Consider the following 71311-nt stretch of genomic DNA (forward strand, 5'->3'; position numbering starts at 1 on the left):
TCTTCATGAGGCATGTTTAAAGAAAGTGATTGATTTTGTTTTATCATGTTGATAATTGATGTATGTCGTGTAGCATCAAAACCAAAGGTATGATAATTTTGTTTAGCATACTTTCGATTAATCTTTGTTTGTTGATTTGTAATTATTTTATTTATTGTGATAATTATGAAATAAAGTATCAATTTTATTGATGTAACCACTTTTGTGGTTAGTTATGGTAGTTATTTGTAAATAACTACTTATAAGTAAATGATGAATTTATTGACTTTTGTCAAGTACCTCATGATAAGACAAAATTAAAGTGACATATATTTTATATACCCAAATTTTTTCAATAATAATAAAAAAAAAAGGGGTGATGATTTACATTGAAATACTCAAATGAGTTATGTAATTACCCAAGTCAATCTAGTTATATCATAACTAAGATTAAGGGGTAGAATTTATATGTCATGTAGATATACATGTTTATGTATATGGAGCATTTTAAATTTAAATTTAATATGGTCGGACCATTATTTATAATTATTAAGATTAAATTATTATGTATAATTCAACAATGTTGAAATTATAAGTAAGTGGTTGTTTCATCATTACTTATGAAAATAGTTATGAAATAAATGTTATTCTATTTAAGAGAATAAATTAATTTGCATAGATTTTGCAAATTATGTTTTATGGTGATTAAAATTCCATAATGTTTATAAATCAAATTATTATTACTAGTTTGTAATAATATTTTTGGTATGTTTATTTGATCCATATAAGTAAATGGATTGTATATAATTTATTCATAAATTATATGTGACAAGTTGATTTATTTTAAAAAACTATAAAGTGATTACTATTTATAAGTATTTACTTATAAAATTGTGTCCTTTAAGACATGTGAATTATCAAGGGGTATGATAATGTATTTTATGCCTTAAGCATAAAATATATATTATGGCAAATAAATTCCATAATGTTTAATAATTTATTTATTATTACTAGTTTGTAATAATGTAAGAAATTTTCTCAAATTATACATAATTATATGTATGAAATTCAATTTTGAATTGGATCACAAAGATTTGTCATTTCTATTTGTGATTGAATGTTTACAAATAGGGGAAGTAATTTTAAACTTCCCAGTGAAAACTAATAAAGATAATATTTTATCCATAAACATTTGTCTTAGTTTTAGACAAAAGAGATTAAATTAATCTCTTGTTCGAGATGTTTGATAAAAAGTCAATTTTAAGAAAAAATGCGCACTAAGAAATTTGATGATTGGTCAAAGGTACTAGAATAATGATTACTTCTAGTGTTCCATATTTATTTAATGTGGAAGGAGATCCATTTGACTTTTAGTGATGCTATGGCATCACAAGATAGTGCCTTTTTGAAAGAGGCAATAGATGATGAGATGCAATCCATCATGGGGAATAATACTTGGGTATTAGTAGATCTCCCACCGACTTGTAAACCAATTGGTTGCAAGTGGATCTTTCGCAAGAAGATGAAAATTGATGGATTCATTGATAAGTTCAAGGCCCGTTTAGTGGCACAGGGCTTTAGACAAAAGCTTGGTATTGATCATTTTGATACATATGCACCAGTTGCAAGAATAACCACCATTAGGTTGTTGGTAGCGTTGGCTACAATTTATCATCTAGAGGTCCATCAAATGGATGTGAAAACCGCATTCTTATACGGTGAGGTAGATGAGGAAGTTTACATGAAACAACCCGAAGGGTTTGTTTTGAAAGGACAAGAAAATAAGGTGTGTAAACTTGTTAAGTCACTATATGGACTTAAACAAGCACCAAAACAATGGCATCAAAAGTTCGATGAAACTATATTGTCCTTTGGATTCAAGTTGAATCAAGCGGATAAATGCGTTTATAGCAAATTTGATAACCATGGCAATGGAGTTATCATTTGTTTATACGTGGATGACATGCTCATCTTTGGTACTAGTTTAGTACATATCCAAGAGACAAAGGATTTTTTGTCTAAATCCTTCCAAATGAAGGATATGGGGGAGGCCGATGTGATCTTAGGCATAAAGATCAAAAGAGATGGTGGTCGTATTAAGCTTGGTCAATCTCATTATATTGATAAAGTGCTTAATAGGTTTAAATTGCAAGATTTGACACCAATCTCAAGTCCCATGGAGCAAGGTATGAAATTTACCAAGCATACCGGGAAACCAATTTCTCAATTAGAGTATGCAAAGATTATTGGATCATTGATGTATGCTATGACTTGTACAAGGCCGGACATAGCATTTGCGGTTGGTAAATTGAGTAGATTTACTAGTAACCCGGGTCCTCAACATTGGTTGGCGATAAGAAGAGTATTACGATACTTGAAAGGAACCATAAATTATGGTATAACTTATAGCGGTGAACCTCCTATTTTGGAAGGTTATTCCGATGCTAGTTGGATCACTAATGAAGAGGATAATTCTTCAACTAGTGGTTGGGTATTTGTTTATGGGGGAGGTGCCATTTCATGGGCTTCCAAGAAACAAATGGTAATAGCAGATTCCACTATGTCTGCGGAATTCATTGCACTCGCCTCGGCGGCAAATGAAGCGGAGTGGTTAAGGAATCTCATGTTTGAGATACCTTTGTTGCCAAAGCCAATTTCACCGGTGGCAATTTATTCGGATTGCACAACGGCTTTGGGAAGAGCTTATAGTCAAGTGTATAATGGTAAGTCGAGTCACATTGCTCTAAGACACAGTCTAGTGCAAGATCTTATCATTCATGGGGTCATAACTCTTGACTATGTGAACACCAAGTTCAATTTGGCGGATTTTTTCACTAAAGCCATGAGTAAGGTTTCAATTGAACAAGCGTCAATTGAGATCGGTTTATGTCAATAAAGTTTAAAGGAAAGTCCCAATTCACACACAAGTAGCATTGTGTCTTGAATTCAATGTGGTAAAGTCCTTTAAAGTCTTTGAAAGCAACAAGGATGAATGACCCATAGTTGCTTTAGATCGTGATGACAAGGTAGTCGCTCAAGTTCTCAAGGTCAAGGGTTGAAGAGCTCTTGGTGGTATCCTATCACGGGGATATGTTTTACGTAGTGAGAACCTACCTATATAAGTTTGAAGTTTTGGCCGCTTCAAGTAGTCAAGATTGGCATATCCGACTATGATAAACTTATGAATAGATATGGACACGGCCCTATATAATGTGTCAAGGTAAATGACAATGTGTTATTGGTTTTGTGCGTATTTAACCTTCAAGTGGTTCGATGGGCTAGTTGATTCAATCCGTAGGGACATCATTCTAGTTCGATCGCTTGTGAAGTGTTTTATACTAGGCGTTAATTCAATCCGTAGGGACATTAGCGTTGATGCATGAAACGAAATTATATACTTAATGTGTAAAGGAAGAAGGAGGTTTCTTATACTCTAAATGGGGGAGGATTGTTGAACATTTAGAGTATATAGACCAAGATTTGTATATACTACATACCTAGTATAGTAGTGGGACTAAATAAATATATTATAAGTCCAAATTAAATGCCTCAAAGAATTTGATGAAACATTACATTGTTTCATAAGCTTTGCTTGGTGAAACATTACATTGTTTCATAAGCTTTGCTTGGTGAAAAAGCTTTGTTTGGTGAAACACTTCTGTTTCAAAAGGAGGTATTGTTTGATGCATAGCTCTATAAATAGAGGTTGCATGACAAGGGACATTCCATCCCAATTTCATATGATTTATGATTTCTCTCTTAAGAATACTCTTATTCTTGTTCTTCCTTTCATGAGATAATATTGAGAGAGTAATTAACTCTTAATATCATCAAAGTTCATAATTCACTACAACACTTGTATTTACTATTGCAATTTCCTTGTGCTAGGATTTTGTTGTGTAGATTGTATCTCATTGTGAATTTCATTTATCATCCCAAGCACCTTTGTGGGAGAAATATCACAATAGGAAAGTGCATGAACGCCTTCTACTGATATCAAGTTTCCGAGCGACTTCTTTGATTGTCGCAACCTTATCTTCATGGTGTCCATTTGGTGATTTACAAAGCAAGGAGTTCCATTGCCATCCACACAAGGAAAATACAAATCGGTTTGTTTTATTTGTATTTGCATTATATTTCCAATAAAATTTCCCCCATAAAGGACACACTCTTTTATGGCTGCTCTCCCAAACAAAATTTTGCACATCACATTTTTAATATTAATTTTTGAGAAATTTCATATAGTGATTTTAAGTTTTTGGCTTTTTCATAAGTTTTTGTGCAGTTTGTGTGGGGAGCTTGAGCTTCCAATTTTTCCATGTGATAAACAAAATGTAAAGTTTTTGATTAAATCAAGTACTTATTTCGATTGGATTTCGAAATATGTGGTTAATTTGGGTGATCACAACATTTTTTTTTTGAAAAATTTGTCATTGAAAATAGCGTAAAGTTAACAAAAAAAATTCCTTTCAGTCTACCACGTGGAAAAGTTGGAAGGTCAAGGTTACCACGTGGATTAATAAAAATGTTTGTCTATCACATGAAAAAGCCAAAAATTCAGGATTACCACATGAAATTTTCCTTAATTTTTTTAATTCAGGATTACCGAAAAATCAATCTCTAATGGTAGGATTATAGTGGACTATATTAGAATGACTCATCAGATTATATTCACTTCTTATATATATATATATATATGAAGTTGCGAATAATATTTGCTTCTAAGAGTCCATTAAAAACAACCACTTTACCATAACTAAGAAGGATAAAGTTTCGTATATTTAATCTCTCAAACCCCCTAAAGGGGAAGGCACGTTTGCAGCAAGTACATAATTTGTTGAAGCCTTTTCAAGTGTTAGTTTGTAGCCAATCTTGGCATTACAAGTCTTAAAATTTGAACAGGAAAAAGTAGTTTTATTGATGTAGTTGATCAATAATGTGTAGGAAATCCTGTTTCCGATCTTTCTAGAGGATAAATTTGCAGCTATGCAAAGATACAAATTACATCAAATCTTACATGAAAACCAATTAATGGTTATCCACTTATCCTTGAGAGTTCTAAAGTTGCAATTACAATTTATGTTCAAAATCCTATGTTGATGATCAAATAAATTATAGTTTTTTTACATTAAAGTTGTGATGACCAGTGTAAAAATTTTATTGAGTTAATTTATCAACAAAATACGTAAAAATTTTATGTATAATTCAATCTCGTTTACTTTATGGACTAAATTATTAGGTGAAAAAATAATGTTTGAATGCTGGTAATAGTGTTGTTTAAACATAAATAAATATCTCAAAAGAATCAACAAATAAACATTAAATTCTTATTCAGAATCCAACTATATTCGAATTCATATTTATCCACGCGATTGTGACCGTGAAACTATGGGCTCGAGCCTACGGGTGCCCTGTGGGTGTATCCACGCGAATAGGCCCATGAGGTGATCATGTGATGAATTGTCACGGCCTAACGTGGTATCAGAGCTGATGGTGGCTCTTAGATATAATCTAAGTTGCACTAAAACGGACACAGACACGGGTACGGGAAAACGCCAACTAAAAAATGGCGGACACGGAGACACGAAAATGGTAACATAATAAATATATCAAATTAAAGATAATTTTACAATCTTTCATTTGATATTTGTAAATAAACACTTCAAAAATATAAAACTCACATAAAATTCAAATAAGTACTAAATAAACGACATGAGTATTTAAAAATAGTCATACATAAACCAAAGCAAAGAAAACCGAATAAGTAGGTAAATTTAAGTTTGATCATCATACATCATCCATATGACATCCATCATCATCCTCCGCTACAAAAGTAGTTTCCAACTCGAGCTCAAGAAAGATCTGCCATGCCAAGACAAATAGAATCTTCTAGATTTCCAAAGTCATCTCCTCCAACATCCTACAACCTTGTTCTTCCCTTGTTATAAGCCTCGCATCTCCTTGAAAGCAAACGAAGATTGTTATGAATGTACACCAAATCTTGAGCACATTTTGGTGCAAGTTTGTTTCTAGTACATGAATGAATGAATTTATATGTGCTCCAATTCCTCTCACAACAAGAGGAAGATGATGGTTGTCCTAACAACTTGAATGCTAATGCTTGAAGCATCGGAACTTGTGAGCCATAAGTTGCCCACCAATGCTTTGGAGCCATCAAGTACATATCATTCAAGCATTCCGGTTCGGTAAATACACCACCATCTCTTGCTGAGAAAATAGCATACTCCATATTAACCTTTCTTCTATTTTCCAAGTCTTGAAACAATCTTCTGAAGCAATTCAATCTTTGTGTGGAAATTTCATTGTCAACATGTGGAGCAACTCTATCGGGGACCTCTTTAAGCCACACGTCACTATAATACCTTTTAAATACATGAAAAAGAAGAAATTTAGTTAATGCATAATCTAATGCTTTAAACATTTAAACATACAATATGATCTCCTTTACCTTGGATTCAAAGAATGTGCCAAACAATGAAGTGGAGTGTTGCTTTTCTTCCAACGGTTAAGAAGTATTGTTTCGACCACACTAAAGAAAGAAGAATACTCATGCCTTTGTTTATGCTCATGGTTATATATGATCTCCTTCACCTTTGAAATCATTGAATCCCATTTTTCATATACTAAATGAAGTAATGCTTTGTCGGTATCACATGCTCTTATCATGTCATAAATGGGACGAGTAAAATCAAGGATGTAATCAACGTTGTCCCACCAATCGTCATTTAGAATCTTTTCCCTCACAAGTGTAGCTTGTCCACGATGATCATCACGATATGTGGACCAAGCCTCACTAACAACCATGGATTGAAGAGTTGGTTTAAGAAGTTTCATCCTCTTTAGCATGACAAATACTGAAGCAAAGCGAGTATCACCGACATAAAGAAGCTTTAATGGAGAGAACTTATTAAATATAGCTAACCTCATTGAATGGTTCATTATGTAGTTTTTGACAAATAAAGCATCTCCATGAACTTCGGTTATCCAATGACATTCATCATAAACCTCCTCATTGTTTGAAACATTTTTAGCATTACAAATGTTTTTAAGAGCAAGGTTAAGAGTGCGAAAAATGCATGGTGTCCAAAATATATGTGGATATCTACCCTCTATAAGTTCTCCAGCGGCCTTGCAATTGCTTGCATTATCAGTGAGAATTTGTACAACAAATTTCTCATCTCCAACTTCTTCAATGGCATCATTCAACAAACTAGCAATAAAGTCTTTATCCTTTACCTCTCCTGAGCAATCAACTGCCTTTAAGAACAGAGGACCAACTTCATAAGCTACCATGAGGTTAATTAAAGGTCTCCTTTGTGGATCACTCCACCCATCACTCACTATACTTACCCCTTTTTCCCTCCAAGTAGCCTTTGTTGGTTCTAAAAGCCTTTCAACATTTTCTTTCTCTATATCTAACAAAGTGGTTCTCATTTTATTGTAACCAGGAGGCTTGTAACCAGGAATATTATTTGTGACAGCATAGTTGTATGAACTAACATAGTAAGGATTTCGACAAAGGTTGAAAGGCAATCCTCTAGTAAAAAACATCCTTGATATCTCAGCATCTAAGTTGTTTCGAGCTTGTATATCAAAAGCTTTGGTGATTGGGTTGTCAGATTTTCTTTTCTTGGCATATGAAGTTGGTGAAAGAAAAGTTTCAGAAGACAAAGATTGATTAGGAAGTGGTGGTCTTTTTGGTTGTCTAGATTCTTTATATTGCTCAACTTGTCTTTCTAAGTTTCTCATTTGCATTCTATCCTCATTTGTTACATTAGGACATTGGCTAATTCCACCTTTTGCAACACCCATCAAATGTGCTCTAACTCTAGTATATGAACCACTCTTTATTTGTTTGCAAAAGTTGCATTGCCAAGTATAATTACCCCCACCTCCACTCATTTTGTCCCCTTTAACAACATATTTTCACAAAGGATATGAACCGAAATCACCCTCTTCATTTGTAGCATCACCACTAACATTGCATGAATCAGAGCTACTAGCCCCACTACTAGACATGATTGAACTCTTCAAATTCAAACAACCACAATTAAAGATTTAAAAATCAAGATTAACAAATAACACATTAACAATTTAACATTAACAAATAACATTAACAAACACATTAAAAAAATGCTAAAAATGAAGATGCATATGAACAAACAGTTGCTATGCATTTTTAGCTGCATAATCAGCAAGTACTAAATTCCAGATGCATATGATCAAAATCATAATATTGAATACAGTCCTAAATTCCAGATTTCATGAGTGATAGAACAAAGCAAACCACATGATTTTTTCAACAAAGTCAAGTAACTTTTTGAATTGAAATCAAATATAGTGAATAATTTCTTGAAAGCACAGATTTACAATCCAAGACTATCATTTATTGAATGCGTTTTCTTTGTTCATTGTAAGACATGAATATTGAATACAGTGCAGCAGCCAGCAAACCACAAAAACTATACTTGAAAATCAAAAAGAACCCACAATCAAGATTTAAAAATAAATGTTAAACCAACAACTCAACAAGATTAAGAATTTAAGATTAGCACTAAGATTAAAGATTAGAACAATATTAATATTAGGATTTAGGATAAAGAGTGAAAATACCTTAAACAAAATCAAAAATTTCGATTTTTAGGGATTCTTTGATTGGATTCGAACAACCCACAGCCCACAAGGAAGCAGCAACCAGCAGTTGCAGCACCGAGTTCGAGTTCGAGCAGTTGCAGCGGTGGCGGTGGCGTGGTGGAGGTAAAGGAAGAGGTGAGTTCGAGTTTTTAGGGTTAGAGGAGTGAGAGGCTGAGAGCAAGAGAGGGAATTGAGAGGGAAATGGAAATATGGAATTCGAGTGTTCGCCTGTGTCACTACTGAGTACTGACTCTGTTTTCAAATTTTTTTTTTTAAAAAAAAGAACACACGTGTCCTTGCCGTGTCCGTCGCGTGTCCTTGCCGTGTCCGTCGCGTGTCCTTGCCGTATCCACGTATCCGGAAAAATATTAAAATATTAGACACTTCATTTGGCGTGTCGGACACGGATTTTCGCGTGTCCGTGTCCGACACGCGACACGCCAGTTCAGTGCCGTGTCCGTGTTTCCTATGATATAATGTGGCTTACATGTGAGGTGGAGTGTTGGAAATACTTTACATGTGAGAAAAATTTCACATCACTAAAAAAAAGAGTGGGTTTGTGAGCGTTGACTTGCATACATACATGATGAGTTTCACTCTTTTCCAAAATCATATGGTATTAGCAGATTCACCCATCAAGTATTATATATAAGTCTACAACCCACTCTTTTTAGCGATGTGAGATCTTTCTCACATGTGAAATATTTACAACATAAGTTAGAATCTACGAGGTTTACCTAAACAAAAAATTCGAGTTGTTATGTTCCCTTAACTTCATCCATGAATTTTTTATTGAGTTGTTGGATTGAAGGTCATCCATAACTTCCAAGGCATAAATAATGGTAGGATACATGGAATTGTCTACATACCAGTAAATAGTATCATGTCTTTTCCCTACTTGGGTAAGCTAAGTCTCCTTATCACATATATTAAAGATAACACGACCCATCGTGTCCCAAGTTAGCGACAAAGGGAATCAGTTTATGACTCATTAAGAAGTTAGTCATTTGCAAAAAGCACCAATAATATTGAATTTACATACACTAAAAAAGATAATAAAACTGTTGGTTACTAGTATTGTAAAAGGAGGGAATCACATGCTTCTTAATTAGTATAAAACTGTGCAACGATACCGGGTTCAATTGGGCATCTGAATTTCAAATGGATCAAGTTTTAAACCGGCAGAGCTTTAAGCAGACCTTTTATTTATATAAATATAAATAAAATAGACTAAAAATAGATTGTATATAGACCTTAAAAGGGCCATTATTATTATTATTATTATTATTATTATTATTATTATTATATTGCTTTAATTATGTTAGTATAGATTTATAATAGTCACTAGTCTAAAAATAACTGACAAAAACTAACACCATTTTAAATTATGACATTTTACTTAATCTGACATGTTTATTTCATTAGAAATTTGAAATAACAAAATTATAAATGGGTTGGGTTTTATTGGAGCAAGTCAAGAAGTCCCAACCTATCAAATCCAATTTATCTTTTACTGCAACCTCATTTTAATTTCACTAATTCTTTTTTAAAACCGTCTAACGATGAAACAATTTATATTGGACTAGTCCAAATTATAATTGTTTAAAAATGATAAAAAACAAAAAAATTTTAAAATAGTTAAAAGAAAAATGTAAATCAATAAACAAATTTCCTTTAAAAAAAATGAGTTCTTTATGACTCGTCTCATAATAAAACGGTTGCATTCGCATACAAAACGAGTTTTTTTATTTGAGCCTGAATCAGTCGTCATTGCATAGGTCTTGAATAATGCAAACTATGATTATAAGCCTTATTCACCATTGAAAAGAACCAAAACAAAAAATAATGGAGTTTGTTTGCTAGGAAATATTTTTCTTGTACTGATTTTTCTTTAGTTTAATATAAAACTCTTAAAATTATGTTTGAGAACATGTATTTTATTTCAAATTAATATTTTAATTATGAAATCTCGAAGGAAGAATTTGAGAATAATAAGATTTGAAAAATTATTCTCAAATTCTCACTTTTAGCTTTTTTTTCAAACCAATGGTGGAATTTACTTAAATTCTATTTTAAATTCATTTAATTTGTCTAATACTAAATTTTAATTTTTTTTAAAATAAAATTATCATTTTCAAACATAGAATAAAAATATATTCATTTTAATTTTCTGATCAAACAAATACCCAAATGTAACAAAAATATTTCCCCATGAAAAAGTTTTCCTAAAGAAAAGAGGAAATAATTTAGCATATTTGTTGAAACAAGGAAAGAAATTGACAGGAGGGACATGATAGATTAAAACAAGTGGTGAGCAAAGAGTAGAAAAATACGAGCCATTCATATAAGAATAGGGCCAATTTATAAAGTGATCTTGCACGCCATAAATACGGAATGTAAATGTGGTGATTGAAACTCATGAATATGACATTGAGAGTCTTCAGGTCTTGCCTTAGCGGCGACAAGTACTATACTTTTCCAGCGAGATTCATCTTTGATTTTTCATCGACCTCTTCCTCCGATCTACCCTGTAACCAAATAAAAAAAGAATATGTCAATGATTTGAGATTATGTATCTTTAAACAAATTCTTTAATGAGACGATGTCATGGTGAGACTATCTCTATTAGACTAACTCATGTATATTTAATCTATTAAAATGATCATTACAATTTTAAAGTGATCAGTTAAAATAATAAATTTAATAAATAAGATCTTCTTATGGTGAGATAGTTTCTTACGAGTCGAAGTAGTATCTTTAAGTGATTGTTCACAAAAGTCTAGTTAGAAGTTTGCTCTTTTTTACTTTGCATTAAGAAAGAGATAGAAATGACCAACTTATCATATTATCTTAGTTTTTTTGGTTAACTGTCTTGTAGTAGGCAACTTTACAGTTTAAAAGTTAAGTTAAATCATATAACTATTTAATCACATTTCTAATCAATGTCTACAATCACCCACTTTTAAAGTAAGTGTATCTTCTTTAGATTGTGTTTTGGTATATTGCAAAGCATCTGATTAGAGCATCTAATTGTAGCTAAGAAAATGTAGGCTCTACACCTATCAAAATTGTCAATTGAAATTATATATATTAGCCGCTCTTCTGAAAGAAAGACAATCTTTTAATAAAATTTAAAATATAAGTTTATATTCTCATAATTGTAATAAATTGTACAATATTATTATTAGATTTATGCCGTTCATCGTTATCTTTGGCTATGGATTTTCTTCTCGATCTTTTCTCTATTTTAATCGCATTTTATAATGTGTTCTTATTATAACTTTATAAGACGTGTTTCATATATTAATTTGATAGTCTGAATAATATAAATTATGAATATGTAAATATTTTATGTTAAAATTGTGTTAATAAGAAACGAACTCACACAAAAATACTTGTATTTTAGTTCATAATATAATTGGATATGAATCTGTACCTTTAAAGTCGTGATGTGGAAACCCTACCAAATAAGCAAACTTACTGGTATGTTGCTATTTACTTGGCGTACATGGCTAGAGGATCATTATCTTATCGTAAAAAAGTAGACTAAATCATAAATTCAGGTTTCAAAGCACATGAGGAAACAAAACCCTTAAAAACAACTAGTCATTTTATGCTTAATGAATTATTTTTATTTCAAAAAAATATTTATTTTTACTGATTTTTCACTAAAAAAAATGAAGTTTATACTTTAGAGAATGGGAAGAATACACCATAGTTTTTAAAACATTGCTTATTTTTTAAGTATTTAACAAAAAATTTGATACCTAAAAACAAGTAACTAATTAAACTAAAACAAAATTCATTCAAACTGGTTAAAACTAACATGTAAAGTCTTTTTGTTAAAGCGTCCGAAATCACCTATACATAAAGTCGAACGCATATTCTCAATATGTTTTCAATATGACAGTTATGTGTTAGTCTCGTGGTTGAGGGCTTTTACTTTCAGACTTATGGCAATGATTCAATTTTCACTATCTATATGAAAAATAAACTTTTTCTCTTCATTCCGGTGAAATTCTCTAACCTACACGTGAACAAAAAAACAAACTTTTGAATGCAAAAATATCTGCAATACTATGTGGTGCTACTATAACTAACATGTTTATGAACAACAATAATTCGGCCCACCATCATTTCAATATTTAAGAATTTCAAAGTTTTCTTCTAAATTTCCGACATTAGTGAAAGTGTAGGTTTACTATATCAACAAATATATCCGACAAATTTAACAATCATCAATCAACAAGTTTGAATCAGTTACATGTAGATTTAAAGCTGCTCAAACAGGAAATTTAAAGTTGTTATAACAAAACTGATAACAATCATCAAACAGCAACATAAAATCAGTTATATGTTGATTAAAAACTGTTTTAACAGGAAAATAAATTTCTTATAACAGAACTAATGAATGGGTTGTTGCTCAATTGAATTTTGCGCTATTTTCTAATCACAAATTGTTGTATGAGGCGTCTTACAGTGAAACGTGCCTCATACATGAGTTGAATCGTCTGACAGTACAAATTATAAGAATATGGGCTCTTTGTTTTGAGACCGTATTATTTAGAGACGACTCTCACAAGAGTAGCTGTTTTCCAAGCCATAATTGTTGAATTGAACCATAACGTTTTTCTGTTAGTCTGTACTTCTAGCTCTAGAAAGGGCTACGTTACTCGGTCTCCTTTATGTGGGTTGGGGACAAATACTAGCCAAAAACTATGTTTATCAGGTCTAGTGTTGTGTCATTGGATGATCCTAAACTGGCAAGCGACATTTGGGGTAGTGACGAGCTACTAGGACTATAGGAGAGTCGGAGTTAGAGATTGTTTGGATAACAAATGAAGAAACAAAATAACGGTAGGGTAGTGAAGGGGAGGCCAACAAGGATAGAAAAGGGAAGAAAGAGGAGTTCTGAGTTTTTTGCCCAAATCTTTTAATCAAAAGGATTCATTTTTTACTAGAAATACAAAATTGCCTCTCTTTGATTCTCGCCCCTCAATTCCACTCATTTGCTATCCAAATGAAGCGAGTCTCAATTCTCCATTTCTTATCCCTTCCTTTCCCGTAGAGATAAACCGAAGAAAAATGCACCTTGTCTGCTTAATAGGTATCTATTTACTTCACGATCTGTTGAAAAGAAACGAAGCAAATCCAATAAGCAAAAAATGCCAAAGCAAATCCACTAGACTTTTCTGTATATTAAAAGCTGTTCAAACAGGAAATATAAAGCTCCTTATGTTCAAACAGGAAATATAAGATCAAGAGTATTGGAAGGTGCAGAATAAAGCTAACTAAAGGATTGCTGCCCAATGAACTTTTGCAATATTTTCCAATACATAACTGTGAAGCCATAAAACTCTTTATCACAAAAGAAAATCCATAAAGGCTATGGTAAATTTTCAGCCTGATTGCAACACTTTCTGTATTTTGTACTTATAGCTCTAGAAAGGGCTTGGTTACTCAGACTCATTTAAGGCTCTAAATGTGTTAAAGACAAAATTTAGCCGATAATTACTCAGGTCTAGTGCTATGTCTTCGGAAGTGCAACACCCTGGCCCTATCGAACCGACGGTGACTACCCATGGAGGCTTGTAGACTGGCCTCACAGATCAGCACAAGTCCTTTCAGCGCACTTTAGCCTCTATTCAAACGAAAAAAGTTTCACCCCTTCATTTCCCTTTCCTTACTTTCCCTCGGATAAAATCTTATTCAAAAAATTACCAAACCGAAGAAGTATATACTTTGTCTACTACACAACAATGTCAAAGAAAATCCACTAATTTGTATAAAGACAATTTGGTCATAAGTTGATATCAAATTTCCAAAACTGTGATTACCTGTAATACTGTAAACTAAACTGACATTTGCAATTGTACTTACAGTCTTAGACAGAGGTGGCATTGTTGTCAACGGCAACCCAGTACTGTTTGACAGCAAACAGAACCTTCTCGGAAGAGAGGGGACCATCTTCATGGTCTACCATTTTGGTATTCCACCTCATCCCGGCTGTTATTCTCTTCACCTTCATTAGAACATCTACTTCATCTCGAAATATCACTGCTCCCTCGGGTCTCAAGATTCTGTCCATTTCCAGAAGGATATCTTCTGCATTACACCTGTACGCAATTTGTCAAAGATGTTGCATATGATTAGGAATTAAATGGACTACGGGAATGTGAATTGAATATAACATTTAACAGAAATATTGGTCACAAAAATTAGCTCTTGCCTAGGAAAGCTGTATGAAAAACATTCTTCTACCATTATAATACATCCTGGAGAATGCGGCATACAGCCATACAGCCCGTCTTGTATGAGACCGTCTCACGGTGAGACGACCTCAATACAAGAAGCCAATAAGTTAAAAATTTCTATTATTGGGCTATTTAACCCAAGTATGAAACATGTCTCACGGTTAGACCGTCTCATACAAGAATTTGTGCCAGCCATATCTGTTGTCTCAATTTGTGTATAGTGGACTAATGTCCAAGGCTTAAACAAAATTTTTCATAACTTTTTTCAAGTAGATGTATAATCTTATGCTAGATCACACTAAAAAGTGAATCATTTTTCAATCATAAACAATCGAAATTGGTTTCCATATTTTGAATTGAAAACTGTAATTAAGGAGAGATGATTTGCTTCTTAAATCTTACTTGTTCTTGTACAAACTGAAAAGACCATGAACATGTATCAGATCATAAGTCCTAGGGTATGTGGAGAAGGCTTCACACCTGCAGAACACAAAAAAACCGATCAAAAGAAGCTGAAACCCTTTATTGCTCCATATCCAACATCTGCCTCAACTTTCAAGAATAAGGAAAGAAAGGAAATCGACAAATTAATAAGAAACATAACACAAATTAGCGAAAAATAAAACAGCACGAAAAGTCAAGTTTACCAGTCATGATAGATGCCTATGAGACCCCTTTCATAAATAACACCTAGAGTATCCTTAGCAATAGTGGGCACAACATTCATAACCCACAGTTTGGGGGAGTCAAGTGTCGCGGCAAAGCTTCCTAGACCAGCATTCATATCCATGATGTTGCGATACCTTCCAGTATGAAGCAGTTTATTTACCCTTTTATAATGAGTTACGTGCTTTAGCCAGAGTTTGATATCATCCTGATAGCATTCTACAGTAACTCCTGAAATCGAGCCACTCGCAATTCTACTAGGGGTAGCATTGAGTCTGTCGGGATACGTCTTCCACTCTCCTCCAGAAATTACATCGGTAGCACTAGTTTCTTGGTAGGGAGTGATGCATGCCTCCATCTTCTTGTACCTTTCGTACAAAAAACCGAAAGAATAAGTAAATTTTATTTTGGAGGGTTGAGCAAAACATCTTTGTATGAGATGTTAAAGGGAAAATATAAGTACATATACACTACCATGAATGACAATCTAAATCCTTGTCATCTTCAACTTGAAATGATAATGTTCCTCAAAATTAAGTTTTCATCAATAAAATTTAGTTTTAATCCGTACAATCAGTAACTATGTATGAGAAAACACTACCGTTAAAAATCATATTTAATCATTTGAGGCTCAAAGAAGGTAGATTATGTTACTTGGACTTTCATTTTACTTCACGTACCCATGTTCGATCCTTGATGCTCAAACATTGGTATGGCACTTAGACACTTCATTTAAGGCGTAAAATTGCTTATTTAGATGTATTTGACACTTGGACATAGATGAGCAGAAAAGCATAGATTTATACCAGACATCAGTGACATATTGTCTATCACACATGGTAACACGCGAAATCCGCTCCCTGCAGTGCTCTCTTTTTCTCCAAATGGCAATTTCACCCTTTTGAGATTTCTTCTCCCAGCACAGAAGTTCTGCAATTTCCTCGATTTTCCTTTGTTCTTCTTCGAGATCCTCCTTTGATCGCTGCCAAGCTTCATAGTTATTCTCCCAATTGATGGGTGGACCAGAGAGTACCCAGTAGCCTCCAGGTCTAAGAACTCTATCCACTTCCATCATGTACATTCCATCTACATAAAAAGCTTTTTTGATAACTTGTCCTAATGATACGCACTAAAAGAAACAAACTGCATACACGTACTATAAGCTACAAACATTCTTGAATTCCGAATTTTTTTCTTGATTGATCAATATCGGAAAATTTTGACAAAGCCACTTACCATTTGCACCCCATGGAATCAAACACCTAGAACAATGAGCCATATCAAATGATCTAGGGGAGAAAGGAAGCTTTATAGTTCCTAAAACACCGATAATAGCAGGAACTCCTCTCTCGAGAGCAAACTGAACCTGTGCTTCATGTGAATCTCTCGGTGCAAAGGACATAGCTAGCACATTCTTCTTTAACAAGTATGCTCCCCAACTCGCAACCTAAAAAAGTCTCAATCGCTCTCAATAAACCAACCAATAATCAAAACCAATACATTACATTGCACTAAAATTCTAGGAAAACCCAACTAATGATCAAAATCAAAAAACTGATAAAGGAAAACCAGCTTACCCCACAACCAGTATCAAGTGCAGTTCTAATCATCCCATTATCCAAAGGAATAACAGAACCCAAATCGTTGATATAAGCATCAGCACCTTGAGGAAACTGTGTTCCTCCACCAGGGAACCTAAACACACTACCCTCATATTGTATCCAATTCTGCACCGCCTTCTCAACTGTTAAACTCTTGTAAGGTGCATTAGCATAAGGTACATAATCGCGACTCTTAGGCCATGGAAACGGACTTACATAACCCTTTGGAGCCGGTATTAGACAATTCAACTTCTCATTCTCAGGAGGACAATGTCTTTCCCTATAATTCATATTCTCCCTAGGAAATGTCATGGCTCGCGCCTGGTCTTGGCAAGGTGTGTAATCAATGAAACGATCAGGACATGGTTCGAATTTCTTGAATTCATAAATGGGTTTTTCACCATGTTTGGTTTCATAGTTTAGATCAGTTAAAACACTGCAATCTGTTTGTTTGTTTACTTGCACTGCAATGTGATCTCCTTTGCCAAAACCACTACGTTGCCATGAACCCAATAGATAAAAGAAGCAACATAATCCAAATAAGATGAATACGGATAATGGGTTCTTGCTTTTGTCTCCAATGTTTCCTTTATTTGCCATAATTAATCTACGATCAAATCATTTGGGTGTTCACGTGTTAATAATTGCAGTTTTCACATTTAAATAATAAAGCACAACTGATCAATGTAGATGAATAATAAATTGCTCAAATTATAATCAAATTTAGGTGTTTTATAACAGAAAATTATAACCCTTTTGCAGATCCAGAGGAAAACATTTCGTTGCCGATTATATTATCGAAAGTTATATGAAAATTATGATTATCAAGACACAAAATAATATGCGACTGCAGTATTTTGAAATGATTATACAAAATGGGTTGCGAAGATTGAATAAGAACTCACAAGGTATTTGGGCAGATGTTTTTCTTGGCCGTTTCAGTTCAACGAAAATTCATAGTTGCCTAGCAGGTATGAAGTATGATAATCTCCGATTCAAATGAATATTTGTTCCATTACAAATTTACAATGAGTAATGTAAATGAGAAAATAATTTTACATTTTACCCCTTGTCTTTTACCCTCCGTTGTACAAGTGTCAAGTGTGCATTATGTAAGAAATTACAAAACTACTCTCTAATTTATCTCTAATTTACATTCGGTTGTTAAGGCATGTTTCAGATATGATATTTTAAGTTAGGTTATTTTTGAGCATGCATGTACGTAAATATGTTGTCAACTTGATATTATAATTTTTATATATGAGTTATTTTGATTTGAGTCAATTCATACATTGTTTTGATTGATTGAAGGAAAATTTTCCTATAATAATCCAAACTTTTACTGATTTTTCTATAATAATCTCAACTTTTAATTAACTCTGAATAATCTTAACTTTGAGTTCACTTACCCAGCAATAAACTAACGTAACTTGCAACCGGTTGATTAATTACATTTCTTTTAACTTTATTTTATAACTAAAATCTCACTTATTTACCTTACCTTCAACATTAACCAAATAACGAGTTCTTTAACTGCCCCAAATTCCATTTTCTTTATGAACTCTCCCAATCTTAATGAGATAGCTAATCAAATTCATTCCATTTGAAGAAGATAATGTTGCAAACAATCATCATCAATGGTAAGTTTTTCTTTTTCTTTCATCTACATTTAAATTAATTTTGGTTTGAAATTAGGGTTTATTTAACTCATGAATTATGGTGTTTTGTGCTTGATTTTGTTAACTTTCACTCTCTGATTTTTTTTATTACTTTAATTAGGCTTCAATCTTTGCTTCCTTTATTGTTAAGTGGTGGTATGGTGGGGTTTTTCAACGAACAGGGATTGGGTTGGAATACATTGGTGGGAAATGCAAATCTATGGCTTTGGAACCTGATAAATATTGTTGTGCGACAGCGGAAGCAAGGTCAATGAACAACAATGAAACAACAAGAATTTCAATGCAACCAATAAGAAAATGACACAAGAAATTTAACGTGGTTCACTATCAATGTGATAGCTACGTCCACCGGCACCGAGAACAAATAATTTCACTATGATCGCAAAGAATACAAGATGAATTACGATCACGCTCACAAACTACTATGGCTCTCTTGTGATCTCTTATAATTTGTGAATCGTAATTCCCTGGTGCCAACAAAAGGGTGTATTTATAATAAATCAACTTGAAAGACAGTTTTAGGGACTAAGTAACCACAAATAACCGACCACAAATAAAGGTAACCGTCCCAAAAGACGTTTCCCGTGAAAAGAAACTTCAATTGCGCGACCTGTGTAAAACTATGCCGTAGAGTAGAGGCAGAAGCAACTCCGCGCCCCGCGGAGAATTACGCACCCCGCGGACTTGGTCAGAACATTCTCCGCGCCCCGCGGAGGTCCCTCTGACCCGTACTCATCTCCTTCAATGGTGCTTTGCTAGTTTGAGTCACCATTAACAACAAATGTTCTTGGTTTGAGTTTAAGACCATTATTGAAGATGACTTGAATTTCAAAACCCATTTTCTCTCTATTATGTGCTTCCACATGCATTGACATATGAAAAAGGTTTGAAAAAACTAGTAAATGACGATACTGTGATGGAAATGTCTAAAATTGGACTTGAACTTAGAGTTGTTGATTATTATGTAATCAATGCGACTGATGATGATAATTTGTTGATGGAAAATTTAAAATTTGTTAATTGAGATAGTAAATAAGGAATTAGATGAGAATTGGGTTAGTAAAGGGGTAGATGAAAATGGGATGTTTGATACAAAAAATGAAGATGAAGATATGGAATCCATTGTTTCTGAAGAATCAGAGAATGAAATTGCAGATGAATCTGAGAATTTGTTGCTTAGCGAAGATGAAGTGTCAAATCAAGAAAATGAGTATGTGAAGGATTTGCAAGGTCAATCTTCAGTGAGAATAGGTGAGCTTCAATCAACTGATGCTATTTCAAATTATGAGAATAGTGAAGATGAACTAAACGTACCTGCTATAATTAATGACAAGACTGACTTTAAGAAATTAAAATGGTGTGTTGGTAGAGTTTCCCTAATTCTCTTCAATTTAGAGAGGCTGTAACAAGGAATGCTATAGCTCAAGGTAGAAATGTGAAGATTGATGTTAGGGATAAAAAGAGACTTGATATGATAGGAGTTAGATGTGTTAAGGGATGTCCGTTTAAGATATATGCTAGTTGGGATAACAAGCTTGCATCATATATTGTAAAGTCAGTTGATGGTAAACATACTTGTCCGAGAAACATGGAGTCAAATAAACAGTTCAAGGCTTCATAGTGTGTCGAGTAATTACTAGAGTTGTTCAAGTCTAGGCCACACATTCCGTCCTCTGATGTACTTCAATCTTCATCAAAGCAATATTTTCTTCTATTTCTTGGTTTTTGAGCTTGAGTTTCTGTATTTTATCCATCGACATAGCATTTTCTTGTTCTAGCCATTCAATTCTTCCAGTTTCATTGTTCAACTTCATCAATTCCCTCTCCCACTTGAAAAACTTAAAATCTGAATCCTACAACCAACCATTATAACCTTAATTAAGAAAAATTGAAATCACCTAAATGTATTGATTTCATCATACAAATGAATATCAGTAAATTAAATTGAATTAAATTACTAACAGGCCACAATGCACAACCATAAAACTTCTCCCCGACCCGAGAATCTTTCTTAGCAGTTTGAAGTTTCGCAGATAAGAAATTAGGAAGAAAAATAGAAAAAACAACGGGAGGGGAGTTGAATTTTACAGTGATGGATGTGAATGCAAGGCAAATTAAGGTTGAAGAAGAAAGAAAGCATGGAGGAAAATGAGAGGAAGCAGGTATAAGAATGAATATAAGTAATGGTCAATATTTACCCAAACAACCGATTAATATGAGTTAGATATTGTTCCTAGGTAAGTAATATTAAAGTTGAAATTATTTAGGGTTGATTAAAAGTTGGGATTATTACAGGGAAATTAGTGAAAGTTTGGATTATTGTGGAAAATTTTTCCTTAATCAAATAAAATTTGAACAATTGATCAACTATATCTCGATAAAATTGCTTTTGCACCTATTTCTATTTAAATTTGTTTCTCTTAATTTGCACAAATTTCTTTTTTTTTTAAGATGGCCCTACAATCAAATTCGTTATCAGCTTGTCCAACAATAACTTACAAGTTACAATCAATTCCTACCAAATAAATAAGGCCCGAACTTATTTATTGTCCGATATAAATAGACGAAAGCCTAAATATGATGAATTAATGCCAACCCCGCCACTTGGACATGCCAAATAATTGATTTGGACCAAGCATGACCCGGCGTAAGACATTTCCAACAATTAACCGAACCAAACAATAACTAAATTGATTGACACTTGCTTGAAACAGAACCTTTTATTCTATTGCACACCATAAGTTTATGTCAATGTAATTCAAATATTGTTAGACAATTTTATTCTAAAAAAATCCTCAAATGTCAATAATCTAAAAATAACTTGTGGCCTATTATCTTTTAAAAAAAATTCAAACAAAAAAAAAAAAAAGTTCTTGCCAAATTCTAACAATCAATTTCAAGAATGAAATTTTTGTCTTTAGCCAAATTATAGAGAAAAAAGTTGCAACGCAAAATTGTTTACCCTAGATTCCTAATTTTCACAAACAAATTATTTTACTTTAATTTCCTCCCTCTTTGAAATCTTCTATACATATCTTATTCAAAAACATTATTATTTTCCCTAAAATTAAAACATATTTAATGAAGATATAAAAGTTGAATTAGCCCAATTGTAAAAGGTTTTCTCTTTCATCTTTAAGAAGGATTCAATCCTCCCTACTTCAAGAAAAGACGAAGAACATTTAATTTCATTAAGAGATTCTCCGATTTTTCAAAAATATAAAAAATAAAAAAATTAAATTAGATAATTAATTAAAAAAATGGAATCATCATCATCTTCTACGATTGGGATACAGGGGACATGGAGTCTTGGTACATGGAATAACACGGAGATGGTGTGTCAAGAACAACCAGGTTTTTTGGAAAGCAAAAGCATATATTCAGATCCATATTATCCTCATACTTCTGAAAATTCAACTTGCCTTTTGCTTCTTTGTATTATTTTATTCGTCGTTGCCTTAACATCCTACTTGCTTAAACCGCTTGGCCTCCCTTTGTTATCTAAGATGTTCGTAAGTTTATTCTTCTTTTATTAACGTAAATAATTTTAACCTTTTTTAAATGGTAAAATAGATCGCGAAAAAGAAAATGATTAAATGAGACTAAAATTATATTTGCTTTAAATAAGACAAAATTTAATTCTAATATATATTTTATAACATTATTTGCAAATCTAATAAATTTTTCAAGTTTTACAAATAAATCCCAAAAAAAAATGTTAAATTTTAAAGTAATTTTAAATTTTGTATTGAAGCAGTCTCTTGTGAAATTTTGCATGTGAACAACAACAATACATATTTTGTTTGCAGAGGTGGATCTCTAAGAATGCCCAAAGGGGGCCGGACCCCTAAGAGTTTTTACAATATAATGTTATATAGCTATTATAATAAAATGTGGATAAATGGTTAATAGTTTAGTTTTTAAACTCTAGGGTTCAACTTGTACAAATTTAAATATTTAAAATTAAAAATAATACTCTGATTCTATAACCTTAAGATATGTGTATGTATATTTGTACTATTTTCGTTTCAAACACAATCTCAAAAATTGATGACTAAATCATACATCAATCAACGTCATAAATTTAATAATTAATAAATTTATATAAATATTTTGATGTATATTTTGTTTCACTGATTATTAAATGAAATGGTCTCACGGTAAGACCATCTCTATTGAGATGGCTCAATCTATATTTTATATCTTAAAGTGATCACTTATAACGTTAAAGTGATCACTTACAATTTCAAAATATTTACTTTTTATAGTCTTAGAGTGATCACTTATAACCTTAAAATGATCACTTGTGATTTTAAAATAATCAATTAAAGAAATGGGCTAATTATATGAGCTCATCTCATGATGAAACGGTTTCATATACGAGCTGATTTTGTTTTACATTTCATATAGATTTATATTATAGCCCATGTCATGTCCTAACATCTTATTTTTCACATGTATATGCAGGGAGGTCTATTTGTGATTGGACTATTATACTCAAAAAATATCCTTCAATTCCAATCCTTACTCCATCCAACAATCACTCATATACTAAGAACCTTCTCCTATTTAGCATTCATATTCTATTCATTTAGTCTAGGAGTGGAAACCAACATCGGTGCCTTATTCAAAAAAGTGAGCCTAAAAACATCAATCATAAGTATTACAAGTCTAATAGCTTCTTTAGGACTTAGTTACATAGGATTCAAACTCATGAACCTAACACAACAAAAAGATGGACTAACTAGAATGATGATCCTTAACGCACAAAACTTTTTCATGGTTACATGCAACCACGTAAACGAAATAGGCATAAGTAACACTGAATTAGGTCGTTTAGCTTGCGCGATTTCTCTGCTCCTCGATTTTTTTGGCTTCATCTATACTTTTATCGTATTCAATGTCATGATGCCTATACGTGATGGAGATATTTGGCATCCGATCTCAGTTTCAGGAACTTATATTATAATGTTCGCAGTTTGTAGACCGTTAGTAATCCATCTTACAAGTTTTACACTCGAAGAAAGTAATGTTAAAGGGACTAATTTCTTAACAATTATGATGATTGTTCTTGGGTTATCTTTTCTTACTATACAAGCTCGGCAACCTCTAGCAATTTTCTTATTTGGGTTCTTTTTACCACAAGAGCCATTAGCCTCGATTTTGGCAGATAAATTAGATGCTATAACTTCTTATGTTTTCTTCCCAATATTTTGTGCAATGCATGGGTTAGAAGCTGAATTTAATTCTATTAATAGCAAGTCTATTTCATTGGAGATGTTTATATTGTTAGGGAATGTTGGCAAGTTTTTTGGAACTCTTGTTCCTTCTATGTTATATGGTGTTCCTCTTTGGACTGCTCTTTCCCTTTCTATCATCTTGACTTGTGGTGGCTTGCTTAATATTGTTATGATGGGCCAGTTTCGTAGTGAGGGGGTAAGATCTTATCTACTCTTTTTTGTATTTGGGTCAGCTTTACAAATGACTGATTGATCTTTTAGTTGGTTGCTTGCCTTTTGGTTTTTTAGTAAGTCAAATAGCCAAAATTGGTATTTTTGATAATTTTGGCTTTTAAGTTAAAAGCAAAAGGCTAATACTATAGTTCACTTTGGCAAATAATTGTTGATTGGTTTGAACAACATGAAGTATTTGACTAATAAGTTAGTTTTTAAAACCAATTGTATAAGTCGGTTGATAAGAAAATATTTGGTAAAAGTTAGTTGTTGATAAGAGAAAAGACGAATAAAAAAACAAAAGTCAATGAAAAAGTTACACATTGTAGCCTTTTAATTTTGGGTTAAAAACTAAATTTTTGCTAGTGTAAAAGTTACATATTCACTAATCAATTTTTTTTTTTACTCTTTTTGACCAACATATAAGATAAAAGTCAAAGTCAATAGAAAGCCAACCAAATAACTATTCCCTCTACCTTAAATAATTAGTTTTATTTTTCTTTTTACTTTATCTTATTGAAATAATCTCATTTTATTTTTGGACATGACTCACATTTTTTCTTTAGTTTTTCATCCATACGTTTAACTTACATTTTCATCTCATTTATACATTTTTTTTCACTTTCCTATAAAATATACACTTTTTATCACTTTTACACACTTTTCTTAAATTTTTAATTATACTTCGAGCTATTTCTTTGGAACAAAGGGAGTATTTTCCAAATATCATCTTATAAATAGCGTATTCTTTTATTGGCCTTTGACTTTTTGATCTAACTTTCTCTAAAAGAATAATTTTTACTAAACACCTTTATAACAGTTGGCTTAACAACTATAAAATCAATCAATATTTCAAGTAGTTCAAATCATCCAACAATCATTTGTCAAATATATATATATATATATATATATGAATTTGCTATTGACAGTGACATTTAATTTGCTTATTTAGAAGCAATGACATTTAAAAGGATAGCTAAATCCATGTATGAAACTGCAGATATTGACAGGAGAACAATACACAGTAATATCAGTCCACACTCTAATCTGCACAGGAGCTTTCTTACCTCTAATAAGGTACATGTATGAACCATCAACTCATTACTCAACAATCATAAGACAGGGCGTTCTTACAGCAGCACAAACAGGCACATTACAAGTCTTAGCCTGCGTTTACAAAGATGAAAATCTACCAGGAATTTTACGCCTCTTAGAATCCTTCCACCCTACACACGAAAAACCGATACCAATCTTCGCCCTACAACTCATCAACCTCGCCACTGACCGTGTCTCCCTCCCTGTCCTCGCCCCGTTCCATAAACTCCAATCCTGCAGTACATTTGTCTTATATCTTACTCGTTGCAATCGTATCGTTACATCCACACTAGCCTTAGAGCGCAGGACACATGGTGCAGCTCGACTACAACACTATATATCCTTGTCCTCATACACGGTTATGCACAATGATATATGTAATCTAGCCCATGAAAAGGGTGTAAATCTTATTATTGTACCATTTCATGTGCAACACACGAACGAATTCCTACAAGGATGGACTCAACACTCAAGTCAGTCTATAAGAGACGTCAATAAATTAGTACTAGATAAATCCCCGTGCAGTGTTGGTATAATAATTGATCGAGGTGATCCTAATGTTACCCACCTAAAAAACTTGTACCAGGTTGCAATTTTTTTCATAGGAGGGAAAGATGATCATGAAGCTCTTGCATATACAACAATTTTTATTAATCATCCAAGCATTCGGTTGACAGTTATATGGTTGAAGCATAGGATATCTGAAGGTAACAAGTGTGAAGATTATGAAGTAATTCAAGATTTTCATGATAGATGTAATGATAATGAAAGGGTTACATTTCAAGAAATGATAGTTAGGGATGGTGCAGAAACAACTGAAATGGTTGTAAGTATGAAAGATGATATTGATTTAGCTGTAGTTGGGAAGTACCATGAGCCAATGTGTGCTCCATTGTTTGGGCTTTCGGAAAGGTGGTGTGAGTATCCGGAGTTAGGGATTTTTGGTGATATGTTGGTAACTCCTGATTTCGATTTTTCGGTTTTGGTTGTGCAACAAGAACCTCATAGGACTAAAAAAAGTGAAGAAGAAGAAGATAATGATGATTGATTATAGTGATTTTGTACTTTGATCACGGTCCATGGATCCGAGACATAGGGAGTCGTTGCTGTGTTATGTTTTTGTATTAAGATTTTAACGTTATTGTTATGTAGATAAGTAGATAAGTTAGTTTCTAGTTAAAAATGAATATTTTTGTACATTGGTAATGTATGCAACTTGTAATATGCAACTAGTAGATAGTGAGACCCTTCGATTTGGGAGTCACTATCAAAATCAAAATTTCAAGTGTTTTGTTTACTTTATTTTTAGAGATTTCTATAAGACTCCATTTAGTTAGAACTATAAATACATATATTATTTATAAGAAATAGAGAGACGTTCTCTATATTTCCTTGATGAAAGGTTGGAAAATTTGTTGGAGAAATGGACCTTTAATACTTGAGTCTGAACAAATGGAGTAACTAATCAAGGGGAGCTGTTGGCTGGAGCGCACGCTCTAATGGTTGGGATCGCATGCTCTCTTTGGTCAAGAACTCCTCATGGTTACCCTTAGTATTTTATTGGTTTGTCATTAATCCTTTATTTGTTGGGTTTAATTTCTATTAATCAGTTGATTTCATATGAAAGCTTCCAACAACTACATTCTCATTTATGGGGTGATTAAATCCTATTAGATCACATTTATGTTTTTTGACTAAGATTAATGAGGTTGAAATATAACCATTTGTAAGTGCCTATATAGTGGATATTTCATCCTTTTGAAAACATATGATTTTGTTTTTATTCTCTTCTTCTTTTATTCACTTGTGCAAGAATGATATTTGCAGGTGTACATTGCTTTTTGTGGGTATTAACTTTGAAAACATCTTGTCACTTACACTTGAGATAGTTAGGAAATAACTTTCTTAATGTAACAATAAATTTGTGTCACACCAAACAGTTTCTTTCAAACATATGTTAAACACATTTCTCATATACTGATCATATTATATATATTATCACTGCTAATTGTTGTTGATGATTGTAGTTTTAAGAATACATTGTGAAGACCTTTTAAAAGGCCTACATTTCCAACAAAATTAACTTATATATGATCCCTCATCAAAGAAATAGAGAGAATTTTACTAACATATAAGTTCAATGAATTATCCTTCTAATTTGTTCAGGTTATCTACAGTCAACTTACAAAAATAATTTGGCAAGAAAATCCAAATCAAACAAAAATGAAAAACATTAATGGTATGTTTGGCAACTTAGAATTTATTTTCAAATATTGAATTGGTTTCCAAATATATAGATGTCATTTACAATTCTTGAATTTAAATATCAAAATTAAATTTTCAATTTCCAAATGAATTTTATATTGCCAAACACTACCTAAAGTAATTGCATTACTGTTTTATATCATAAAACTTCAATTGTTGACGAACCCAAAGAAAGAGCCAATGTGCATTGTGCTTATTATGATGGAGCTGAGATAAAAGAATTACAGATCCATTACAATAAGCACAAAGCACTTTGGATATCTTTGAGGGTGATTGGATTTTTTTGGTGGAAATTTGATTTAAGGAAATGATAGTCTTCGGCTCGGTTTGGTTGGATTTGGTTCTCAAAAATTGATCAGTTAAATATAGAAAGGTTGATCGTACAAATTAAGCAGTACATTTGAACACAGGTACGATAAGAGAAAGCAGAGAATGATGAAGAAAAAAGGTGGCTGATACTAAAACTTAGTACGAAAAGTACTGCTACTATCAGCTCCAAAAGAGGTGTACTGCATCGGCTTGTTTTTGTACAATTGTACTACCCATTAATCACTACCTACTTTTATGTACTTGTAATTATTGGTGGTGGAGTATAATATCTGGATTCTTATTTTCCGTCACCTTTTTTATTTTATCGCCACTTCCAATTAATGAAATTACGAATTTGCCCCTGGACTTTAAAAATTACGAAAATACTACTTACCTTAAAACCTCTATAAAACACTTCAAATTCATTCAATAACACTCTCATCACTTCCATAAACTCAAATTCTTCACACAAAAATAATCGGAGCTAAAGCTTTGGAATCGAAGTCGTCAACAAAATTTCGAGGTAATTTTTATTTTATTTCATTCGAAGGAAAAAAATAAAAAATAAAAAATTTCAAATCTTCATCCCAGTCGCACTTTTTGTGCGACTAGGGTGAAGATTTGAAGTTTTTTATTTTTTTTGTTACTTGTTAGTAATTTATATGATTCTAAGTGTATTAAATTAAATATTTATATGTAATTATTTTTGTTTTGAATTTCGAATGAAAATATTTATATGTAATTAATTAAATTTTGGAATGTCGTCTTAATTTAATTTTTTATGATTTTAAATTTTTATTAATAGTTATTAAAATATGAAAATTGTAGTAAATGGCTGGAAATCAAGGAAAAGGAAAAGGGTTTTTTAGAGGGTTATTGAGCGGGAATAGCTCTAGGGCAACTTCACTAAGAGGGGATCCTCATGAGAGGGGGGTTACGGGATCTGTGAGACGATCAAGGCAAGAAGAGGCAATCAGACATAGTCAGGCGCAACGCTCAACAACCCTAGACCATGTGCGTAGTCACTTTCAGCGCCAGAGTAGCCTGCAAAGTCATACGGTCGGATCAGTTGACGATGAAACTGACTGGGACGATTCTGTTAGTCGTGAAGAGTCTGTAGGTCATGATGAGGGTCTCCACTGGGTTGGACAAGCTGTGCGACCGGCACAGGGCTCCTACTCAGTGACATTCGCGCAGCCGTCCATGTACACGGAGATGTGGAGTAGGTTCCCCTATTGTGCCCGCGTAGTTGAGCAGGCACTGCGTCGGGCATCGGTACCATCAGAGGCTGCCCCTAAGTACATTGACTGGTTTAGGGTGTCTTCCCATGCGTTTCTTATCCCAGTTGAAGGACCTGCTGCTGCGTTCGGTGTGGCGAATAACAGAGTCGAATATGTTAGTGTTTATGTTTATCTATTACATTTTTATGTGTCGTTACCGAAATTAACTGTCTAATTTATTGACAATGTTATCTTTTTTTTTTTTACAGTTTGCAGCTGAATTTCCAAGTAGACTCGCCCCACTGCTGAGGATGCCATCTATTGTGCAAATGACTCTTCGGGAAAGACATGCTGCTGATATGTATATGGATGAACTGAGAGAGTTGTTTGAGGAATGACAGGCATTTAGAGGGCACAACCCTTAATAGACATTTTGTTGTAATATGTGTTAACGAACAAAATTTTTTTTTAACTCCTATTGATGCAAAATTGTTACTATTACGTATTGCTTAACTTTTATTTACATATTTATTGACTAACTTAATTATGGAATTAATACTATGAATATAATTACTACAATTAATAAAATGATAACAAGAAGTACAATCACTACAATAAACACTAAGGAGTATCTACATTGACCGTATTTTCGGCGGTGTTATTTTGTTGTCGTTGTATGCCGCAAAGTCTATTTCATAGTAATATCCTGTTGCGATATTGTATCTCTAAGTCTTTACATGAATTGTTAGCTGCTGATTTGAATTTTTCTTTTTTTTATTTTTATTTTTATTTTTTGAATTAGAAAATTAAAAACCATTACACTAATTATAATAAATTCAAAACCATTACATTAACAAATTATAATAAATTCAAATATATTCATTTATCACAACATTTATTAAATAAAAACTTAAAAAATAAATTAATTACATGAAACATATTTTATAATTCGAAACTAAAAAAAATAAAAAAAATAATAATTTAAATCAATCGCACAAACTGTGCGACTGGTTCTAATTCTTTTTTTTTAAAAAAAAAACTACGAATCGATTAATTACTTACCGAATCGTTATCATGCTCGTTTTGATATGCCATTGTTGTTCGATGTTGAGTTCTAGCTTATTTACCTTAACGTGTTTGAATTCGTTTTTACAAAGTTTTAGAAAGATAATGCGTTTTTTGAATTCGTATATACTACAAGAACGTTTCTGAAAATTCAACATATATAGAGTTCCGATAATATTGTTATTAAGTGATAATAGTGTTATTAAGTGCAATTTAGAATTGTTAAGCATGTTTTAGGTACAATGGCAATTTTGTAATTTTTACAAGTGTAGGGGCAAACTCGTAATTTCATTAGAGGGATGGCGATAAAATAAAAAGGGTGGCGAACTTTAATAACACCCTATAATATTCTACTAGTACTCTATCTTTTAAATGAGTAGTAAAGAGAAATTAAATGTTTATTAGGAAAAAAAATAGATATTTGATATTTGATACTTAATAAATAAGTGAGAGACTAAATTGTGTGCATGAATTAAAAGAGTTAAAATATATAAATGATATTAAAAAAAGATGAATTCAAAAAAATGAGTAAAATGAATCAAATTAATAAATGATGCTAGATGAACGAACTATTGTATTTACAGGTAACTTTTCCAGTACTGATGAAAAGGACAGAATCAATTTCTTTCATTTTTATTCATTTCTTTCATCTCCATATTTGATAAAGTACCCAATAAAATGCATATTATTAGGGTATATTACTATGACTAATTACTATCTATTTCTTTAAATTTACACTTTAAAATTTAAAACTCTCACATATTTAAGTTTTATAATACAAATTCAAAAGTACAAAGATCATATAAAATGTTAGATGCGGGCTAGATTAAAATGGGCAAAGCTAACTCGATCCAATGGGCATTGGGCCATATGAGCCTACGACCAATAGCTCCAAGACCAAGACATTTTTAGAAATGCCTACTTATAAGTTATAACTGATAAATGATAACTACAAATTTATTCAACTTGACATTAGCTGATCTTAGATCAATGTTGTATACTTGTATTCTCTTTGTTCCCGTCTATTTTGGTAAACTTCATTTTTAATTTAATTTATTTAATCAGTAATTTATTAGTTTGTTTTGTCAGATTTATTAACATTTTATTACTAAACTTATTTTTAAGGATTTAAATTCAAGAAGAGTGCGCGTACTCTTAATTGAATAGGATTCAAATTAATTTTTTTTAGTATTTTTTTACTAATGAACTGCTTGTATGGACTCATCTTACGGTGAAACGGTCTCATACAAGAATCGTCGCATATTAAAAGCCTTTAGAAAAGCCTAAAACACAAAAGTCTAATCAAGCCAAAAAAGGCAAACTGCTCAAAAAGCAAAAAACTATGGTCAATTGAAATTTTGTTTGAATCGTTTAATTGCGTATTTTCTTAATTTTAAAATTATAGGAGTATAATTTTAAAAACTAAAGATATAAATAATAAAATTAATACATTAGATTGCGTAATAAAGTAAAATATTACTGGTATAACGAAACTATAAACACACTAAATACTTCAATTAAAAATGTTTCCCAAAATATTTATAATATTTAATTTTTCATAGTATTCAATATACTAATTTAAGATTTAATCTTCCTAATTATACATGCTAAAATATATAAAAATTTAACATTAATAATTTTTACAACACTAATATTCAACCGACTATTTGTTGTCTCAGCACGACTTTTCTTTCATTGATTTGACCATCAAGTATCTTCAAGCGCCACGTTTCCCGCACTCACCGAGTCTCTTCAACCATTTTATTTCCTTCTAAAATAAAAAAAGAAAAATGGAGAAGCAAGAAAATTCATCAACGATCCTCCCTCTTCTCAGCAAACCACTCACCGAATCAGAAGTTTGGAATGAATTTCAGGTTTATGTTGAAGAAGCAAAGAGACAATTATGGTTGGCATGTCCATTGATATTAGTTGGTTTATTAACATTTTCATTACATATCATTTCTCTTATGATGGTTGGTCGTCTTGGTGAATTAGCTCTCTCTGCAGCTTCCATGGCTACCTCTTTTGCCTATGTTACTGGTTTTGCATTACTGGTGAGTTCCTTTTATTTGCACTCTATTACTTTCATTTGATTCAGTTCTATTTAGTGCGATAAAATGTGCCCTAAATCCTCTGTTTCTCCCCTTTTATTCGCCTTTTCGTTCGTCGCTAACATCAAATTGGACGCCATTTTCTCGCCATATTTATGGAGAACTTGGCGACCAATGGGCGACGAGAAGTCCATCGCCAACCACGTGTGCGACATGGCGACAAGGATCTCCTCGCCAATGTTATCGCCTTTTCGTTCGTCGCTAACATCAAAAGTCGCTAACATCAAATTGGACGCCGTTTCCCTCGCCATTTTTTATGGAGAACTTGGCGACCACTGGGCGACGAGAAGTCCATCGCCAACCAACTTATGATCGCGTTTTCGTCGCCTACTGCTAGACCACATTTTTATGCTTTTTGTCGCCGTGTATATATATATATATACACATAAAACAAATAAATTAAAATAAAAGAGCTGAAAATAAAACTGAAGTTTATTTACAAAGTGACAAAAATTACAAATATTTTAATCATTGAGGGAGTGGAGGAGGAGTTGATTCAAATTGAAATGCGATTCAAGGATATTATTTGCAAATTTACATATTTAAGATATGCATAGGTTTTGGTTTTATTATTGAATGTTTATAAAAATATTATTTTGTTTGGCCTTTAATGTTCATCTCAACTCTTACTTGAAAACTTATGTGTTATAGTGATAAACACCCTCATTTAGTTGATGAGTGTTCTTAAAAAACGTATACCACTCCGTCCCTGTGATGTTGCCCCAAGTGAGGATGACGCGAAGATTAAGAAGTTGGGATGAGTGGGTTAAAGGGTTGGGGTCATTTAGAAATAAGAGGAAGTATATAGAAGGTAATGATGTGTTAAAGTAGTAGGGTCATGCCCCAAAATAAAAATGGGGCAAAGTTGGAGGGACTAAAAGTCTAAAATAGAAAATGAGGCAAATTGAGAGGGACATAGGGAGTATAAAGGAAATTTTAAGGGGTTAGGAGTATCAACCAATCAAAATGAATGGTAGTAAGTCCCTTGCAAACATTCAAAAGAAGGGGGTGTGATCCTTGTTTTTGTTCTTATCGCTCGAGCAACTATGAATGGTATAAGCATCCATCGACCATCAAGACAAAAATGGATAATAAAATTTGGTAGACTCAACTAAGCTTTTGTCTTTCTAATTGAGCAGCTAGGCATGGCGAGTGCACTAGAGACCATTTGTGGGCAGTCTTATGGTGCAGGGCAATACCATATGGTGGGCATACACACACAAAGAGCCATGGTCACGTTGACATTGATAAGCATTCCCATCGGTTTAATATGGTTTAATACTGAAACAATTCTAATGGCGTTAGGACAAAATCATGAGATAGCAGCCGAAGCAGCACCCTACACACGGTTCATGATTCCAAGCCTTTTTGCATATAGTTATATTCAATGCCTTATAAGATTCTTTCAATCTCAAAATATAGTCTTTCCTATGATGCTAACGTCCGGAATTACTACAATATTGCACTTGTTAATTTCTTGGACATTAGTGTTCAAATGCCACCTAGGAAGTAAAGGAGCTGCTCTTGCAAATACTATGTCGTACTGGATTAATTGTTTATTGTTAGTTGCTTATATGAAATTTTCTTCATCCTGTTCCAAAACTTGGGTTAGCTTCTCGAGTGCATCATTTCAAGGAATTCTGGGTTTTTTGAGGCTTGCGATACCATCAGCAGTCATGGTCTGGTAAGATTTGAACAAAGTACTTACATGATTAAATCTGAATGTATTCCTCTATATATACAAACATATTTCTTAGATGCCAAAATCACTTACTATGTGCTGGGATGTAATCTGAGACTTGAGTTGATTTCTTTATTGGATGTAAAACTTAAGTAAAATTTCATTATCCTTTATTTGAACAGCTTGGAGATGTGGTCTTTTGAGATGATTGTTCTCTTATCTGGTCTTCTACCGAATCCTGCACTAGAAACTTCAGTGCTTTCTATCAGGTTTGTTCTTATCCTATGAGCACCATAGTTCTTTTTTTTTAATTGCAAATGATTCGAATAGAATCGGTTTGTGTCATAGTGCTAAATATCGTCCGCATCACCATGTTGTGACCGCATTGTAAACATAGTGCAAAAACAAGGTCGCATCGCTTCTCATCGACTGTATTGTAAATGTTTTAAAGCTGCCAATTTGATATTTCTCCCGTTGTAAAGGTGTTAAAAAACCGCATGTTGGACCGTTTTGAGGGATATCTCATGCATTCGTCCCATAGTTTGCGTTAGTATAATTACATCACTCTCGTTGCCACAGCACCGTTTTGGTTACCGTGATCGCAAACATTACAACATTTTTTCTTAGTGATTGTAAAAGTTTTTGAGTTACTATGACTGAAATATAGGCCACAACAAAAGCCGCTTCAGGACGGTTATAACCATATGTTTGCACTAAGGTTTGTGTAATATTCATTTGATTGATTTGTTAAATGATTCAGTTATTTTATTATGCAACTTCTTGCAGCCTCAACACAACCTCACTTGTCTGGGTTATTCCTGAAGGTTTCAGTGGTGCAGTCAGGTAATTTTTTGTTTTCTTTTGTAGTTTCAAGTAAAAGTTTGCAGTTACCTCATATAATTCCCTTAAAAATCATCGATAATGCGATCTGATTTTTCTTAATAGATGTTAGTTAACATCAAATTAATCATGTTTGAATGTCTCTGCCCTCAGTACCAGGGTCTCTAATGAACTGGGTGCTGGAAATCCACAAGCTGCAAAGTTAGCAGTATATATTGTTTTATGCATGACAGTCTATGAGAGCTTTTTGGTGGGGCTACTCCTTATATTGATACGAAATGCCTGGGGCTATGCTTACAGTAACGAGATGGAAGTGGTTCGATATTTAGCTGCCATGATGCCCCTTCTTTCACTAACCAATCTTTTAGATGGACTTGCTTGTGTCCTATCTGGTAAGAACCCAAATTATTGGCAATACATCTCAATAATTACATCATGTTTAGAGTTAATTGGTTCTAAGTTGCTAAGAGTTAATGACTGTGAGCCGGGAAACATTTTGTGGTTTAGATAGTGACACAAGTGGTGGAACTACTTGTGAGCGAAGGTTGGCCACGGCCCATTCTAGTAATTTAGTGAAAATGCAGTCTATACTAGGTATTGACCCGCAATCATTTTAAGTCTACGTTTATGTCATATTACTCGATGATCTCTTGTCAACGTACCAAAACTATTCAAATATCCTTAAGTTGCTGTAGTTTTTGTTCTCCCTTGCTTAAAGTTCTTTTTGTGATGTTCTATGAAAATTTTTGACCCCCTCACGTATAATTCTTGGTTTTGCCTTTGATTGAACACTTAGGTACTGCTAGAGGATGTGGTTGGCAAAAAATAGGAGCATATATCAATCTCGGGTCATTTTATCTTGTGGGTTTACCAGCTGCAATCCTATTAGCATTTTTCATGCACATTGGAGGAAAAGTAATTATTTAAAAAACCCTTTCTTAGTTGCACTGTATCACCTAACTAATAATTGTATTTGAAGTTATAATTACCTTCTCTTATGCCTTGAATCTCTTTTAAAGGGTCTCTGGTTAGGAATAATATGTGCACTCATCCTTCAAGTTCTAGCTCTTTTTGCCATTACCGTGAAAACAAACTGGGAGCTACAAGTAAAGCCACTTTAACCGTCTTTATTTCTAATTAATTATTGTTATAATTGTTTTCAATATTTTCCGTAAATGATTTTGACAATTATGTGAATTTTGTTTACACTCTAGGTCGAGAAAGCTATGCAGAGAGTTTCTGAATCCAAACTTCTCCCAGAGTTGGTTTTGTGAACCGACTATGATGTGGATGAGTACCTTCATTTGTGATTAATAAGTAAGTACTTTCAATTAAGTAATTAATCTGCTTATCTCTTGATTACAACAACAGTTTGGAACATAATTACTCTTTTTCTTGGATTAAAATCCTTGTAATTTTGTACGGCTACTGACAAATATTTTTTTGGAAATTATACTGTATAGTTGTTTTGTTAAGATAGAAAAATGGTTAATTTTAGGTACAATTTTCAAAACACTTTTATGGGTATTATGCATGACAATCTTACGTATAAAATTGTTATCACAAATCAGAAGAAAAATGGTGATATGCATGACATTTTTAGGTATAATTTTCAACTACTTGGGTATTATACAATACACCAAACAGCTCGGCTTGTAGAGACCGTCTCACGGTGAGACGACCTCAAAACAAGAAGCTCATAAGCTAAAAGTTATTATTAAGGGCTATTTAACCCAAGTATAAAGCATGTGTCACGGTGAGACCGTCTCATACAAGCTATAAGAAAAAATCTGTTTAGCCTGCTACCAAATACTGTCAAGTATGGGGACTTTCTTCTACCACCTACCACTAATTGGTACTTTATAAGAATAATTATCAACTATGATACATAATATAATAATGTTTTATAGATAAGACCTTACAACCATACAAGTAAACAAAGATTATCTTTATCCTTTGTCCTAACACATGGGTCATGCTGAATATTTTTGACTTTTTGATAAACATTTTTGCATAATTAACTTATTATATACCTCATTAAAGTTTAGTTCATATTTGATGGAACATAATTAGTAGGTTTCAAATATCTAATAAAGTAGAATATTACTTTGTTTCTTTGAATTAATATTTAAGAGAAAATAGAGTGTTTTTAAGGAAATTGTAAATATTTGGTGATAAATGAAGAGAAAGACTGCACTGTGTGGATTAATTTAAAAAAAATTGTGTGGATGAGATCAAAAGAAACTAGTGGGATATTGTTTAAAACTAAAAATGATGCAAAATAAATGGGACGAATTAAAATAACATCAATGATAAAGAAAAGTAGGACAAAAGGAGTGCCTTAAAACCCTAAAGAAATTAACAATAAAATATTATAATACCACATTTCTTCTTGTTAATTTCGTAAGATGATTACCCCATGTTAAGTGGTTGATTTGTTTAAATATTGCAGTTACTGCTAGCTGCTAATTAAAAAAAAAAATAGAAGACTAAAGCTCATATCTACATTTTCTTTGAATTGATAACAACCAATTTAACATTTATAAAACAAATATTATAGTCATGTACTCATGTATCTTAAGATAACAACAAAGCCTGAGTGTTAATCTCAAAAGATTAGAGTCGAATCAGGTAATTAAAATCATACTTATTCTTTAAATTGATATTTGGAAATTGGAATTAGTAAACCTACGTTGATCTTAAGAAGTCAAAAATCGTAGGCTCCTAGCAACTTCATCATAAAATAATGCTGGTAATATAAGCTGTCAACAATACATTTTCATTTATCCAACAACCGATGATTCCTTTTAGTCACTGCATATTATTGAGACGAGTATCTGAAAAGTTATTGTTGGACATTAGTTGATTGTTTCATTTAACTTATTTTACTAACTAAAGAGTTGACTGCACTTTTTGCTTTTAACTTATCTAAATAAGTCAACTTTTTATAGGGATACAGTAAGAAAAAGTAGGCTAATATGCTAAAAACTATTTACAAGACAAATTGTTAACAAGTGGAGGAACTAATAAGCCAAAAGTCAAACGGCAACCAAACAATCAATCAATAAGCCATTTACCGAGTACTAACCTTTATTTAAAAAATGAAAAGAAAAAGGAAACTCTTTAACCACACAAACAATCAAAACATGATGATTGCATTACCTCAAATAAAAGTCATCAAACATCATTTGCACATATAAATCCTTCCAACACCATAGCCATCTTTCCTCACCATGGCTCTTTCAAACATTACAATTCCCTTTGCAATTCTACTAATTTTCTCACTTTCTTGCTATGTAGTATGCTCAAATGAAATTCAAGCTAGCTTTATTCATTGTCTTTCCAAGCACATTAGTCTACAAAAGTCATTTCCAACATCATTGTACACCCCAAATAACACTTCCTTTAGTTCAATCCTTAACTCCACAGCATATAACTTAAGGTACTTATTACCTTCAGTCGAAAAACCCCAACTAATCTTCATTCCATCACATGAATCCCATGTACAAACAACTGTTATATGTGCCAAAAAACATGGAATTCAACTCAGGTTTCGAAGTGGGGGGCACGACTATGAAGGTGTTTCCTATGCTTCCGAGATGGGGGACCCATTTGTAATTCTAGACCTATCGAAACTCCGGTCTGTAACTGTTGATATCGATGATAACAGTGCATGGGTCGAGGCAGGGGCCACCACAGGGGAATTCTATTACAGGATATCAGAACACAGTAAGGTGCACGGATTTCCTGCAGGACTTTGCACCAGTTTGGGTATAGGAGGTCATATTACAGGCGGAGCTTACGGCTCTATGATGAGAAAATATGGCCTAGGTGTTGATAATGTGATCGATGTCCAGTTAGTCGATCCAACCGGGAAAATTCTTGACCGGAAATCGATGGGAGAAGATTTGTTTTGGGCTGTCAAAGGTGGTGGTGGAGGAAGTTTCGGAGTAATTCTTGCTTGGAAAGTAAAACTTGTTCCTGTACCTGACACTGTCACAACTTTTACAGTTCCTAGAACATTGGAACAAGGCTTAACTAAACTCTTATATAAATGGCAGCAAGTTGCTGATAAACTTGATGAGGATCTTTTTATCAGGGTAGAATTCATGCCAGGAACGCGTCCAAACACAACCGAAAAAACTGTACAAGCGTTATTTAACGCGCTGTATTTAGGTAGCACAACTCAACTTATGCAAATCATGGGTAATAATTTCCCTGAATTGGAATTGACATACAAGGATTGCAATGAAATGAGTTGGATCGAATCAGTTGTTTACATTGGAGGGTACCCTACAGGGACTAGCCCGGAAGTTTTACTTCAAGGGATGCCCTTATCTAGGAACTACTTTAAGGCAAAGTCTGATTTTGTTAGAGAACCGATCCCCAACACCGGCCTTGAAGGACTTTGGAAGAAGTTGTTAGAGGCTGAAGGGTACTATCTTATGATATGGAATCCTTATGGTGGGATGATGAGTAGAATACCCGAGTCTAATACCCCGTTTCCTCATAGGAAAGGTACGATTTATAAGATTCAATATGTTGTAGCTTGGAAAGATGGTGAGAATAGTGAAAGTAAGAACATGGCTTGGATTAGGGACTTATATGATTATATGGAGCCTTATGTGTCTAAGAACCCCAGGGAAGCTTATGTTAATTATAGGGATCTTGATTTGGGGATAAATAAAGAGGGTGATGTGAATGTTAATGAAGCTAGAGCTTGGGGTTTAAAGTATTTTAAGAATAATTTTGATAGGTTGGTGAAAATTAAAACCAAATTTGATCCTGAAAACTTTTTCAGGCACGAACAGAGTATTCCTCCTCTTCCTTCACATAACAAGAAGATTAAAAAGGATGAAATATTTCACTATCATAAAGTTGGGAAGCATTACAAAGAACATGGTTGTTAGTCACCTAATTTGTGTATGAATAGTAGCTTTTTTATCCTTTGATGTTGATCAGAACAGACCTGATACAACTTAAGCTTTTGGTTAAGTTGGTTTTTTAATATGGTATCGATTTCAAACATTAAAGCAGGCTTTTTGGTTGATTTGGTTATTGACATGAATGTCATACCTCGAATGATCACTTCTTGTGCTCAAACAAGCAAACCTTATGCTTGAATGAGTATGATTCTCATGTTTTGGGTGAAGAGAAGAATAAAGTTTTATCCTAAGACAAAACAAGTCACCAACCAAATGATGTTGAATCAATGACCTAAATTAGATAAACATCCTTTTATGGTAGCAATGAGATTAACTTTGAGGATGTCAAGAGTGTCTTATTAATTGTTATGTAATAGAAGTATTTAGTATATGTTGACACAAAATTGCTTGCTATAACGTGTACATTTGTATTGTGTAATTTGTTTTTCTCATATAAAATGGACTCTAATTTATATATATAGACTTTTAATAACCGTTTCCACCCAAGCTTGTCAACTTAAAAAAATTAATTGGAATTTCAAAAAGGCAACAATAAAATACTCTTTCCATTTCGATGATTTTCTTCCACTTTATTTGGGCACGTTTGTCAAGAAATATATTGAAATTTTAATATCTCTAATGTTGTATAACTACAAATTATAAAAAGTCAATATAAATAATCATTGCGTTGAGATGAATTAAACAAGATCCTACTTAACTATGTTTTAAATTATAGATAAGAATATAATACAAATTAAGAAAGAACTGTGAATTGTGTTAAAAAACCAATGAGACAAAGTCACTAAAACGAAGGGAGTATGATATTTGATGATATGAAATAGTAAATAAATGACATAAATAAAATTAGATATTTAGAATCTTAATTTTGTAATCTTGAACTATGGGTAAATGGCAATGTCAAGTAGGATCTCCACAAAAAAAAATCACAAGAAAATGTCAGGAATGGGATTCGAACCCATGCCCTTTCGGACCAGTACCTGAAACTGGCGCCTTAGACCAACTCGGCCATCCTGACTTTCTGATATAAATATCAGCATATAAATATTTAACCCAGTGCTTCAATTTTTCGCTTGAAACTACAATGAATTTCCTCATCTAAAATTTTCCGGGAGTAGTACAAGTAATATTGTCATCATTGAGAACCCACTTAAATCTACTGTAAGTATTGATGTTTGGATTACTACAATTAGGGTAGAATTCTCAAAATTTAGTGGTCATGATTCACAAAGTTCAAACTCGTTATTCTAAAATGACCCAACTTAAAATATTAGAAAAAACTAGATCGAAACTGTAGCTTATAAAAAAAAATTCTCACCTATTGTTTTCGTTTCCTCGACTTTGATTATAATAAAAAAAATATTGTTTTCCAAATTCCATGATTGAACCTATGAGCCTCCATATGTTGTCCCAGATATACAAATTTATTCTATTGTCCTTAAAAACTCACTAATTATGCTCCAAATAAACCTCTAAGAAGAGCAATAAGTGTAAAATCTAAAGAGTTCTAGTATATGATATGGACAAGGGGTGTTCAAAACCGAATATCAGATCGATTCAAATTCCGAAATTCGGTTATCCATTTTTCGAGTCGGATACCAAATACTTGATTATATTGTAAAATATTTTTAAAAAATAATTTTTTATTTTTTACACATAAAAATCTAAGCTCATTTTGATTTCTTTCTTTAATCAAGCTTATTTTTTTAAGTTTGAAAAAAAAGGGATGTAGTTGAATATATAAAAGTCTAATATAATTAACAATAAATTTTTTAAGGATAATTAACAAAAAATTAGTTGTAGTTAAGAATTGTAAATATTAGTACATTCAACAATTTAAATAAATTTTTTTATAGAAAAAATATACTCCGATCCAAATACCACGATTCGATTCAATATTCAGCATCCGATTTTCAAAAGTCGGATAAATTATCAGGTTTTTAAAATCGAATAACGGATATCTCGGATCGGATTGCATCATTCGTTTTTAAAAATCGAATAAATTATCTGATTATAAACCGAATATCCCTAGTTTGTCTGCACAGGGGCGTCGAAAGTCTTTCTCTGTACATGACCAAACCACCTCAATCTATGTTCGCGTATTTTTCCAGATATAGGGGCTACCCCTAGTTTGTCCCTAAACTCTTGGTTTTGTAATTCGATCCATCAATGTGTGTCCACACATCCACCTCAGCATATGCAATTATGTAACTTTCATCTTATGTTCGAAAATCTTCTTTACAGGCCAACATTATAGCAGAGCAAGTCTGATTGTCGTCCTGTAGAATTTTCCTTTTAACTTGCTTGGGAATTTCCTATCACATAGCACTGCAGTGGCTGCTCGCCACTTGAGCCAACCCGCTTGTATACGATGATTTACATCCCCGTCAATCTCCCCATCCCTTTTAATCGATCCCAAATACTTATATTTGATTGTACTCTTAACAACTGTTTCATCTATGGACATCTTTGGTTTACCTACCGGTGAACCGGTGATGTCCCACTAAAGGTAAATTAATATCATAAAACTCTCACTGTATCAAATCATACCACATTAGAGTAATTTATTAACTTCACACATTACCGTTATTTACTAACCTCATAAATCACCGTTATTTACTAAGAACTCCTCCTTCTTTTAAGCATCACAATTTACCGATATTTTTGCTTTTTTGACATCACTATTGCTTCTTTTGTGCTTCGGTTGTGTGCCACTGTATCAATTTCCATTGTTCTAATTTTTAGTTTGTCTTTCTACAAAGTTTTCTTGTCAGTATCTAGATTTGCGACGCTTTTTCGACTAATTTTATTTCTTTTGCTAGAGTTTAAGTAATTTAGTGGAAACTCGAATATCGAATCAAATCAAACCAAATAAGTAATTTAATTTGGCTATATTCTATAATCAAATTAAATTTTAAATTAATTAATTTGGCTATATTTTAACGCAAATTCTTGTAAAAAATAGTCTCAGAGTAAAACAAGACTGAGCTCACTCCCAGTCATCGGTGGACATTCATCAGTCATCACGCCACAATCGATAGACAAACAAGGTACAGCGTACACTGTTCGTTTTTTTTCTTCCATTAAATTGATTTTCGTTTTGAATTTTCAAATTTTGTTTTTGTTCTTATATTTTATTTTGTTCTTAAATTTCTTCTTTCTAGTATTTAAGAGCTTTAGAAAAAATGCAATTCGATCAATGCGAATTAATTTGAAATGGTATTTTAAAATTCAGTTCAATTTAATTTGAACTGTAAATATTATGTTTTGGATAATTTAGCAACCACTAACAATTACATAATCCGCTGCGCCTTAAAGACGCTAGTAAATGATTTGCCATGTCACAACATAACATATAATTCTTTAATTAGCTCATAATTCATTGATTTTTCGATTGATACAATTCTTTCTGTATACTTCTTCGAGCTTCATCTCATCAAAAGCATCTTGTATTTCCCTCTAAATATTCAAAAATGTCAGATCAAGTTGTAGAATCAATCTCATGTCATTACCGAACCCGTTTACCCGATAAAATGGTACAAGAAATCCTTATCCGTTTACCCGCAAGAACTATCTTCCGTTTCAAAACCTTATCAAGAACCTGGAATTCAATCATCTCATCTCCATATTTCAAGAAATCCTACATTTCCCGCAATCCAACCCCATCATGGTTCATCGTCGAACGATCTCTAACCCGAAAATCAATCCCCAATTTTCGGGGATATACAACCCAATTATACTTCCAAGAACCCCCAAAATTGAGTACTCTTTTTATTATTTTCCCCGAAAGTGTTGATTTACCCAATTCATATCACCCAACATTGCTAGCTTCGAGTGATGGGTTATTACTTATTGACATAATGTGTAGAAATAAGCCATTCAGCTTGTTTTTGATTACTGCTACAACTAATAATATACTTCCAGTTGAAACTCCTCAATGGCTAACTAATGATCAAATGGGTGTCGGATTAATTACCCAGATTGGTAAAACTAATGGGTTTATTGAGAAATTCATGATTGTGTACTGTAAGCCAATAAATGGAAGTACAATCGCTTCTTTGATGTGTTTTTCGTCAGAAACATTAGAATGGGACTTGAAACATGCTAAATTTATATCCGGAGAATTTTTTTTTATTACTGGAAGTTTAAGAGTAATTGAGTTCAAGGGGAAATTGATTTGGTATGATTTAGGTTTTGGATTAATAGCTTGGGATGATCCTTTTAGTATAGAAAAAGAAGTTCAATTACGATTAATCGAGTTTCCAAATCGACAAATGAAAGAATTGGAAGATGAAATGTGTTTAGACTGTGGTGGTGGGTATATTCAGTTTTTGGAGCTTTCTAAGAGAAAAAATGGTGAGATAAGTTTGTGGAGGTTGAAGTATGGATATGGAACATGGATTTTACTGAGTAAGTTGAATTTTCCGGGTCTTGATTGTAGACCCGAATCAGTAATGCCAACACCCATTTTTATCCATCCTTTTAATGGTGATATCGTCTTCTTTGATTTTGGTTATCGTATTATTTCTCTGGATCTTAAATCTGAAAAAATGGAGTGTAGCGATAATTTCCGAAATAGTGCTGTGTTTCCTTTTTCTATTACCAAGTCTTGGGTTCCCGTTTTGCTCTCGAGTTGGCCTATTATTTCGTTTTCTCCAATTGTCGGTAAGTGAACCATATTTTAAATTATTAGAAAAATTGTCGAGAATAATTTCACCTATTGGCCATGGCCATGGCCATTTGTTGTTATTAATCCATATTATTGATTATTTTAAATAATTCAAAATTTGTATGTTATTTGTTGAAATTACCAATTTTCATATTTTAATCGGCGATTGTAGATGTCTACCATCAAAGAGAGTCGGGTTAGACCAACGAAGAAGCGTGAGAGAGAAGAAGTGAATGTAACGGCTAGTATATATCTACAATAACCAATTAAAATGTAAAAAGGAGTGTTGTCAGCAAATTAAATACAAATTTTGGATTAATTAGAAATAACCAATAATAGAAATTATTCACAGTAAATAAGCAATAAGTGAGATTATTCTAGAAAATTTTTCATTAATTATTAGTTAGTTTGATGTCGGAGTGAGAACTGAATTTAGGTTTCGTTTGGTGAAAATGATATAATTTCTTAGTGAGACAAAGTTAAAACGTAAAAAAATCATTTCAATTGGATGTTTAAAGTACTTTGGATCACTATTACTCTCACTAAAATCAACTATACTACCAACTTGAGACTAGTATGCATTAATCCAAAGTTTTGTCTTTGACGATTATAGGGGTGCACAAGGTTCGGTTTAGTTTAGTCTGACATTAAAATTAACGGTTTGGTCTAATCTATGCTTTTTTATTTTCATATTTTTCCCATATATATATATATATATATATATATATATATATATATATATATATATATATATATATATATTTGATTGCATTAACATTGTTCAAGTATATATTACTATATAAAAATAATTACATATCGAAATATCTAGGTAGCAACATATTTTTTTTAAAAAATTATGTTTTTTGGTTATAGTACGATTTGCGGTCTGGTCTGGTTTGAAAAATAAAAAACCGGTACCAGACTGTAAACCGTAATTTTAAAAAAAAAAACCCAGACCAGACCGTTTTAACCGTTGACCAGACCAAATATTAAAATTACGGTTTAATCCGATTTGGTTTGCGGTTTAGACCAAACTTTGTTCAGCCCTCATGACAGAGTGTTATAAATGGATCAGAATAGTTGAATCCTAATTGTAATTCTAGTAGTAAATCCTTTCCTCTTTGTGCAGATGCTAAAGTCAAGTTTAAATATGGAAATGTATTTTACGACAAAGGGGATATTAATCAAGCTATAGATCTCTATACACAGAGCATTAATTCGTCAGAAAATGCCATAACTTACGTATTTAGAGCTTCGGCATATACGAAGCTCGGTAAATACCAAGAAGCAGAAGTTGATTTCGCCAAGGCATTGGAGTTAGATGGTGAATGCTTTGAAGCTTACAAACGCCGAGCACTTACAAGACTTAAAGGTTGTGTTGAAGATTTGGAAATTGCCTTGAAACTAAAGCCTGATCACCAAAAATTAAAGTATCTACATACTAATGTAAAAGCATTGTGCTTGTTATAGAAATGATGGAGGAGAATAGCTAGAAAGTTTGTAACAAGATTAAAGTGAGAAAAACCTTGTGTTTGTTCTTGTTATATGTTTTTTTGTTTATTTTAATGTCGCATATATATAGGTGTTGTAGCACGATAACCAGTCGATTCTCTGGAAAGCGAGATTAATATTCAATTTTGTTCAAATAAATACAAGAGAAACTAGATGTTTATAGGTTGTTTTAATTCTTGATGCAATCGAAAGTTTCAATATAAGATCAAGATGATTAAAGTCTAGGATAATGGAATTACCCCCACAGCCCCACTAATAGCATATGATTATTTCAACAAGAGTTGCAATTTACTTTATTAAATTAGTTCACCAAAGAAACTCAATTATTCTTTTTCAGGTTGATAATTAAATTAACTCGAATTAAATAGGTTCTTTCATTCTCACTTTTGTATTTCAATTGACTAACATGGCCATACTAACTAATTGCTAAATCTCAAGTTTCGTATTTTGATTAAGAAATGATATTGACTTGCATTATCATTCAAGACTAATAATATTTTCATCCCTCAACTTTCGTAATTTTAGTTTGGAGAAACTAAAAGACTTTACCTTGAATGATCAATTTTTATAATTTAATCAAACCAATTAGATATTAGAACATGAAATTCTCATCTAATCATATAGATAGACAAACTACTCACTAGATGAATCATGAATTCATGATTGTAAATAAACAAAACATATACATTTATATAAACATAATAAAATTGAGAAAAGGTAAAGAAATTACCAAGAACTGTATAGAATAATGATATGAAAGAAATCCAAAGCTTAGTATATTCATGATAATACCCTGAAATACTTGAACATAAACAAACACAATATTCTTGAAAAACTCATAAATTTAAACTTACATAATGTAAAAATAAGTTTAAAAGAGTTGAAATCTAAATTATAGAAAGCTTAAAATCTAAAAATTGGAGATCCTTTTGATACTTCTTAAAATCTCTTATTGACAAAACTCTAATCTCTCGTTGACAAAACTCTAACCCTATCAAAACCTTCCGCATGAATAATTTGTTAACTTCACCCTGTTATTTTCCCAACACTTCCTTAGGAAATATATACATTTAGATTTGCTTCAGTTATTTCATTCATTCATAGTCTCGATTGATATAATTCTTTATGATCTATTCTTCATGTCTTCATCATCTCAACAAAGCATTTTGTAATTTTCCTCTAAAAATTCAAATATGTCCGATCAAGTTGCAGAATCAATCTCAGGTCGTTACCAAACCCGTTTACCCCGATAAATTGGTACAAGAAATCCTTATCCGTTTACCCGCAAGAACAATCTTCCTTTTCAAAACCTTATCAAGAACCTGGAATTTAATCATCTCATCTCCATATTTCATGGAATCCTACATTTCTCGCAATCCAACCCCATCATGGTTCATCGTCGAACAATCTCTAACCCGAATATCAATCCCCGATTTATTGGAATTTACCACGACCCATTTATGCTTCCAAGAACCCCCAAAATTGAGTACCCTTTTTATTACTCTCCCTGAAAATGTAGGTTTACTCGATTCATACCACCCAACATTGCTAGCTTCGTGTAATGGGTTATTACTTATTGAAATCATGTTTAGACTTCAGTCGTTCAACTTGTTTTTGATTACTGCTATAACTAATCAAATTCTCCCAGTTGAAATTCCTCAATGGCCACCAGATCATCAAATGGGTATTGGATTAACTACCCAGATCGGTAAAACTAATGGGTTTTGTTATGAATGGTGTGACTTGAGTGCACATTTGGTGTGTGCATTCATGTGGTGACTTTTGGAATGGAATCTCATAAGTATGTCATGAATATGATTAAAGTATGAATTAATGAGTTAATCATAGGAGTTATGGGACCTAAATGAAGTAGTTCAAAGGTTTAATTCAAGATGCTCTACTATGCAAGTCGAGCAATACTGTCAGATTTCTTCTGAAGTGCCGCTCGACCGAGCGAGCTTCAGAATGGGTCGAGCAAGCAGACAGAATGTAACCAGAAATTTTCTGCAACCCGCTCGACCGAGCGAGCCTCTGCTTTAGTCAAGCGATGTCTCTGATGCTCCTAGAATGCTGTTTTTGACTCTTCAAGTTATTAGGGATGTTTCATTATCATTTATTCATAACTTTAATATATTTAATGTTACTTAGTGTAATCTCTCCTATAAATAGAGAGCTCTCATTGTACTGATTAATATCCACAAAATACACCCCAAGCCAATAAATGGAAGTGCAATTGCTTCTTTGATGTGTTTTTCATCAGAAACATTACAATGGGACTTGAAACATGCTAAATTTATATACGGGGAATGCTTTTTTATTACTGGAAGTTTAAGAGTATTTGAGTTCAACGGGAAATTGATTTGGTATGATTTAGGTTTTGGGTTAATAGCTTGGGATGATCCTTCTAGATTTTATAGTGAAGAAAAAGAAATTCCATTACGATTAATCGAGATTCCAAAACAACAAACCAACGATTCGGAAGTTGAAAGGTGTTTTAGACTGTGGTGGTTGGTATATTCAGTATTTGGAGATTTCTAAGAGATTAAATGGTTTGATAAGTTCGTGGAGTTTGAATTATGAATATGGAAAATGGATTTTAGTGTTTGTTAAATTTTCCGGGTCTTGATTGTAGACCCGAATCAATAATGCCAACACCCATTTTTATCCATCCTTTTAATGCAGATGTCGTCTTCTTTAATTTCCTAAATCATATTATATCTCTGGATATTGCATCTGGAAAGATGGAGAATAGTGATATGCTTCCTTTTTCCGTATTCAAGTCTTGGATTCCGCTTTTGCTCACGAGTCACGAGTTGGCCTATAATTTCGTTTGCTCCAAATATATGTAAGTGAACTATTTTTTAAAGGGAAATTACCAACAATGCCTTTTAAGTTTTTGTCATTTATCAATAATAATTTTTTCCGATTATTAAAAGGCTATAATAAGAAATACTTATTGAAATATTATGTGATTGATGAGATATACCATAAAAGTTGGCTTCTATATCGATAAATGAGCGTACCCATATTTAAAAAAATTATTCTCTCTAATTTTTGTAAGTTGTCCCATTTAATTTTTTGACACTATTTATTAATCACTCTTAATTTGTATTTTATTCTTAATCTAGACGTTAAAATATAGTTAAGTGGGATCTTGTTTGATTCGCCTCAATGTAATTAATTTTATTAATGTCAAATTTTTATAATTTTTAATTATGCCCAATTAAAAATATTTAAAGTTAAACTAGTGCATTGGATAGTATGTCAAAATTAAATGGAACAACTTAAAAAAATTAAAAATAATATAAGTTTAAAAGGAGTCAAGTAGGTACTAAAAATCGAACTTGAAAACACTATTAATGGAAATATGTTGTACTCTCTCTAAATCAACTATGCTACTAACTTGAGACCAGTATTAATGCAAAGTTTTGTCATTCGAAGAACGCTATTAAATGGATTAGAATAGTCGAGGGCGAAGCAAAGATTTTAGAAGCCCTATTATTTTTGCGATGTCTATTAAAATGGGACTTTTTATTATTATAAAAAAGATGGAAAATTTTCAATTTAATAAAAATAATTCAAGACAAAATATTTTTGTAACATTATATTACTTCAAATATAAAAATGGTTTATAAACAAATCACTTCAAAAGTGTTATTATTATAAAAATATTTTTGTAACATTATATTACTTCAAATATAAAAATGGTTTATAAACATAGGCGGTTGTCTACACCGAAGGCCTTAAGAACCGGCCTTGAGAATAGTTGAATCCTAAATGCAATTCTAATAGTAAACCCTTTAATTTCCTCTTTGTGCAGATGCTAAATCCATGTATAAATATGGATATGAATGTTTCGCAAAAGGGATTATAATCAAGCTTTAGATGTTAGTACACAAAGCATTAATTTTTTAGAAAGTGCCCACGCATACATAAATAGGGCTACGATATATATGAAGCTCTGGAAATACCAAGAAGCAGAAAATGATTTCGCTAAGGCATTGGAGTTAGATGGTGAATACGTTGAAGCTTATAAACGCCGAGCATTAACAAGAAAACAATACGGTTGTATTAAAGATATGGAAACTGCCATTACAATGAAGCCTGATGATGAAAAATTAAAGCAAATCTACATATATTGGATCAGATATTTTAATGCTGGATTATATGATGAGAATAGTTTGTAAAAAGATTAAAATAAGAGAATGCATTTGTTTGTACTAGGAATGGGCATTTAAGGGTATGGGTCAAGTCTGTGTAGGAAAATTTAGAAAATAAAATAGTGAATTGATTTATTTAGAGGGGAAGATGAGTGAATATGTAGAATGGTTATTCTTATTCATTGTTCAAACATTGATTACATTAATAGGCATTTATAGTGATGAGTTTAGTTATAAGTTTATTAAAATATCTTAGATATTTTTATTTTTTAATTATTTTTTCTAGGAACTTCTATTATATTATCTTAGATATTTTTAATTTTTTAATTCGTTAGTTTAGATATTTTTTATATTTAATTAAAATTCTAGATTTTTTTAGATTATTTTAACACTCCCCCTAATCTTAAAAATCTTGAACTCTTAGTTGTCTTCTGAACTTAATAAATTTATCAATTGATATGGGTTTTGTGAAAATGTCAGCCAACTGCTCCTCTGTCTTGTAGAATTGTAGTTCGATCTCATTCTTGTCTACTAACACACGAATGTAGTGATTTCGTATCTCGATGTGTTTTGATCTACTATGAACCACTGGATTCTTCGTCATTGCTATTGTTGACATGTTGTCGCAGAACATTTTAGTTGGTGTCTTTTGCTTATGTTGTAGATCGATTAATATCCTTCTGAGCCAGACTGCTTCACATGCTGCATTTGTTGCTGCAATGTACTCTGCTTTTGCTGATGATAAAGCTATTGTCACCTATTTTTTTGATGACCATGAACCACCTTGTTTCCAAGCTGAAATACGTACCCTCTTGTACTTTTTTTATCATCAACGCTTCCAGCCCAGTCGCTATCGGTATATCCTGTGAGCTTAAAATCTTTTTCAGTTTTGTACATGATCCCATAGCTTTTCGTTCCCTTAATCTATTTGAGAATCCTCTTTGGTACTGTTAGATGATCCTTGCTCGGTTCACTCATGAACCTGGATACGATGCTGACAGCGTTGACTATATCTGGTCTTGTATGTGTGAGATAAATGAGAGAGCCGACCAAGCTTCGATACGTTGCTCCGTTGACTTTTGGTTTGCCATCGTACTTTGATAACTTCTCATTGATTGCCATTGGTGTAGCCAGCGGTTTACATTCACCCATGTTGAATTTCTTGAGAAGGTCTTTTGCATATTTCTCTTGTTATAGAAATATTCTTCCTGGGCTTTGTTTGATTTGTATGCCAAGGAAGTATTTTATTGTACCAAGGTTTGTCATCTTGTACTCCTTCATCATAGCCTTTTAAAATTTTTCCATCATTGTTGAATGTGTGCCTGTATAGATTAGATCATCCACGTACAGGCATAAAATGAGAAAGTTGTTACCTTGTGTCTTGATGTATAGTGAAGGTTAACTCGGACTCTTGATGAAACCATGCTGGAGAAGATAATTGTCAATGTTGCTATTCCACGCTCGGGGTGTTTGTTTGAGTCCGTACAGAGCTTTTCGAAGGCGGTATACTTTGTCTTCTTAGCCTTTGATGATGTATCCCTGCGGTTGCTCGACGTACACTTCTTCTTCGAGTTCTCCATTTAAAAATGCTGATTTCTCCATGCAGACAACTGGTGCATATGTTTCATTGAAGTCGATTCCTGGTTGTTGCGCATATCCCTTTGCTACGAGCCTTACTTTGTACTTGTTGATGGAGCCATCATCGTTATGTTTCACCTTGTAAGTGATTCTTCTCGATCATTTTGATTTTTTCGTTCATAGCCTCAATCCATGTTTCCTCTTGTGCTGCTTCTTGAAATGTTTGTGGCTCATTAGAGAAGAGAGCCATCATTGCTTGGTCACAATGGTAATCTTGTAGCCATGATGGTGGTTGCCGATCTCGTGTTGATCTTCGGGCTTCTTGATGTTGAGGAGTTGAACGTGATTGGATTCAAACTTGTACCCATAATCTTGTACTTCCAGGTGTGCTTGGATTCGAAGATGATGGGTTTGTTGGTTGGTCTGCTCTGTCTTTTTCACTTGGATCTCTTGGGAGAGTAGCTCTTTCGTGAGCTTCAATTTCTTTTTCTTTCCACGTCCATTCGGCTGCTTCGTCGAAAATTACGTCTCTAGAGATGATTAATTTTTTAGATTCAGACTTGTAGAGGCGATATCCTTTTGTTTCATGATTGTATCCAATGAATATGCATTTTTCTCCCTTTTTCATCGAGCTTTTCCCGATTCTCCTTCGGAATGTGGGCATAAGCTACGCATCCGAACATTTTGAGGTGATCTCCTCTTAGCTTTCTATTGTGCTAAGCTTCATGTGGTATTAAATCCTTAACTGCTTTTGTGGGAGATTTATTGAGGATATATACTGCCATGTGAACAGCTTCGGCCCAGTATCTTTTGGGTAGATGTTTAACCTGCATCATGCTGCGGGCCATCTCTACTATAGTGCGGTTTTTCCTAGGGGTGTCAAACAGGTCGGGTTGGGTCGTTTTCAGGTTCGGGTCATATATAAATGAGTCAGTAGACCATTGACCTGAACCTGAACCATTTAATTAAATGGGTCAAAAATTGAAACTCCGACCTGATCTGTAGCAGGTCGGGTCAACCTGATAATGACCCATTTAACCTGCTTTTTTTTCAGGTCATTAAACCCATATATTTCAGGTCATTTGACCCATATATTATAAAAACTAATTCATGGCTAACACTGTAAAACATACTTGCATCCATTAATGTAGTTGATAATTTTTCTAAGAATAATTGAACACTGTAAAACATACTCTAAAACATACTGTAAAATATGACAAAAACACTGTAAAATAACATACTTGCATCCATTAATGGAGTTGAAAATCGAACACAGTACAAGCTTCATAAAGAAAGATTTCAGATCTCAATCCAAACACCATTTTAGTGAAGAATAATCGAACACATTACAAGCATTTTTATTAAGTTTTTTGAATTGAAAAATCAAAAAAATCGAAAACATTCCAAATCAGAAAAAATCGATCAAAAAAAAAATCAGAAAAATGGGAAGACAAAGAAATAATTCTTACCTTGGTGCCGCAGAGAAGAGGAAGGAGAAGGCGCACACTCACACTGAGAAGAAGTTGCCGCAGAGAAGAGGAAGGAGTAGGGCGAAGGCGCAGTCGCACTGTCGCACAGAGACTGGAGTGGAGAGGAATTGAAGAAGGCGCCGTTTCAAACTTTCAATGGGTTTATGATTATTTTAGGTTTTTAGGGTTTATGATATACCACTTGGCACTTATCCAGTTATCCTAGTTATCTTTATTCTTTATGACTTTTTAAAAAAATTTCAATGGGTTAATAAATGGGTTAAATATGGGTCGACCTGACCTGATTGACCCATTTAATAAATGGGTTAAACAGGTTTTTTTCGGGTTTAAATATTCAACCTGAACCTAACCCATTAAATAAACAGATCAGGTCGGGTTGACCCATTTAATTAATTGGGTCAAAAATCTAAACCCAAACCCGCTAATTTCGGGTCGGTTTCAGATCAGGTTAGCAGGTCGGGTCAGCTTTTGCCAGCCCTAGTTTTTCCTTTTTGTGACACCATTTTGTTGAGGTGTACGCCTTCCTGTAAGTTCTCTTTTAATTCCATGCTTCTTACATAAGCTGTTGAATTCGTTGCTTGTAAATTCTCCGCCACGATCCGTTCTAAGAATCTTAAGAGAATGCCCACTTTGATTTTCTGTGAGGGCTTCGAATTGCATTAAGTGGGAAAAGGCTTCTAATTTTTTTCTCCAGAAAATATACCCAGATCATGCGGGAGTAGTCATCTACGAACAAAAAAAATATTTTTTTCCGCCAAAAGAAGGATTCATAGTAGAACCCCAGATATCTGCATGAACAAGTTCTAGAAGAGCCTTGGCCCTCCAAGATGCGGTAGGAGATGGCAATCTGTGCATCTTGCCATATATACAGCGTTCGCAAATTTTTCTTTCATTTTTTATTGATGGTAGTCCAATTACTATTTGCCATAAAGTGGATTTATCATTTATTGAGCTTAAAGCCAAGTTTTCTTCAAATGACATTTTTATTGGGAATATTTTGTTCGGAGCCATTTCAACAGTTGTTATTATCTGAATCTTATTTTTATCATAAATTTGACATTTGTTATTCTTAAATTTAACCATATATTTTAATTAATTGGCCTACATTTAATAAATTTTGTGCAAGTTCTGGAACATAGAAAACTTCATGAATTAATTTTAATGAGCCATTTTTGTTTTTAACGGCGATATTCCCTTTTCCGGCGACATCTTCTTTTTTACCGTCGCCAAGTGTGATGTGTGTTTTAACATTTTCGTCAAGAGTGACAAAATAATTTTTATTGCCAACATGTGATTTGAACAACCACTATCAATATACCATATGTCACTTACTTTTTCTCGTGCATTTAATCCAGTGTAAAATATCTGTTATTCGGAAATATTGTTTTCGGAATAGTTTACTTCTTCTTTTTGTCGATACCAACAATCTTTTTCGAGGTGAGTGTGTTTTTTACAGCTCTTACATTTATACCAACAATCATTAGTATTGTGGTTAGTTTTGTTATATAATTTACAATAAAGGTCAATTTGATTATTTACTTGACTCCCTTGAGTTTTAAAATTTTCTCTCCCCTTGCTACGATTAGTTGATATTTGTCCTTTTTTAAAATTTTTACAATGACTATTTTTATTTTCACCATTAGAAAATTTTAATTTGGCTTGAAAAGCTTGTTCTAGTGGTTTTTCGTTAAATCTTTTTAATCTATCTTCATGTGCAAATAGTAATCCCATTAGTTCGGGTACATTTAATTGAGATAAATTTTTCTTGTTAACCTCTTCTATTGTCGTGGCAATAATGTTATATTTTTGTGAGACTCCTTAATATTTTACGAATCACATTTTCATCTTCTATTTTACCACCATTTGATCTTATTTGATAAACTATATTAGTGACTCGGTCAAAAATGAATGTATTATTTCATTTTCTGCAATTAATAAATTATCAAATTCTCTACACAGTGATTGGAGTTTAAAAAGAATTACCTCTTTAGAATCTCTGTATTTTGTCTCCAGGACCCCCATAGCTTTTTTTGCAGGCATGATCGTTGTAAGTATTGCCTTGTTGACTCCGCAATATAATAGGGATAGGGCATAGTTATCCCTTATCCTATTTTGTTTATATTGTTTTTTTGTTGTTTCATTCCAAGATGACTCTTTAGTGTTATCTTTGGGTGGTTGCTGATAACCTTCTTGTACTAATTCCCATAAATCTTGGGAGATAAATATTGATCTCATTTGCCTAGCCCATTGTTCATATTTTGCTCCCTTACATGTGAGAAACCAATTAACTTTGGGTAATTAATGGTTGAGGTCATTTTTTTATTTTGTGGTTAGAGATTTATTTTATTGTGGAGTATATTGGTTAATGTGTTTAGATTATTTGGAGGTCTTCGTTTTAATTAGCTCTTAATACCAATATAGGAAAATTTAGATGGTAAAATAGTAAATTGATTTATTTGAAGAGAAAGATGAGTGAATATGTACAATGGCTATTCATTGTGCAAAAATTATTAGATCAATGAATATTTATACTGATGAGTTTAGTTACAAGTTTACTAAAATATCTCAGATGTTTTTGTTTTTTAATTACTTTTTCTATGAACTTCTATTATATTATCTTAGATATTTTAAATTTTTTAATTCTTTAGTTTATTTATTTTTTATGTTTAATTAAAATCCTAGGTTTTTCTAGATTATTTTAACAGTCTGGACCCTACCCAGATTCGGACCCTAATTTTAGGGTAGGATCCAAACTTGAACCTTGATATTAAGGTTCTAAAAATTTAGACCAAGACCCAGACACAGACCCTAAAGGTCAACTAATAGTCAACTTGGAATATGCTTGAATTAAAGAAATATTCACCTTTAATATTAATTAATTAATCCTGCCAACTCAAAAAAAAACATGGTTAATTTGACTCCGTGTTAGTAAATCAGCTTGGCCTTTGTCCGAATACACACCTAAATTATGTGTTTCATGTGACAATAGTTTTTTTCTAAAAAAAAATTAAAAATATAAAAAATAAAAAGGGTCCAAGGGTCGGGGTCCGGATTTATCCGAATCTGAAAGCTTATAATATTTTTTAGACCCGGACCCGAACCCAAACCCTTAGGATCCAATAAAAATAGACCCTTACCCTTAAAAAAGAGTAGGGTCCAATAGGGTCCGGATAGGGCCTTAGACCCTTGCCCATCCCTAATTTGTACTTGTTATAGAAATGATGGTTAAAGATTTTTTATATAAGCGTTGAAAGTGACCTATTAATAATATTGAGCTTTGAAAAGTCATAATCTTCGGCCTTTTATATTGGATCTGTTTGACTGGTTGTTGGGTAGTTAAATCAATTAGTATTATCGGCTGAAAACCAGCTATTATGAAAATGTTTGATAAAAATTATTTGCAAATTATTAGAGAAAAAATATGGCAAAAAGTGTGAAGTTAATAAAAAAAAGAGGTGTCCTTAGTAGTTTTTTATTTTGGCATAAAAATCAATGTTTCAGCTAGCTAACAAGTCATTTACTAAATATATTTTGATTATTTGACTATTAAAAAAGTCAAAAGCCAAAATTCAAATGAAAATCAAAAATCATTTATCAACAGATATATTATCCACTATTTATAAATGTATGATATGCCAAATAGCTCATCCAGAAACTTGTGCATTAACAAATCATCTATTTCGTTTTTTAATCAAGGATGAGCTCATCACACGAGTATATTCAACATCCACATAGGGTCGTTTCTGGGATAATTTGGAGGTGCAATCGTTTAGGACCCAAATCATAAAGGGACTGAAATTAAATTAATAGATTTATATATACAGAGCATTATGAAGCTTTGTAAACACCAAGAAGCAGAAGTTGATTTCAGCAAGGCATTGGAGTCAGATGGTGAATTATTAGGGCTGGCAAAAGCTGACCCGACCTGCTAACCTGATCTGAAACCGACCCGAAATTAGCGGGTTTGGGTTTAGATTTTTGACCCAATTAATTAAATGGGTCAACCCGACCTGATCTGTTTATTAAATGGGTTAGGTTCAGGTTGAATATTTAAACCCGAAAAAAACCTGTTTAACCCATTTATTAAATGGGTCAATCAGGTCAGGTCGACCCATATTTAACCCATTTATTAACCCATTTATTAACCCATTGAAAATTTTAAATAAAGTCATAATTCATAAAGATGATGACTAGAAATTTATTAACCCAAATAAAGTCATAACTGATATATCATAAAGACATAAACCCTAAAAATTTAACCCATTAAACCCATTGAAATTCTATGCGCCTCCTCTGTTCCTCTTCTCTCCTTTGTGCGACTGTGCGGCCTACACCTTCTCCTTCCTCTTTTCTCCTGCGGCTTCTTCTCTGTGCGACTGTGCGCCTTCTCCTTCATCTTCTCTGTGGCACCAAGGTAAGTATTATTTCTTTGTTGTCCGATTTTTCTGATTTTTTTGATCGATTTTTTCTGATTTGGATTGTGTTCGATTTTTTTGATTTTTTTGTGTTTGATTTTAATGTTCATTGCTGTTACTGCTATTTTCATTGTTCTTAATGCCATCTTTAATTCTTCATAATAATTTGGTTCGTGTTTGTGTTATTTAGGGTTCGAATTTTTGGTTTTGTGTTTGATTTTTTTGTGTTTGTGTTACTGCTATTTTTTGTGTTTGATTTTTTTGTGTTTGATTTTGTGTTATTTAGGGTTCATTGTTCTTAATCCTCATTAAATCTCAATTCTTTCTTCCTATTATTCTATACTTATTTTCTTTATTTACTCCATTTTTTGGTTTCCTGACCAATTTTTGCAAGATTCATATGTTTTGGCTTCATCGGTTTGATTTCTCATTTCAGGTAATTTTTTTTTTATTTTTTTTATTTTTATTTTACAACTTATTTTACAACATATATTGTATACTGTATAATCTTTTGAATGAAAGCTTTTGATAATCTTTTGTATAATCTTTTGAAGTTAAGTAATGTAAAGAGATAACAATATCTTATTTATGTATACTGTATTGTATTAATACTGTATTGAATGAAAGCTTTATTACTTATTTAAGAAGATTTTGCAAAATTTGTATACCATTGAATCTAAACTATTTGGGTCAAATGGGTCAAATGACCTGAAATATATGGGTTTAATGACCTGAAAAAAAAACAGGTTAAATGGGTCATTAGCAGGTTGACCCGACCTGCTACAGATCAGGTCGGGGTTTAAATGGGTCAGGTTCAGGTCAAGGGTCTATTGACCCATTTATATATGACCCGAACCTGAAAATGACCCAACCCGACCTATTTGACACCCCTATGAATTATAGTAACACCCCGCAGCTTGGTCTGCCGGTAACTACTCATGAAGACTATAGACTGCCCTACAAACCAACACAAGTTTTTCTAGCGCACTTTGACCTCATTAGTACGCACCTAGAAAACTTCTCATAAGGTCACCCATCCTAAGATTGCTCCCCACCAAACACACTTAATTGTAAAGTTCTTAGCAAATGGGCTTTCGTGAAACACAAAAACTTGAGTGAGACCGTCTCACTTGTGAGATGCGTCTTATTGGGCCGGCCCAAATGTATATAATTTTTACCAGTTTCACAAATTAAAATGTATTTCAAAAGTTAAGACCAATTTAAAAACTTAAAAGACTAATGTCAAGGAGTTGAAATTGACATTTTAAGTCATAAAATTTAATAGTTTTAAGACTTAAAAGGTCAATTTCAATATTAAAAAATCAATTTTAAGACTTAAAAGACCAATTGCAGGGCATTAAAATCTCATTTCAACTTTAATGTTTGCATTAAAATTGATATTAAAAACTTTGAAATTGACTTTTTAAGTCTTAAAATTGGATTTTTAAGTTTTGAAATTATTTTTTTAAGTCTTAAAATTAGTATGTCAAAATATTTTTTTAAATTATTGGGCTTGGACCAGTTGCATGGCTAAGACCGTCTCACAGAAGAGTAATTGTTCATGAAAAAAAATATGCACCTTATTGATATGAGTAATAATGATTAAAACGAGTGAGTTTAAGAGAATTGTAAGTACGAGAATGACCTTATATATACATAATATAAAAATATTTCAAACTTAATTTCTTTTCTTTTTTACTTCTTTCAATTTAAAAAAAAATAAATAAAAAATAAAATATATCAAACCTTTATTACCCTTTCTCCCTCTCTCATTGGAACCCAAAGGAAGAATTAGAGTCATGTTCTTCCTCTGATTTCTTCTTCGAATTCCTTCTTCCTCTGATTTCTTCCTTAAATTCCTTCTTCCTCTAATTCTTTCGCATTCTTCCTCTGAATCCTTGATTCTGATTTTTGCAAGAAGAACAACAATGGTCGTCGTCTTCTTTGTCTTCGACCTTCGAAGGAAAACACAACCCTAACACCGTCCTCTTCATCTAATTTCGAAGCTACAATGTCGTTATTCATCTGATTTCGCTCCTGATTCTTCAAGAAACGTAGTCCTTTGCTTGTTTTTGGAAGGTGACGAATTGAAGCCCATCAAAAGCAGTCGAAATTTCCCTTCCTTGACCCAGATTCTACCAAAATGGGGGAGGTTTGAGTGAGATTTGGCCCTGATTGATTAAACATCAAATCCAAGTCAGAAAATCAAGCTTTGAATTTGAATTCTCGTTTCTTGTTATTACAAACAGAAGGTAATCCTTCTTGATTTCTTTCCCTTATATAATCTTTCATTCATGTGTTAAACCCTAAATGTTGTTGAATTTTGGAATGTATATGAGTTAGTTAGATGAGTTATTAATTGGAAATTCATGGAAAATGTGTTATTAGTGAATGTTGAGTTAAGTTTGTCGAGTCTTGGGGGCTAATAAGAAAATATGAATTAAGGAAATTATGGTTTTGTTGAAGAGATGTTAGATATTGGTGAAAGAATTGAATAATTGGTGATCGTAATTAAAGTATGAGATTCCTTGGAAATCATTGATTTTACGAGGAATATTGGTTGTTTTAGTAAATGAACAAGGGGATATTCGTGAAGGATCATTAGATTCTTAGTGGTACACTGATCATGGATATCAATTAACAAATTGTGTTTAAATAATAAAAGAGGATGATGATTATTGAGAAACCTCTAGTAGAGTGTAAATAGTCCTAGATTCTAGGACTAAGGGATGAACTTTGTTGGTTTGCCTAGATTCTTTAATATGTGTAAAAACGAACTTATGACATGAGATGTAGCAACGCCAGAATAGAGTCATATTTAAACCTTGGTTGTAGAAGGAGATGTAATAACTTATATATTAGTACAGTAGCATCGGACGCCCTTTTGTGATATTGTGATTTTTATGCTTTAGGAGGCGACAACGTCGAAGAACCCTTCTAGTTGATAGCTGTGATCAAGATTCGACTCTTTGAAGAGACATCGTAGGTGAGTAGTAGCAATCCCTTAAAGAGTCTAATCAGACTACATTCTTGAAAATAAACTTTTTACTAAAGCTCTTTTGAGATTGGAAATTGTTGAGACAAATGTTGTTACAAATGCTTATGCTGATATTATGATATGGTCAATGGATCAGGCTTGCGAGCTGGTCATTGACGGAGTTGAGGAACATTGTTCCCTGCTCCCTGTTTGAAGCGAATTGTCATTGAGATATTGACTAGCTTCGCCCGAGAGTGACATAGCCTTAGAGCTATGGATGTTCCTCTCAACTAGACTCCCTGTGCGCACATAGATATAGGGAACTGATGTTGCTTTTAAACCTATGATATGATTTACTGTGTTTTGTTGTTTTGGATTGTTACTTCTCATTCAGTTTAATTTGACCTTCTTTTGTTTCAAATTTTTTTTAATTTGTTTACATATCCAAACCAGTCGGGAATGGTGGATTAGCGGAGTTGATTAGAGTTTCCAAGGATGTTATAATGAGCTGAGCGCGTTAGAGTTTTATAGTTTTGTACTAAGCTTTAGTAATATATATATATATATATATATATATATATATATATATATATATATATATATATATATATATATATATATATGTATATATATATATATAGGTATATATATATATATATATATATATATATATATATATATATATATATATATATATATGTATATATATATATATGTATATGTATATATATATGTATATATATATATATATATATATGTATATATATATATATGTATATATATATATATATATATATATATATATATATATATATATATATATATATATATATATATATATATATATACATATATATATATATATATATATATATATATATATATATATATATATATATATATATATATATATATATATACACATATATATATATATACACATATATATATATATATACACATATATATATATACACATATATATATATATATATATATATATATATATATATATATATATATATATATATATGTATGTATATGTGTGTGTGTATATACATATATATATATATATATATATATATATATATATATATATATATATTAGTCTAGACTGTACTGGTTATAATTGGACTTTTATAAAGACTTTTATGATAACTTTATGTATTAGATAGATGTTTGGATTGAGAATTAGCTGATTTAATGAACTAAAGACTCTTTGCGCAAGTTTTGGGATTGAAATTCGAGGTTCTTGGGAAGTAAACCCCGTGATGACCCTGTTTATTCAGTCAATGGTAAATCGGATTGTTACACAATCTCTATAGGACAAATACATGTTTTCTTATTGACTTCGCACTTGCTTGCAACTTATTACTCCCTAATACTTGATGCTTTTAATAAATAACTATACGTTTTGTTAGAATTTATAAAATAAGTCTGAATAATTCAAACAAAGAGGAAAGAGATAGCATACATACATACCCAAAGGAGGAGAAGAGATAATCATGTGTTTCAGACGATTTAAAATCGAAACTTTTGTCCATGTTGGTTTTTACATGATTGTGAATCCATTAAATTTAAATTCGAATCAACGTTGGGTTAGATTCCAAAATCGATTAACGTCAGATCATCGAGTTTATTTTGGTCACCTCTTTTTCTATCATACTTCACATGCCTTCAATTAATACTCAAAAGCCAGAAAGCCAGGATGACATATACCATGACTAAATCATCTTGTAATACTACCTAATTTTAGGTGTTATTAAAATTAAACCTAGGAGAAATTTCATTTCATTGGTTCCTCCAAGTATATACTGAATCTTCTCTTCAATTTGTAGCTTAAAAAATTATCAGGATCAATTTATTTAAATTTAATAGAACAAGTCAATGAGAATCAGCATTTGATGAGGCATATCCTTTCACATTTAGAAGTAATCTTTTTATTAATATCAAAAAATATAACAATTTGGTGCCTCATATTCAAACAAAAAGCACAATATAAACTAAAAATCACATCTTTTCAGTTGAGATCAGATCATCATGGAAGAGAAGATCAATGTAAGGTTGCATGGATCATGGGCAAGCATATACTCAAAAAGGGTAGAATATGCCCTTAAAGTTAAGGGTATACCTTATGAGTATATAGAAGAGGATCTTAAAGACAAGAGCCAAGCCTTGTTAGAGTATAACCCTGTTCATAAAAAAGTTCCTATTTTAGTACACAATGGAAAACCTCTTGCTGAATCCCTGGTCATTCTCGAGTACATCGACGAAGTTTGGCCAACTCACACGCCTAGGCTGTTGCCCGATGATCCTTATGATCGGGCAAGAGTCCTATTCTGGGCGAATTTACTCACTCACCAGGTATGTACTCATTTAGTATATTACAAGAGATGTTATATAATACTTTTGCTTCAATTACTCTCAGTTCCTTAACTTTTATTCTCTGGCTTCGTGTTGACATAATTAGCTGCCAGAAATCGCGAAGAAAGTATTTTTTTGCAGCGGAGAAGCACAAGAAGAAGCCCTAAAAGAAATGCATGAGAAATTGAGCTTAATAGAGCATGAAATGGTGGATCTCATTCCAAAAGATGTGTCATATATCAAAAAAGAGACATTAGGAATACTAGACCTTCAAATTGTCACTCTATTTGCTGCACATAAAGCTCAAGAAGAAGTGCTTGGAAAGGCGCTTATAGACCCTGAAAAACACAAATTGATATATAATTGGGTTAACGCTGTTAAGGAACTGCCTTTTATCAAAGAGACTATTCCTCCACATGAGACATTGGTGGCTGCTCTTAGAAATTGGTCTGCATAAGAGTTTTCGAGTTTTGAAGCTTGTTTTAATGGTGTGATCTTTGATATGTGAATTTAGTAAACTTATACTACTCTGTTCTTTGAGTGTGTTCAAAACCGGATACCAAGTCGACCTGTATATTTAAAAATGCAATCTGGTTTTGACTTGGATTAAACCGGGTACCTTATCCGGTTTGTGAAAATCGGACAAATTATCCAGATTTGAAAACTGATAAACCGGATCGGATATTTCGGATCGGGTTTAATGCACACCTCTGGTCAAAATACTCCTACGTAAATTACCAAATGTAGCGAATTTTGAGAAACGGGGAATATGTTTTGAAGTATGGATTGGGACATGTGTAGTTCAAAATAATTAATTTGTGGCACTATGAATTGTGATTTGTGGAGAGTAACATATGTATACATCATTTTGAGTGTTTTTTCTATGAATTCGTTTGTATTTGAGTGTTTATTTATGTATACAGGGTGTTTGGTGAATGGGATGTATACATATATACTTGGTGTGTTTGTGTGATGCTAAATACCCTGAGCTGCCACCATTTCGCCATTGAGCCTCTATCTCCACCACCACATAAACCGTGAATTCTTCAACTGCGCAGTCATCACCATCATCTCCTCCACTTATAAACTCCACGTAGTTAAGCACGGAACCAATCTTGCAACCGCTACCATCACCACTTTAACCGAACAAGTGTGAACATCATAAAACCGAATTTTAAAACAATGCAATACGAAAGTTTTAAGGTTATAAAAGCAACAGAAAATTAGAAGTGCATGGTAAATCGTTTGAAAGAAATCATTAGGAAAACTAAAAACCAAAACAGCATTTCTCGGAATCGAATGCTTTTGGTGGGTGGTGGTGCTTAGATTTGAGGCAAATGGCAATGGACAATGGTGGTGGGGAGCTGCAAAACATTGGGAAGGTTGGCTCGATATTCAGAGCTCAATTTTACAAGATAAAGAATCTTCCCATGCGTATCAATAATGAACGACTTGCCTTGGCATCGTGTCCTTTAGTGCAGAAAACATCATGAACAAAAAGTATCAAGATCATCGAATGAATAATGTTTTAAGGACCAAATCAAAACTAGTACCAAGCATGAGTTCTTTTGATCTATATTTAGAACAAGGGTCATCAACAGGAAAAACAAAAATGCTCATTCAAAAACCAAACAATCACCTCACAGTAGTAGTAAGCACAAGTACAAATCGTAAACAAGATTCTTCCTAAGTCGGTCATCTGCTCTTAGAAAACAAAATTTAATCTGATGACACTACGACCAAAAAACATGTTTTCACTGTCAATCTAGCTCCTTGAAGACTGCTTTTCCTTTGCCTTCTGAATCTTCAATACCTTCTTCACAATCTTCTGCTCTTCGATCAAGAAAGCACGGATGATTCTGAAAGGACAATAAGCACAAGTTTGCATCAGAACAGGAGACTTTAAATGACATCCGACATGCAAAACATGGATTTAGAAACAAACCTTTCACGAACAGCACTGCCAGATAGAACACCACCGTAAGGACGATTGACAGTGCGCCTGTTCCTTGGCAACCTGCTTCTTTTGTATTCAGTGGGCCTCAGATGAGGAATCTGTGTAAAAAATGCCAGAGATAGACCTAATCAGAGTATAACATAAACATGCACATATTATCAAATAAAACTAATGTTTTTTATTAGGACGACAAACACAAATTAAGTTTTTATTTGAATGCAACTAACTTCACTAATTTCACCTATAAGCAACAATATTTTAGGTGAAAAACTATTTTATTTTTCAATTTCCTTATATTTATAGCAGTAACTTTCACAGCTATTGTAGGTCAAATCTTCATATTTTTCATTTTGGATTATGTCATTATGATGGAGTCGTGTAAAATGAATGCTCCACTTTATTCGAGCGAAAAAGTAGATGGTATTAACAGTGAAGGGTCAGTGGAAACAAAACAAGAACAAAAACAACCCTAATCTACTACAGAGAGATAGAACAAAGCTAACAGCTACACCTTATAAATAATCACCACTCACCAGAAACTAGGAACACAAAGTAAGCCGAACCAAAAGACAAGAGTATAACCATGGGAGATTGTAAAGATATTCACTACCACTAACTTGTAACTGAGAAAGAAGCCTAAAGAAACGGAGTGTCATGAATCCCTTTTCAAGGCAAATAGAGGTAGATGTTATAAACAATGACGGACCAACAGAAACAAAACAAGAACAAAAGGAACCCCTCACTGTAGTAGAGAGATAGAACAAACTACAAAGCTAATACTACATTTCATAAATAATCATCACTCACCGAGTCACCAGAAACTAGGATCAAAATGTAAGCCAAACCAAAAGAGAACAGTATAACCAGGGGAGATTGACAGTTACTCACAACCACTAACTTGTAACTGAGAAAGAAGCCTAAAGTTATGTTTAAATTAGAAAATATATAAAAAAATATATATATAAAAAAAAAAAGTCCATTTCTCCTCCAACTCCCCCTTACCTACATCCCTTTCCACCCGCCTACGCTGCCATTGGCAACCGCACAAACTAATTCTCAGATAAGTAATGCAACAATGTGAAAATAAGAAAGGTGCAAAATAACTCTTGATGATAAGTTCCTAACTTACACCCATCAAGAAAAACCACAACTTTGCTCTAGACCAAAAAACACCGCTAGCCTCAAAATGCCTTTAATTTACCACTCTTGTCATACAGCCTATTCTATCTATTACAAAAAATAAAACAACATATATCCGTGGAAATTAACAAGTAAATAACTACATCAGTATTCCATACTAGCACAACTTCTCAATAACAATGAAAGATATCAAATTGATCCCACAATACCATCAAAAGATTAAAACCATCCACAAACCGCAGCAAAAAGCTAACAACCATACCATTCACAGCAATAGAGCATTGCTAAAAAAGCAAATCACCACTTACAATCCTTTCGTTTCCAAAGCAAATCACATACTTTATACTCAAAGAATCTATCATGAAATATTTTCAGAACAATGTACGAAACATTAATAGAATCATGAAAATCCATAACCAACATAAATAAATAACTGAATGCTTTCAATTTCACAAGCAATCACGTGAATTTCAAACAATATCTGAATCCGACCTAAAATTTACGGAACATTTACAAGGGTATCACTTGCTTTAAATTTAAACATCTAACATGAAATAATCAAAAAAGAAACGTATAAAGCATGAAAATAAAATCAATAAGAACATACTCCTTGGATCCTCTTTCCAGTAACAGGGCATTTGGGACCATTAGCTCTCTTCTTTGTGCTCTGGTAAATCAACTTTCCTCCTACATTAAATCAATAAAATTCCACCATTATAATCACAAAAAAAAAAACCAAAATCAAATCAAATCAATGGTTGATTTTAAAAGATTATACCTGGAGTTTTGACAATACGGTGTTGGTTGGATTTGGTGGCATAGCTAAGCCGTGTACGGTAGACCAGACGCTGCACCATTTTCGACCCTTCTGAGTTTTTGAGGTTTGATGGAATTACAGCACTACAAAGTTTTGAAGGATGGAGGAGGCCAATGGAAAACCCTATCTTGTCTCTTTTATTTTACTTACCCTAGATCTAACGGTACCCATGCGTTCTCGTTACACGGTCTAGATTGCGCCACGCTATCTTACTTTTCTTTTAATTCGGGTTTTAAGATTTTTTAATTTTCTTGTCTCTCTTAATTTTCCTGTGTTTGAAACCCATAAACATCACCAATTCTTGAATGACTAATGAGACATTGTGAAACTCTCTCAATTTGGTTGTATATTTAGTAGGTTAACGTTATAATATAATCAATTAGAAAAATGTACTAATTATAATATAAGATCGTCTCATAGTGAAACTATTTTTATTTTGCTAACCCATGATAAAATCATCTCTCTTTGGCTAATTCCATATACATTTAGTGTGTTTAAGAGTGATCATTTACAATTTTTTAGTGATCAATTAAAAAATATAATGATTATATAGTCCGTATTATGATGAATCAATTTCATACAAGACAAGATTAGGGATGGTCATGGGTCCAGGACCCTGTAAGACCCGCCCCGGACCCGCCCCTTTTATAAGGGTCTGGGTCTTAATTTTTGAGACCCGTCGGATCCGGGTCCGGGTCTGGATCCAAATTTTTTTGACGGGTCCGGGTCCGGGTCTTAAGATGAAGACCCGGACCCGGACCCGGACCCTAAACTTTTAAAATTTAAATTTTATATTTTTCACTGTAGGGCGCGTGGAACTGGGAAGTGGGAAGTGGGAGTGCCGACCGACTGCCTTCTCATTCTCAAATATCACAAAATCTTTGAAAACCCTAATTTTTTCTTGAGTCCTCGACTGCCTTCTCATTCTCATCATCATCTTCTCCAATCTCGAGTCCTCGACTTCTCCTGTGCGGCTGTGCGGTGCCTTCTCGAGTCGACTTCTCCTCTAAATCCCTAGTCCTCCGCGGCTCCGCCTTCTCGACTTCCCTAATCCTCCGCCTTCTCTACTTCTCCTCTAAATCCCTAATCCTCCGCCTTCTCGACTTCTCGACATCTGTCTAGTTTCTCTGGCCCTAGTCCTCCGCGGCTCCACCTCTGTGACATCACCATCGCCATCGCCAGGTATTCCATTTCTTTGATTTTGTTTAATTTTTCTTTAATTTATCTTTGTATTGTGTATTAATTTTCGCCAGATATTGTGTATGTTGTGGGATCTCAAGAATACTTATGAAGTTATGATTGTTAATTTTTTTGATTTATATGTAAGTTTTAGCTTTCTGTTTTGGATTGTATGCCCTCTGCCCTCACTGTAATTTATGCTGTGTGTATTAATTTATCTTTGTTTTGGAATGTATTGTTATGGTTTTGATATGAGATATTGTGTGTATGCCCTCAGCCCCTCTTATTGTTATGGTTATGGTTTTGATTTATTGTTATGGTTTTGATATGAAATATATTGATTGAATAGGTGTTTAAATTTAGATTTATAGTCGTATTCGTATAGATAATGGATGAAAATCAATCACAATGTACGTCCAAATCAGTTGCACAACCACAAAATGATTTTGGTATGGAGTCAAAAAATACATTGAATGTGGATGAAGAAGGGTTCATTAATGATAATGTTGATGGTATTCCAAGTTCTTGCACAAAAGATAAGGGAAGGAAAACAACCTCTGAGGCATGGAATTATTTTGTAAGAGAAGAAGTAAATGGTGTGACTAGAGCTGTTTGTAAGCATTGTGGTGTTAGTCTAGTAACTGGTGGTAGTAGTGGAACTTCTCATCTCTTGAAACACGCAAAGAAAGTTTGTTCAGGAAGACATTTGAATCTTGCACGTGGTCAAACAACTTTAAGAGTTAAGAAGGAATGTGATGGGTCAAGTTCTTTGGATTATAGTGGTAAAAGCAACCTTAAAGAGTTCGACCAAGAATTTTCGAGAAGGGAATTAGTTTCCATGGTTATTATGCACGAGTATCCATTGTCTATGGTGGATCATATTGGGTTTAGGAGGTTTGTTGAAAGCCTTAATTCCAATTTTAAGATGATTTCTAGGTCCACATTAAAGCGAGATATCATGAAGATGTTTAAAGAAGAAAAACTTTCTCTACATAAATTGCTCGATCATAATGAAAGTAGAATTGCAATCACTACTGATATGTGGACTGCAACCAACCAGAAGAAGGGTTACATGGTCATAACTTCGCATTTTATTGATAAACAATGGGTCTTACGAAATCGCACCTTAAGGTAAAATCTTACTTATTTACTCAGGTAATCATGTTACTTTTAATTTTATCATTTATCCTTTTAATTTTAATTCTATATAGGTTTTGCTATGTGCCTTGTCCTCACACCGGAGGTGTTATTGCAAAGGTAATGATGGATTGTTTGTCTCAATATTGTTTAGAAAATAAAATATCTGCTGTTGTTGTTGATAATGCCACTACTAATGATGCAATGATGAAGATTTTAATGAATAAGTTTGAGAAAAGGTCTTTGATGCTTGAGGGTGATCTTTTGCATTTACGTTGTAGTGCTCACATATTGAACCTAATAGTTCAAGATGGATTAGGGGTTATTAGTTCTGCGATTGAAAAAGTTCGTGATTGTGTGTCTTTTTGGATGTCAACTCCTAAAAGAATTGAAAAATTTGAGGAGGCTTGTCGTTTTTTGGACTTAGTTAACATTAAAAAACCTAGTCTTGATTGTAAAACAAGATGGAATTCAACCTACTTGATGCTTAAAAGTGTTTTGCCGTTTCAAGATGTGTTTTCAAGGTTAAAGCGAGTGAATAAAAAGATGAATTTTGTTGTTCCTAGTGATAAGGATTGGGAATTAGCTGAGCTTGTTTGTGATAAGTTAGAAATTTTTTACACTACAACTAATGTTTTTTCTGGAAGAAAGTTTATCACTATCAATCTTTTTTTCCGAAGGGTTTGTGAGATTAAGCTTGCTATGGGTAGGTGGTTACAAAGTGATGTTGAAATTATTAGATTAATGACAGAAAATATGCTTGAAAAATTTGACAAGTATTGGGAAAATATGTGTGAACTTTTGGCTATTGCTACTATCTTAGACCCGAGAAATAAAATGGATTGTGTGGAGTTTTATTTTAGGAAGTTTTTTGATGTTAATGAGGTTGATATGCAATTAGCAAGAGTTCGTAGGTGTCTTGATAATTTGGTTGTGGAATATCAAAGGAAAAGTGATATTGTGAAAAATGTGAATGATGTTGGGCAAAGTAGGAAACGACCTGCACCAAGTTCTATAGACAGTGCACAAGATGAATTTGCTCAATCTAAGAGAACTAAGGTTAGAAAGGTGAATAGGTGTGAATTGGATTTTTATTTAGAAGAAGAACCATTATCGGATGATGAGGATTTGGATATCCTTTATTGGTGGAAAGTAAATACGAAGTATCCGACTTTGCAAAAGATTGCGAAAGATATTCTTGCCATTCCTGTTTCTTCCGTTGCTTCAGAAAGTGCTTTTAGTACCGGAGGAAGAGTTATTAGCCCTCATCGTTCAAGACTTCATTCACAAACTGTGGAAGCATTAATGTGTTTACAAAATTGGATGATGGAAGACATAAAAGGTAAAAGTCTAACTTTTACTGATTTAGTATTGGTTTTGTTTTTGGTTGGTTATCTTATTTTGTTTTTGTTTTTAAAATCTTTTTCTAAGGTTCTTCGAAAGATGCTTATGCTTGCTCCACAGTAATTGATGATTCGGATGTTGATGAAGAACAACAAATAGATGCGATTCAACTAGTACGCTTTAACTTTAATGGATTTGTTTTTATTTACTTTTTCTTTATTGAAAAACTAACTTATACTTGTTTGATATTTCCTTTAGGATCTTGATGAAGTTGAAGAAGATTGATCAAAATTTATTGTAATTTTTAATGTTATGAAATATACACTGTTTCTCATTTAGTCTTTCATATTTGATTTTTAATCATGTATTTAGACAAGACTTGTAATACGTTTTAGTATTTATTTTGTATTTGAATTTCATGCACTCGAACAAGTATTTATAATACGATGATAAGTTGCTTACAAAAATACAAAAAAACTCGAAAAAGGTTCAATTTTGACAAATCAAAGATGCTTTGTATAAGACCCATTAAGGACCCATTAAGGACCCTAGACCCTGTCAGACCCGTAGGGTCCGGATCCGGATCTGAAAATTTTGGACCCTTAGGGTCCGGATCCGGGTCTGGATCCCAAAAAAAAAATAGGGTCCGGGTCCGGGTCTGGCCAGACCCGCTCCAGACCCGCCCCATGACCATCCCTAGACAAGATATAATAAGATAACTCAATTCAAAATTATTAAAATGAAAGAATTATGCTT

General features: G+C 32.8%; 8 protein-coding genes and 1 non-coding gene across 12 annotated transcripts; 5 read left to right on the forward strand and 4 right to left on the reverse strand.

Annotated features, from left to right (window-relative positions):
- Positions 1 to 5899: 5899 nt before the first annotated feature.
- LOC130799189 (uncharacterized) lies at positions 5900 to 8019 on the reverse strand. The gene is made up of 3 exons (XM_057662296.1): positions 7953 to 8019; positions 6449 to 7910; positions 5900 to 6362 (listed from the first exon to the last, which is right to left on the reverse strand). The coding sequence occupies exons 1-3, from the start codon at positions 8017 to 8019 to the stop codon at positions 5900 to 5902; spliced, it is 1992 nt and encodes a 663-aa protein (XP_057518279.1).
- Positions 8020 to 10921: 2902 nt separating this feature from the next.
- Positions 10922 to 20987, reverse strand: LOC130799702 (probable methyltransferase PMT2). Of its 3 annotated transcripts, XM_057662898.1 has the most exons (10): positions 20797 to 20977; positions 20410 to 20687; positions 18061 to 18119; positions 17132 to 17762; positions 16791 to 17001; positions 16361 to 16640; positions 15536 to 15922; positions 15291 to 15368; positions 14515 to 14750; positions 10922 to 11162 (listed from the first exon to the last, which is right to left on the reverse strand). In XM_057662898.1, the coding sequence occupies exons 4-9, from the start codon at positions 17753 to 17755 to the stop codon at positions 14519 to 14521; spliced, it is 1812 nt and encodes a 603-aa protein (XP_057518881.1). In that variant the 5' UTR covers positions 17756 to 17762; positions 18061 to 18119; positions 20410 to 20687; positions 20797 to 20977; the 3' UTR covers positions 10922 to 11162; positions 14515 to 14518. The 3 variants fall into 3 exon arrangements, with proteins under 3 accessions (XP_057518881.1, XP_057518879.1, XP_057518880.1); XM_057662896.1 differs by lacking the exon at positions 18061 to 18119; XM_057662897.1 differs by lacking the exons at positions 10922 to 11162; positions 18061 to 18119 and having other exon boundaries at positions 14322 to 14750; positions 20797 to 20987.
- Positions 20988 to 22094: 1107 nt separating this feature from the next.
- LOC130799190 (cation/H(+) antiporter 14-like) lies at positions 22095 to 26430 on the forward strand. The gene is made up of 3 exons (XM_057662298.1): positions 22095 to 22346; positions 23302 to 24270; positions 25288 to 26430. Exons 1-3 carry the CDS (start codon positions 22095 to 22097, stop codon positions 26428 to 26430), a joined length of 2364 nt encoding a protein of 787 aa, XP_057518281.1.
- Positions 26431 to 31957: 5527 nt separating this feature from the next.
- Positions 31958 to 36840, forward strand: LOC130799705 (protein DETOXIFICATION 16-like). Of its 2 annotated transcripts, XM_057662901.1 has the most exons (9): positions 31958 to 32295; positions 33492 to 33700; positions 33965 to 34036; positions 34216 to 34302; positions 34820 to 34876; positions 35027 to 35265; positions 35670 to 35788; positions 35893 to 35979; positions 36088 to 36840. In XM_057662901.1, the coding sequence occupies exons 1-9, from the start codon at positions 32032 to 32034 to the stop codon at positions 36145 to 36147; spliced, it is 1194 nt and encodes a 397-aa protein (XP_057518884.1). In that variant the 5' UTR covers positions 31958 to 32031; the 3' UTR covers positions 36148 to 36840. The 2 variants fall into 2 exon arrangements, with proteins under 2 accessions (XP_057518884.1, XP_057518883.1); XM_057662900.1 differs by having other exon boundaries at positions 33492 to 34036.
- Positions 36841 to 37880: 1040 nt separating this feature from the next.
- LOC130799704 (berberine bridge enzyme-like 13) lies at positions 37881 to 40275 on the forward strand. The gene has a single exon (XM_057662899.1). It carries the CDS (start codon positions 38107 to 38109, stop codon positions 39781 to 39783), a length of 1677 nt encoding a protein of 558 aa, XP_057518882.1. The 5' UTR covers positions 37881 to 38106; the 3' UTR covers positions 39784 to 40275.
- Positions 40276 to 40753: 478 nt separating this feature from the next.
- On the reverse strand, positions 40754 to 40834 carry TRNAL-CAG (transfer RNA leucine (anticodon CAG)). The gene has a single exon. It is a non-coding gene; the product is annotated as a tRNA-Leu (tRNA).
- Positions 40835 to 43099: 2265 nt separating this feature from the next.
- Positions 43100 to 46051, forward strand: LOC130799706 (F-box protein At1g49990-like). The gene is made up of 2 exons (XM_057662902.1): positions 43100 to 44481; positions 45615 to 46051. The coding sequence occupies exons 1-2, from the start codon at positions 43290 to 43292 to the stop codon at positions 45953 to 45955; spliced, it is 1533 nt and encodes a 510-aa protein (XP_057518885.1). The 5' UTR covers positions 43100 to 43289; the 3' UTR covers positions 45956 to 46051.
- A 16478-nt stretch (positions 46052 to 62529) lies between these two features.
- On the forward strand, positions 62530 to 63914 carry LOC130799175 (glutathione S-transferase U9-like). Its single transcript, XM_057662273.1, has 2 exons — positions 62530 to 62981; positions 63088 to 63914. The coding sequence occupies exons 1-2, from the start codon at positions 62658 to 62660 to the stop codon at positions 63436 to 63438; spliced, it is 675 nt and encodes a 224-aa protein (XP_057518256.1). The 5' UTR covers positions 62530 to 62657; the 3' UTR covers positions 63439 to 63914.
- Positions 63915 to 64490: 576 nt separating this feature from the next.
- LOC130799176 (60S ribosomal protein L34-like) lies at positions 64491 to 67021 on the reverse strand. The gene is made up of 4 exons (XM_057662274.1): positions 66857 to 67021; positions 66686 to 66765; positions 64927 to 65036; positions 64491 to 64840 (listed from the first exon to the last, which is right to left on the reverse strand). The coding sequence occupies exons 1-4, from the start codon at positions 66933 to 66935 to the stop codon at positions 64747 to 64749; spliced, it is 363 nt and encodes a 120-aa protein (XP_057518257.1). The 5' UTR covers positions 66936 to 67021; the 3' UTR covers positions 64491 to 64746.
- Between the last annotated feature and the right edge of the window lie 4290 nt (positions 67022 to 71311).

This window comes from Amaranthus tricolor, chromosome 14 (genome assembly GCF_026212465.1).
Source record: "Amaranthus tricolor cultivar Red isolate AtriRed21 chromosome 14, ASM2621246v1, whole genome shotgun sequence".
Taxonomy (NCBI): domain Eukaryota; kingdom Viridiplantae; phylum Streptophyta; class Magnoliopsida; order Caryophyllales; family Amaranthaceae; genus Amaranthus; species Amaranthus tricolor.

Bases quoted from the DNA above. Each gene is read 5' to 3' on its own strand.
- LOC130799189 (XM_057662296.1), bottom strand. From the start codon at position 8,019: ATGTCTAGTAGTGGGGCTAGTAGCTCTGATTCATGCAATGTTAGTGGT. The intron at 7,911-7,952 runs GTGATTTCGGTT...ATGTTGTTAAAG, and splicing joins TGATGCTACAAATGAAGAGG to GGGACAAAATGAGTGGAGGT. The intron at 6,363-6,448 runs GTAAAGGAGATC...TGTATTTAAAAG, and splicing joins GCACATTCTTTGAATCCAAG to GTATTATAGTGACGTGTGGC.
- LOC130799702 (XM_057662896.1), bottom strand. From the start codon at position 17,755: ATGGCAAATAAAGGAAACATTGGAGACAAAAGCAAGAACCCATTATCC. The intron at 17,002-17,131 runs GTAAGCTGGTTT...AGACTTTTTTAG, and splicing joins CACTTGATACTGGTTGTGGG to GTTGCGAGTTGGGGAGCATA. The intron at 14,751-15,290 runs GTAAGATTTAAG...AATTGCGTACAG, and splicing joins TTCAGTTTGTACAAGAACAA to GTGTAATGCAGAAGATATCC.
- LOC130799190 (XM_057662298.1), top strand. From the start codon at position 22,095: ATGGAATCATCATCATCTTCTACGATTGGGATACAGGGGACATGGAGT. The intron at 22,347-23,301 runs GTAAGTTTATTC...ATGTATATGCAG, and splicing joins CTTTGTTATCTAAGATGTTC to GGAGGTCTATTTGTGATTGG. The intron at 24,271-25,287 runs GTAAGATCTTAT...ATGAAACTGCAG, and splicing joins GCCAGTTTCGTAGTGAGGGG to ATATTGACAGGAGAACAATA.
- LOC130799705 (XM_057662900.1), top strand. From the start codon at position 32,032: ATGGAGAAGCAAGAAAATTCATCAACGATCCTCCCTCTTCTCAGCAAA. The intron at 32,296-33,491 runs GTGAGTTCCTTT...CTAATTGAGCAG, and splicing joins TTACTGGTTTTGCATTACTG to CTAGGCATGGCGAGTGCACT. The intron at 35,789-35,892 runs GTAATTATTTAA...TCTCTTTTAAAG, and splicing joins TCATGCACATTGGAGGAAAA to GGTCTCTGGTTAGGAATAAT.
- LOC130799704 (XM_057662899.1), top strand. From the start codon at position 38,107: ATGGCTCTTTCAAACATTACAATTCCCTTTGCAATTCTACTAATTTTC.
- LOC130799706 (XM_057662902.1), top strand. From the start codon at position 43,290: ATGTCAGATCAAGTTGTAGAATCAATCTCATGTCATTACCGAACCCGT. The intron at 44,482-45,614 runs GTAAGTGAACCA...CTCTTTGTGCAG, and splicing joins TTCGTTTTCTCCAATTGTCG to ATGCTAAAGTCAAGTTTAAA.
- LOC130799175 (XM_057662273.1), top strand. From the start codon at position 62,658: ATGGAAGAGAAGATCAATGTAAGGTTGCATGGATCATGGGCAAGCATA. The intron at 62,982-63,087 runs GTATGTACTCAT...TGACATAATTAG, and splicing joins CGAATTTACTCACTCACCAG to CTGCCAGAAATCGCGAAGAA.
- LOC130799176 (XM_057662274.1), bottom strand. From the start codon at position 66,935: ATGGTGCAGCGTCTGGTCTACCGTACACGGCTTAGCTATGCCACCAAA. The intron at 66,766-66,856 runs GTATAATCTTTT...GATTTAATGTAG, and splicing joins CCGTATTGTCAAAACTCCAG to GAGGAAAGTTGATTTACCAG. The intron at 64,841-64,926 runs GTTTGTTTCTAA...TTGTCCTTTCAG, and splicing joins GGCAGTGCTGTTCGTGAAAG to AATCATCCGTGCTTTCTTGA.